The following is a 72,089-nucleotide window of genomic DNA, read 5'->3' as shown; positions in this document are numbered from 1 at the left end:
TTTTGTAATAAATCAATTTGGCATATTTGTGTGGGTTTGTTTCTGGATTCTCTATTCTGTTCCATTTATCTTTGTGTCTATCTCTCTTCCAATACGACACAGTCTTGATTATTGTAGCTATGTAAGTCTTAAAATCAAGTAGGCTTATTCCTTCCACTTTATTTTTTTTTTCAAAATTATTTCAGCTATTCTAGTTTCTTAACATTTCCACATAAATTTTACAATAATCTTATCGATATCTACAAAAATATGGCTAGGATTTTGATAGGAATTTATACCATTAAAACTGTATATTAATTTGGGGAGAATTAACATCTTTAGTCATCTTTGTCGAGTCTTCCAATCCATGAACACTGATGTCTCACCATGTATTCAGATCTTATTGAGTTCTTTCATCAACATTGTGTAGCTTTTGGCATGCAAGCACCATACATGTACTGTTAGATTTGTATCTAAGAATTTTTTTTCATGAGTGATTGTAAATGATATTTAAAATTTTGATTTCTATGTGTTCATTTCTAGAATATAGAAATATTCTTGATTTGTGTATGTTTATCTTGTGTCCTACTACCTTGCTGAACTTATTAGTTCTAGAAGTTTTTTGTAAATTCCTTGAGATTTCTATGTAGGCAATCATGTCATCTACAAATATGGGCAATTTTCTTTCTTTCTTTTCCAACTGTGTGCATTTTATTTCCTTTTCTTGCCTTATTACACTGGCTAGAACATCTAGCACTTTGTTAAATAAGAGTAGTGAGAGTAGATAGTCTTCCCTTGTATAGGGAGAAAGCATTCAGTAGCATATCATTTAGTATAGTGGTAGCTGGTTAGCTGTAGGGTTTTTTGTATTCTTTATCTAGTTGAAGAAGTTCTCTATTCCTATTTCTCAGAGTTTTTATTATGAAAGGACATTGAATTTTGTCAAATGCTTTTTCTGCATTGATTAACATGATCATATGACTTCTTCTTTAGCCTGTTAATACGGTAGATTACACTGATTAATTTCTGATTATAGAACCAATCTCGCATTTCCACTTGATCATGGTGCATAATTATTTTAATATGTGGTTGAATTTTATCTGCTAATATTTTTAAAGGAATTTTGTGTTTATATTCTTAGGAAATGTTGGTCTATAATTTTCTTTTTTGTACCATCTTGATCTGCTTTGGTATCAGAGTAATTGCATAAAATGTATTAAAAAGTGTTGTCTCCTTTTCTGTTTTCTGAATGAGATTGTGTAAATTAATGTTAATTCTATTTGACAAAATTCTCTAGTGAAACCATTTAGGCCTGAAGATTTTTAGAAAACTTTTTATTACAAGTTCAATTTTATTAATAATTATGGGGCTATTCAAAAGATCTATTTTGTATTAGATGAGTGTGGTACTCTGTAATTTCCTAGAAATTGGTTCATTTTGTATAAGTTATAACATGTATGTGTGGAGAGTTGTTTACAGCATTTCTTTATTATATTTTTAATGTTTTCAGAGTTTGCAGTGGAATCCTCTGTTTCATTCTTATTATAGGTGATTTGTATCTTTTATACTTTGTTAGTCTTGGTAGAAATTTGTTGCTTATATTGATCTTTCCAAATAAACCAGTTACTCATTTTGTTATTCTGCTTTTAATTTCCTTTATTTCTTCTCTTATCTTTACTATTTTTTCCCTCTGTTTTCTTTAAGTTTAATTTGTGCTTCCTTGTTTAGGTTCTTGAGGTGGAAACTTAGGTTATTAATTTAAGACTTTTCTTCCTTTCTAATGTATGTATTTAGTGCTATAAGTTTCCCTACCAATAGTGCTTTAGCTACGTCTCACAAATTTTATCTTATATTTTTATTTTTACCCAGTTTAACAGACTTTTTAAAGATCTCACTTGAGACTTCCTCTTTGACTCACAGATTATTTAGAAATGTCTTATTTGTTTCCAAATGTGTAGTGCTTTTTATATTTCTGGTGTACACACACACACACCACACACACCCAGATTACCTATATCTATATCTATGTGTATGTCTATATCTATTAATCATCTATCTACATGAAATATCAGATAAAGTATACTTCAGAGCAAAGTATATGTATGTGTGTCTGTGTATGTACATGTGTATATTTATATTTTTGATATATACCAGTTTAAATATTTGTCTGTTTCTGTTATTGATTTTTAATTTGATTTCATTGTGGTCAGAGATCACAGTTTGTGCAACATGAATTATTTTAAATTTGTTGAGGTTTTTTTTTGTGACCCAGGACACGGTCTATTTTCATATATGTTCTATGGACACATGGAAAGAATATATATTCTGCTGTTGTTGGGTGGAGTGTCCTATAAATACCAATTAGATCCTGTTGTTTGATGTTGTTGTTCAGTTTTCCTATATTCTTGCTGGTTTTCTAGCTATTGTTCTACCGATTGCTGAGAGTGGAATGTTGAAGTCCTCAAATACAATGAAATATAATGGTGTTTTTTCCCATTTCTCCTTCTAGCACTACTAGTTTCCCTTCATGTTTTTTGTTGTTGTTGTTGTTTGTTTGCTCTTTTGTTTGGGTCATACCCTTTCAGGATTGCTATATGTCTTCTCAGTAAACTAATTCTGCTATCACTACATAATGCCTCTTTATGTCTCTGGTAATATTCTTTGCTCTGAAATATACTTTATCTAATATTAATGTAGCTCCTTTCTTAGCCAAGTGTGGTGGGACACATCTATAGTCTCAGCTACTTGAGAAGCTAAGGCAGGAGGATCCTTGAACCCAAGAGTATGAGGCTGCAGGCGGTACACCCAGGTGGCACAATTACAGCCTGAGTAACAGAGTAAAACCCCGTCTCTAAAAAATAACCGAAAACAAAATATAGCTGCTTCTGCTTTCAATGGATTGTTTGTTTATATATCATTTTTCATTCCTTTGCTTTCAATTGCCATATAATTATATTTAAAATGAGTTTCTTGAAGATAGCATATAGTGAGGTCCTGTTTTTTAATCCATTCTTTTGTGTGCTTATATACCATTTATATTTAATGTGATTATTAATATGTCAAGGTTTAAGTGTGTTACTTTATTTTTATTTTCTGTTTGGTCTCTTTGTTTTTTCTTGCCCTGTTTTCCTTTTCCTGCTTTCATTTGGATGACTTGAATTTTTTTTTGAGAATTCTACTTTTTTATTAATAGTGTTTTTAGTGTATCTGTTTGCATAGCTTTTCAAGTGATTGTTCTAGGTATTATATCATCTATACATAACATGGTGCCTACTGATATTGAAATGGGAAAAGTTCCCTTGTCCTCCTCACAAGGCGTGAGACAGGGGGTGTGGCTCGCTTCTTCAGGGCCCTGCTGCTCAAACCTCTAGGGGAGCATATAGATGGGCAGACTGTGGGGCTCCAACCCTACGGCAGTGTCTGGGGTGGATGTTTACAGCTCCTGAAGACCCAGGGGGCGTGTGCTACTGTGTGCTCTTTTAGTTTTGCCATCTGTAGGTGGCTTGTGTTAATCAGCTCAATTAGGCCCTCTACTTTGTCGCAAGGACACAGGGTTTTCCGTATCCTGGGTTCTTGCCTTGGTGCACTTGAAGAATCGGATCACACTTGGGCTTGGAGAATGAATGCAAGGTTTTATTGAGTAGAGGCAGCTCTCAGCAGATGGGGGAAGCCAGAAGGGGATGGAGTGGGAAGGTTTTCCCCTGCGGTCAGGCTACTCAGTGGCCTGGGCTCTCCCTACAACTGCCCCTTGATATCCTCTTAACGTTCAGCCGTTTGCGTCTTCTTCCACTGATGTGTTCCTCTTGATGTCCAACCACCTGTGTGTTCCTCCACTGATGTGCTCCTCTTCACATCCAGCTACCTGTATGTCTGCCTGCTAGGGTGTTTGGGGTTTTTATAGGTACAGGATGGGGGTGTGGCAGGCCAGGCTGGTCTTGGGAAATGCACCATTTGGACAGGATAACAAAAACGCCTGTTCTCACCTAGGTCCGTGGGCACAGGCCCAGGGATGGAGCCCTAGCCAGGGTCCATGCCCTTCCCTTCCTCACTTCCGTATCATTTAAAGGAGCCATGCCCTTCCCTTTCCAGCACTTGTGTATCATTTTCCCCCTCTGAAGAGGTACATCTAGCTACTGTTAGAATATGGGTTAGCTGCTTCCTGCTGACAGAGGATGTTGTTTCGGGGAAAATGGCAGTCAGATTCCTCTCAGAAGTCTATCTAAGGGTTCCCAGCAAGAGGGAGCCATTGTCTGAGGCTCTGGTTGCCTGGCCATTTGGAGTTTGATGGCTTCTAGGTGTGCGGAAAGAAAACAAGTTTTATAAGGTTAAGTATGCATGGGTTAAACGTGTGTATTATACAAGAAATAATTTAGTGCCAAAGGTTACAGAGATAATAAGTGAAATATAGTAACAACCACATTGTACCCTGAGCTGTTTCACCCTGGTGAAAGGAATTAAACCTTTTATGGGAGCAGATAAATGTTAGAAGAGAGATGACTCTTCTTGCCATATCCTTAGAAGTTAACAGTTGTACCCTGGGAATTCTGGGGTTTGTGGGCTTGCTCAGTGACCATTAAAGCTTTTGCCTCTTTCCTGTATTTCCTTTCTTTCCTGGGCCTCTTGTCTCTGTTATAAAACACCAAGGTGGCCACTTTCAGGAGGTCCTTCAATGTACTATCTGGTCCCAGGGCCTGTTTCTTCAACTTCCTCCTGATGTCAGGAGCTGCCTGAGTAATAAGTTTATCCTCTAGGATTCATTGTCCCTCAACTGAAATAGGAGATGGAGAGGTGTGCTTTACCAAGGCCTCTCTTAGCCTTTCTAGGAAAGCAGAGGGATTTTCATCCAATCCCTGGTCGATCATGTACAACGTAGTATAATTCAGAGGCTTGGGCTTAGTCCTATGTAAGTCCTCCATTATGCACACCTGAAAGTGTCTCCTTTTCCAGGCTTCCATCTCATCACTGGGATCCCACTTAGGGTCATTTACTGGTACTGCTTCTGTTCCAGTTGGATAATATCTGCCCCTTTCCCTGACGCTATATGTGATGCAAAGCTCATCCCCAAATCTCTCTGCTGCTTGCAGAGCAGCCTGTTTCTCATTGTCCATCAGGGTCTGATTCAAAACTAACATAACATCTCTCCAGGACATTTCAAATATTTGAGTGAAATTCTGGAAAGCCTCTACATATCAGGGTCATCTGAAAACTTGCCAAGATCCCTCTTAATTTGCTTTAAGTTCTGTAGGGAGAAGGGGACCTGGACCTTACTGGCCCCAAATTCACTGGTCATCTGTTGGAGGGGCAAGAGTGAGACTGGGGCTTGTTTAGGGTGAGGATTTCTAAGATGGAGCAAGTGAGAGGCTGAAGCTGGATAGGGAGGTCAGGGAGGACCTGGAGGAGCAGGGCTGGAGGGAGCTGGCTCCTCTGCTGGGGGTGCCTTTGGGACTTGCATCTTTAATTCCCTGGGCTTACCCTTTGCAGCCTTCCCTGAGATGGCAAACAGGAGGGCTGAATCCATCCTACATTGTCGGCAACGGTCTGGATTGCCTTGCAAGGTATAGAAAGCCTGCACATATGGGGCCTCAGACCATCTATCCTCACATCTACAGAAAAGTTCCAACTGCCAGATGGTATCAAAATGAATGGTTCCTTCCTGTAAATCAGAAAGCCCTTCATGTAAATCATGATTTGGCCAAACCTTTGTGCAGAGGACTATGAGGTGCTTTTCCTCCAGATTCGGAGGGTCAAAGTAGTCCTAGATACACTCCAGAACAATGATTCTAGATACACTCCAGAACAATGATTCTAGATACACTCCAGAACAATGATTCTAGATACACTCCAGAGGAGTATAGCTGGGAATGGTGAAGAGAACTGGTTGCCCATTCTGAAAGACAGGGAATAGAGGCATCCCTCATTTTCTTCCTTCTTTCAGCAAAAATTCAGGCTGTGATGGAGAGAGAAAGTGAGCATCCTCCTTTCACTCTCCACCTCTTGTGCCTGAGTCCTGGAGACCTTGCCAGGTGCCAGACCTGGGTACCAATGTGGTATATACCCATGAAGCAGGGAAATCCTGGAGAATAGGAGTTTAACCGCCCTCAGGTCCCCTGGGCCTGTTTATGCCATGAAGCATGCTCCTTCCATTGGGGGTGGGGGGTTCAGTCGGCAGGAATTGGTCCTGCCCACTTACATTGTGCTTGTTGCCTGGCTTTGGATCCCGCAGACCTGATTTTTCTTTCTAGGGCCTCAGCCTGAAGCTTAGAATCGAGTTTGGGGCTGAAAAGGTATTTTAGAGGCTGTTTGTGTCTGTTTAGAATGTCTCAAATGTGCCCTGCTGAATTTGCAGTTCTCAGCCAGCAGGGATTGTTCCTCTGTTAACTTCTCTATCAGAAACAGAGCTGGGAGGGGGAACCCTGGGGGGGAAAGATAAAAACAGTTAGAGGGGCAAAAATGCTCCTGGACTAGCCCCGAATTGAAACGGGGAAAGTTCCCTTGTTCCCCTCACAGGGTATGCGATGGGAGTGTGGCTCACTTCTTCAGTGCCCTGCTGCTCAAACCTCTAGGGGAGGATACGGATGGGCAGGCTGTGGGGCTCTGACCCCACGGCAGTGTCTAGGGGTGAATGTTGACAGCGGAAGCCCTAGTGGGTGTGTGTTACAAGGTGCTCTTTTAGCTTTGTTGTCTGTAGGCAGCTTGTGTTAGTCAGCTCATTTAGACTCCTGCCTTATTGAAAGGACAGAGGGCTTTTTGTATCCCAGGATTATTGCTTTGGTGTACCGGAAGAACTGGGTCACACATGGGCTTGGAGAATGACTGCAAGGTTTTATTGAGTGGAAGTAGCTCTCAGCAGATGGAGGAAGCCAGAAGGGAGATGGTTTTCCCCTGGAGTCAGGCTGCTCGGCAGCCCGGGCTCTCCTCCTACTGCCCCAGACAAACTCCGCCTCGTTCTGCAGGTTGGAGGCCTGCTGGAGTCTCAGTGCCTGTCGGTGTGTTCTGTTCAGCTGCCTGTGTGTTCCCGCGCTGATTTGCTCCTCTCAACGTCCAGCCAGCTGTGCGTCTGCCTGCTAGGGTCTTGGAGTTTTGTTTTTTTTGTTTTTTTTTTTTTTTTTTGAGACGGAGTCTGGCTCTGTCACCCAGGCTGGAGTGCAGTGGCCGGATCTCTGCTCACCGCAAGCTCCTCCTCCCGGGTTTACGCCATTCTCCTGCCTCAGCCTCCGGAGTAGCTGGGACTACAGGCGCCCGCCACCTCGCCCGGCTAGTTTTTTGTACTTTTTAGTAGAGACGGGGTTTCACCGTGTTAGCCAGGATGGTCTCGATCTCCTGACCTCGTGATCCGCCCGTCTCGGCCTCCCAAAGTGCTGGGATTACAGGCTTGAGCCACCGCGCCCGGCCAAGGGTCTTGGAGTTTTTATGGGCACAGGATGGGGGCGTGGCAGGCCAGGGTGGAAATGCACCATTTGCGCAGGAAAACAAAAATGCCTGTCCTCACCAAGGTCCATGGGCACAGGCCAGGAGGTGGAGCCCTAGCCAGGGACCACGCCTTCCTCTACCCAGCGCTTCCCTTCCCTGCTTCTGTATCATTTAAGAGGATCATGCCCTTCCCCTCCCAGCACTTTGCTTCCCCTGTTCTGTATCATTATGCTACCAGTTTCAGTGAAGTATAGAAAACTTACCTCTCTTTACACTTCATCTTCCCTATTTGTAAAATAATTACCTCATATAGTTCTCCTACATTTATTCAGAATATCAAGCAATATAATAATTTTTGCTTCAACTGTTAAACGTAATTTAGAACACAAGAGAAGGAAAGCCCATTGAATTAATCTATATTTTTGCTTACTGTGTTCCTTTTTTATTTCCTGATATTCCAAGGTTCCTTCATTTTATCATTTCTTTTCTGTTTAGAGGGCTTCCTTTAGTCGCTGTTTTAGGTCTGCTGGCTGAGCACGGTGACTCATGCCTGTACTCCCAGCACTTTGGGAGGCTGAGGCAGGCAGATCACCTGAGGTCAGGGGTTCAAGACCAGCCTGACCATCATGGAGAAACCCCATTACTACTAAAAATACAAAATTAGTTGGGCGTGATGGCACATGCCTGTAGTCCCAGCTACTCTGGAGGCTGAGGCAGGAGAATTACTTGAACCCGGGAGGTGGAGGTTGCAGTGCGCCGAGATCGAGCCATTGCACTCCAGCCTGGGCAATAAGAGCGAAACTCTGCCTCAACAAACAAACAAACAAACAAACAAACCCAAGGTTTTCTTAGTTTTATTTTTTCTTGAAATACCTTTATTTCCTTTTCAAGCCCGAAAGATGGTTTTGCCAGATATAGGGTATATATTGCTGGGCAATAGGATTTGGAGGATGGTGAAAATACATTTCACCCAGCACTTGAAATATATTGTGCCATTTCCATCTGGCCTGCATGGTTTCTGATAAAAAACAAAACAAAACAAACAAACAAAAAACCTTGCTATAATTTGAATTGTTTCTCTACCATAGGTAAGGTGACATTTTCTTTGACTGCTTTCAATAATTTTCCTTTGTCTTTACTTTTCAGAAGTTTAATTATGGTGTGTCTTGGCATGAATTTCTTTTTTTTTTTTTTTTTGGATTTTCTCAGCTTCTTGAGTCTATAGGTTTATGTCTGCTGACAAATTTGACAAGTTTTCAGTCATTATTTCTCGGAGTGTTTTTTCACCCTTCCCACCTCTACTTCTGAGACTCTGATAATACAAATATTAGATCTGTTGTTATAGTTCCACAAGTCTCTAAGGCTCTGTTTATTTTTTTCAGTCTATTTTATTGAGTATATTTTTTGTAATTCAGTTTTATTATCTCATCAGAGAAACCTTTATTTATTTATTTATTTATTTATTTATTTATTTATTTATTTATTTATTTTTGAGACAGAGTCTCACTCTGTCACCCAGGCTGGAGTGCAGTGGTGCGATCTCAGCTCACTGCAACCTCCGCCACCCAGGTTCAAGCAATTCTCCTGCCTCAGTCTCCCGAGTAGCTGGTACTACTTGGTGCATGCTGCTATGCCCAGTTAATTTGTTGTATTTTAGTAGAGATGGGGTTTCACCATGTTGCCCACGCTGGTCTTGAGCTCCTGAACTCAGGCAATCTGCCCGCCTTGGCCTCCCAAAGTGCTAGGATTACAGGCATGAGTCACTGCTCCAGGCTATTTTATTTTTTATTGGTTACTTTAGGATTTCTGATACCCTTACCTCACCACAGGTTACTTTTAAAGGCCATTATACCACTTAAAATACAGTATAAGAACCTAACAACAGTATACTTCCACTTTGTCCTTCTACTTTTTGTACCATTATTGTCACACATTTTACCTATGTTATAAATCCTATACTTGATCACTATTATTTTTGTTTAGTCAGTTACTGCATAAAGATATTTAAACAATAAGAAAATACTCACATATCTACCTACATAGTTATTATTTCTGATGGTTTTCATTTCTTTGTGCAGATCCATATTTTCTTCTGATATCAGTTTCCTTCCACCTAAAGCCTGTCCTTGCATATTTCTTGTAGTGTGGATCTGCTACTCACAAATTATTTTAGCTTCTTTATGTCTAATAAGTCTTTATAGTGCCTTTGCTTTTGAAAGATATTTTTTCTAGGTACAGAATCTGGGTTCAACATTTTTTCTTTCAGTACTTTAATGATGTTGCTCCAGTCTTCTCACTTGCCTTGTTTCTAGAGAGAAATCTACTGTCATCCTTATCTTTGCTCCTTTGTACATAAAATAACTTTTTTTTTCCTGACTGCTATTGATTTTTCTCTTTGTCACTGATTGTGAGCAGTTTGATTTTGATGTGACTTGCTGTCATTTAAAAAAATGTTTCTTACACTTGGGGTTCATTGAGCTTCTTGGATCTGTCAATGTATAGTTTTCATCAAATTTGGAAAATTGTCCGTTGTTCAGATATGTTTTTCTGTTTCTTTTCCCAGAGACACCAATTACACATATATTAGGGTATTGGAAGTTGTCCCACAGCTTACTGATGCTCTGTACATTAAAACAGTTATCTTTTCTTTCTGTGTTTCATTTTGGTTTGTTTTTATTGCTATGGCTTCAAGTTCTCTAATCTTCTCTTTTGCAATGTCTAATCTGCCATCATTCATATTTTTTGTATGTTTCAATGTACTTACTGAAATTTTTAAATCTACTACTTCAATTTAAATCTTTTATTTTGGAACTTCTACATCTCTGTTTAGTTTTTCAACATATAAAAGACAGCGATAATAACTGGCTTAATATTGTATGCTAATTCTGATATCTGTGTTAGTTCTGAGTTGACTCTAGTGGATTGCTTTTGCTCCTCCTTATGGGTTGTGTTTTCCTGATCTTTTGCATTCAAAGTTTTATTGGATTCCAGGTTAAGAATTTTTCCTGTTGACTATTGGATATTTTTGTATCTATTCCTAGTTACTTCATCTTGGCCAGAAGAGGAGGTCCCACTTTATCCTTTGAGATGCCACCAGCAGTTGGGCCTTCAGGAGGGGCAGAGCTGGGCACTAGGCATCTTCTCAGGTTACAGTAGGGGAGTGTGTTGGGCTGGTCCTCTGAGGATGCTCAGGGTTTATTCTGCAGTGCTGCAAGATGGTTTGCTCCCTCCCAGAATTCTCTTTCTCTGTCACACTCCATTGTCAGGACCGTATTTTCTATGGCATAATGGCATCTTGTTTGGGGGATAAGGAAAGCAAAGAAACTTAAACTGATCTGCTCTATTTGCCTTAATTAATGACAGAGGCCAGAACCATTATTTTCTTCTTTACCAAATGTATTTTGCTCTCTTCTTTCTTCATTCTTTTGTTCTTTTATAATGTTTATGCACTGATAATTTCATAATAAATAAGATAGGTAAATTTTTATAATCTTCTTCAGCTTATTTTGTAGTGAAGTCTGAATAGATGTCCACGTTTGAATCCCCAGAACCTATTAATTTGCTACCTCACATGGCCAAAGGGACTTTATAGATGCAATTGAGGATTGTGAGATGGTGACATTATTCTCGATTGTCCAGGTGGGCCCAGTGTAATCACAAGGGTACTTATAAGAGGAAGGCCAGAAGCAGAGGTAGAGGTGATGCAACAATGGAAGCAAGGGGCAGAGTTGGTGCGGGGGGGGGGGTGGGGGTTTAAAGATGCTGTACTGTTGGCTTGAAGATAGAGGATGGGACCATGAGCCAAGGAATGTAGGCAGCATCTAGAAGGTGGAAAAGGCAAGGAAACAAATCTTCCCTAGCACTCCCAGAAGGATTACAGGCTTTGATTTTGGCACAACAAAATTGGTTTCAGACTTCTGATCTTCAAGACCCCAATGTAATACATTTATGTTGTTTTAAACCACTAAGTTTATGGTAATTTGTTATAGCAACAATAGAAAACCAATATGGGGTCAAATATTAAACAAATAAATAACTAATAAATTATAGGTAGTGCTTATTGCTACAGAGAAAATCAATAGAGTATGAATGATGCAGTCACAGAGAATAATGGGTATATCTGACGGTGCTGAGGGGACCCAGTTTGGATTGAGTGGTCAGGAAAGGACTTTCTGCAGAGGTGACTAATCTGTGTCCTGAAGGATGAAAGAAGCCAGGTATGTTAAGCTCCCTTCTCTTTCTTTTCTGGTCCAGTTCAAACTCCCTACTTTCATTCTTGCCAAAAACACTAGAATAAGAGATAATACAATTACAGTTTGCTTTTAACCTAGAGATTAACAGGAAAAAAGTGAATTTAATTTTTAGGAGGAAGTGTTCCAGTTCAGAAGGACTTTCTGGCTGAAGCTGATCGAACAAACGCCCTGATATTCTTTGTACACCAGCATCACTCACCCTTGAACTTGGAAGACAGCTCACAGGGCAGTCAGTACAGCCTCGCAGCTTGCAGAGAAGAAGGAATCTTGGTAAGAAAATTAACTTGTCCACAGTTGCTCAGCTAGTTATCAGCAGAACAGGGCCTGGAGCTTAGAGCTGGTATCCCAGTTCTGTGCTTTCCTCTTTGCAAAACCAATATTAGTTTCAAATTGTTGGGTTGGGCTCCTGAAACCAATCATCTGACCAAGTCCTCCAAATGGCTTTGGGCACAAACAGCTTAATGGAGAAGGGAGAGAGGCAGGCCTGAGCTCAGAACTTTTGTAGAACCCAGGAGAAGGAGCTCAGGGCTGATAGTAAGGCCATCTGACAAGTGAGATGTTTGGTGAGTGCCTGAGCATCAATGCCACAATCCCATAGAAGGGGTAGAGCTGCTCCTACTGGCTCCAGGCCAGAGAGGCTGACGATGACAGCAAGGGTCCAGCCAAGATGGCCCATCACTGCCTTCCTGTAGCCACCTCCTGTCCTATGACTACAGATCAGTCAGTGAGTGGAAATGACCATTGAGAAGGAGAACTGGGTCAGGACTTCCAGGGCCTCTCCTGCCACCACCAGTGTCAACATGGAATGAGTGCCCTGAGCTGTTCTAAGAATGCAAACCCACTTCCATGAAGGTGACAGATATCCATTGAACTTTGTTCTGTACACAAGTATGCTAGGTCTAGCAGGTGGGAAAGGGAATGGGGTGGCAAAGGGATGAAAAGGAGGGTGGGATGTGGTAAGTACCAGGGCTTATGAGTTTTCTGCTGCCCTTTAGACCACAGGGGCTGTGTGGATTCTCAGAGAATGCTGGTTAGGGAAATTCACTAATTTAGTCACTGGATGCTTATCAATTGGCTTTGGTACCTGGGACTGTGCTACACACATTCATAAACCTTAGCTTACTTAATATCTGTAACATTTCCTGCCAGATTTGTCCTTCTTGTCTATATCCTATACATGAGGCAACTGCGGTCTGGTGTGACTTGCTCAAGGTAGTGAGATGCAGGTCTAGGTCCTCTGTAATCATTGCTACTCGCACAGAATAAGTGAGCGAATGAGTGAAGGAATGAATGGGAGACAGATATCCATGACAGCTAGCTTAGTGTCCAAATGAGCAGTGAGGGCTGAGGAAGGAAAGATGCCCATGGACGGGGTTGTCAGGAGAGGGTTGGCAGGGAAGAGAGCGATCGGCCCCTGCTCGTGCCAGGCTGATAATCTACTTGGCGAGAGAAGACATCCATGAAAAATGATGGAATAATTTATACCAATAAATATGTCAGGAAATGTGAATAGAACCACATACAAATTCTAGTGGGGGAAGAGAGAAAGATCCAACTTTAGGAGGTGATGATAGCCAGGGTTCCAGGAGGAGATCCTTGGGGAAGGGAGGATGTCTGTCGGGAGGAGAATGGGTGACTTGTTTCCTGAAGGGGCAGGCAGGGGAGCACATTCTGTGAGGGAATGTTGTGTATAAAGCCAGGCCCTGGCATGGGGTGGGGATGTCGGGGCACAGCACTGGGCATTGCACATCTGAACGGAGGGGTTGGAGGAGGAGGTGGCAGCTGGAGGGGGCACTGCAAGCAAAGGGGACTAAAGCTTGCAGGGATTTGAGAGAGAACTGAATTGGTTGAAGCTGCCCAGAGAGCTTGTCCCTTTCCTGAAGCTCAGAGCTAGTGCCAACCCAGATTAGGCTGCCTAGACCCCAAGTGAATAAGATCCCTGTCTTGCAAGGAATCCTATTTCTGAAGCACCATATTTTTTCCTGAGCATCTTTTATGGCTCCCAGCTCCCAGAAGCTGTGGTCCTCAGTTCTTAACTCGGCAATTCTGTTCCCTAAGCTCAGGTCACGGTACACATCAAAGCTTTGCCTTCTGCTCTCACTCATTCACATTCTCTGATGCAGGTGCTCCAGCCTTTACTGGCTTCCTGGGTATGCAGAGCCTTCCTCCTGGGGAACCACTGCTTGACCCACCCTTTGCCCCCAACCCTCATCCCGTGTCTATTTTCATCTGTCTTTCTGAATTCTACTCACTCTTTGAGATCTAACTCAAGGCCTGTCTCCTCTAGAAAGCCTACTCTGGCTTCCCTAGTTCAGAGTGGCCTCTACCTTCCTTGAATTCCCATAGAATTTGTTGTCCATGTAGCACCCTACTCTTGGGTTGTTCATTGTACTGCTGTGCGGAAAAGGTTACCGGGCTGGTAAGATCTGGCTTCAGAGCCCATGTGACTTTCAGTATGTTAGTAAACCTTTTTGTGCTATGATTTCCTTTTTTGTAAAATAAGTGTAAATGGTGATTGTGTCATAAATCTGTTGTGAGGGTTAAGACAACCTAGTACGTGAGATATGGCTGTTCAGTACTTGGTGACCAATAAATGTTTGTAGAATAAATGTGTGCTTTTCTCCTCCCATCAGTGCCTCCCAAGTAAGGGGTTTCAGAGTATAAGGGGTCAGGCACTTCTTTGCATGCCATAGGGACCCAAAAGCCCAAACTGGGCCCAAAGGAGACGGGAGAGAGATCACTAGCTGACTTCCTTTAGTGTGCAGGCCAACAGGGCCCCACAATTTCCAGCCTACTGTCCCTGCTTTCCCTGACTCCAGCACAGGCACAGGCACAGGCACAGCACAGGTTCTAGGCTCACTGCAGAGTGCTGAAAAGCTGAAGATCACAGCCAGGGATAATTACTAAGCTCCTTGGTGCTTTTGGTCCCAAAGAATCTGTCTACTGTCTTTCTCAGAGTTTCAAATAGTTTCTCAAGGATGCCCCTACCCCCAGGGATTTGTTCCCCTCTTTTGTTGGTCACAAACAGCCCTACTTTCCTAATGAGCTGCTAAGGAGCTGTCAATTATGCATGCAAATAGAGAGGCCGGAAATTATTACTAGCCCGGAAATGAACGGAAGGAGGCAGCTTCCCTTAAACCTCCTGGGCTGGCCCCTGCCCTTTCCTGAGAAAGCTGGGCCAGGGGCAGGGCAGGAAGGCTGGCCTGCCTGTCCCCACAGCTAACAGCATTCAGGCTTTCTTCTTCCCACGCAACCCTGTCTATTCCGAAGGTTGCCCCCAAGAAGCAGGTCAAAACTGGAGGGGATTGTCCATATATATACATACTTTATTGTTTCTATGATATATTTCACAATTTCTCACACAAAGAAAAATGAATTAGCAGCTATTGAACATATGTGGTAGGCATAATTTCTTTTTCTAAAAAATAATTCTTCTTATTAACCTTTCTTTTACTTTATATGACTATATATTTGTGTCTCTCCAAAAATCAAGGGCAGTTGTTGCTCAATAAACCTTCACTTCATTCAATTGGGAAAAGAAAGAATATAACAGCCCACTGGGCTGGGCCAAGCAGAGCCAGGAGGTAGGCCTGGGATAGCTCATCTTCCTGTCCCACACCTCCCACCACTTTCTCTCCTCAACCAAGCTCCCTTTCCTGCTTCCCAGAGACCACCTGTTTTTTACATTCTAAAACATGCAAAGTGTTTCAGTAAAATATTTGACCAGGACACCCTGTGAAGTAAAGATTAGGAGTGTGTGTTTTCAGTATCAGACTGCTTGAGTTTAAATATTATCTCCCACTCCTATTTGGTAAAGTAGCACTACCTCTCCATGTGGCAGTTTCCATATTTGTAATAGGCAGATGTAGGGGAAAGAAAGAACTTTTCTTTCTATTTCAGGTTCATGACTGAGGCTCCTATAACAAAAGACAGATTAATACATGAAAGGCATACAAATTTGTTTAATATAAGTTTTACATGACATAGGAGCCTTCAGAAATGAAGACTAAAAGAAATAAAGAAACCTGTGTATTTTTATGCTAAGTTTGATGAAGAAGTAGATCGTTGTGGAGAAGCAGGACTGGACAAAGGTGGTGTGAGCTGAGGGTAATAAATTGGAACTTAGCAAGGCTTGTGTATTCAAATTCTTCTCCATGTTCTTTGCATTTTAATGGTCTCTGTGTCATCAGAGTTAAGGATCTTCCTTTTCTTTGGGTGTGGAGCGGACACCTCTCACATGAGGGTTTTATGGCCTACTTCAGGGGAAGGTCAGGAAATTATTTCTAGGTTTTATGGCCTGCTTCAAGGAAGAAAGGCAGTGGCAGGGGAAGGGGGTGTTTGACAGTGATATTCCTGCTTCTGCTGTGTTCTCAAATGCCAAGGTGCTATATTTTGAGGTAGTGTGTCTTGAGTCCCATCATAGACAATTATAGCCCTACTTGGAGCTAATGGTACCTAGCACATAGTAAGCTCTCAATCAATGCCACAATGATTCAGTCACCTCCGATGGCAATCACAGCAACAGAACTTCACAATGAGCAAAGGTGCTGTCTTAACCCTCACAAAGACCCTGTGAGGGGAGATCTGTTGTTCCCATTTTTCCAGTGAAGAAACTGAGGCTCAAAGAAATTAGCCTGAGCCCACCAGGTAAAAGTCAAACTATCATTATTTGAGTCTAGAAATCCTGTTCTTTGCGTTAGAGGTGCTGACTACTAAACATTATTGTGTTGGCTCTGCCAAGGGATTTGGATTTTAATGGTGGCCAGAGGTCCTATGTTAATGGACAAAACTATGGATACCTAATCATAGAATCTTAAAATGTCACCTATGGGGATAGGTGAAAATGGGCAATGGCAGGTATTAAGTTGGGGAAGAGGAAATAATTTTGTTTTCTTTTATGAATAGCAGGGAGGAAAAGAGACAATTTTCCCTGCTTTTGCAATCATGATACACAGGCATAAACTCTTTTTGTTCTAAACTGATCTACAAAGGAATAAATCTCAATTAGGAAAAAGGAGGGCTGAGGAGGTGGGACTTCAGGCCTGCAGGGTTCTAGTAAACCATTGCTCTTGGGTCTTTGGAATTTGGAGAAGCTTTAGGTAGTCTGCAGGTCTAGGGAGGAGCCTGAGAGGCGATTCTAAGCTGGAACCAACATCTACAGAAGAAGCCTTAAGGATCTGCCAGAAAGCTGAAGGCTGAAGGATGAATCAGTCAAAGTCTTCAGCTGCAGATACCCATGGCCAAATGCAAGAGGAAATGGGCTGAAGTAATTGCAAAGGGAATCCAGTTAGGATCAGGAGCTGAGAAGCCCTGGGCTGGCACTGGCTTTAAGCAAAGCTAGATTCAGGGGCTCAAATGGTGTCAAGTCTCAGTCCTTTTCTATCCCTCAGCTCTGCCTTCCAGAACTTATTCTCAGACTCCTCAGGATGCCTCCCAGCAGGACCACCATAAGATTTTCCCTGATGCTAGCAGTCCTGGTAATAGCAGAAGATAACTCCTAAACATATCATTAAGGTTTGGTGAGGAGACCAAAAGCCACTTTAGGTATCTGGAAGACGAATGAATTCAATACAGGAAGTTAAACTTACACAACCACTGGAAGGGCTGGAGGAGTAAACACCAAAAAGGCAGCTGCTAACCTCCAGGAAATCTGGATGCAGGAATCTCACTGAGGCTGCCACTAGTGATCTCAGGTGCCTGTAGTGCCCGAGTGAGTGATTCACAGGAGAATGCCTGGAAGCCTGCAAATCTTCATGTAGCTGAAGAAAAAAATGGCTTATTCTTCTCTTCTATCTTTTACATCTTGAACAAGAGCATCTCCTTGGTGGACCAGGCTGTCAAGGGCATCTGGGAAAGATAATGTACTGGCTGTCTGCCCTGCATACCAGGAAAGAACTGACAATGGTGGGGACAGTACTGAGTATCAACAAATAGTCCCTCTCTCACCAGTTCTCTTGCAAGGGGTTGGTTGTGTTTTCTTGGCTTTGCCTGGATTAGGTGACGATCCCTGAACAAAGCTCTGGGCTGGAACTAAGCTTTCACATATTTTAGAGGTTTACCAAGTCACAAGACCCCCTGAAGCTGGGAACTGAGTCAATTGCATTTGAAGCACTAGAACTGAGAGCAGGGAAAGGTGTCTCTGGAAAGGAAATTTGGGGTATTGTTACTAAAAGAAGCAGGAACTAATACTTAGGAGCCAGGAAAACATTCGCATTATAATTCCTGTCTTGAACAGACAATTCAAAAACTGACTTCAGGGCCAAATGGATACTGGTTCAAATACCTGTATGTTGTGGGCAAATGTCTTAAAACTTCTTGGAGCTTAATTTCTTCCTGAGAGTAACAAGATGATGCTATCTACTTAATAGAATCAGTGTAAGACTCATGAGTAATAACTGCCTATGCTACTACCTGGTACAGAATATGTGAAAAAAAATGTTCGTCTATTTTCTTTATCTTTCCTTTCTGTTTATTTACTAATTGATTCAATAAATATTAACTAGGAACCTACCATATCTATTAGCACTATGCTAGATGCTGAGAATCAAACATGAATATGATACAGTTTCTGATCTTTACTAGACCAGAGTCTAGGGGGTCACATAGTTATAACGAATACCAAAAAGTGTGTTAAGTGGAGTAATGCATTATAACATAAAGTCTCTCTATTCTGATGCAAGGCGATGTGCATTAAATGACATTTCACTAATATCTAATATCACCATTACATGCAACCAAGGCTATCTTGGGAAAAGTGGAATTGCTGTCACTGCTCCGGCTTCCTCCTTATCCCTACCATGGCCCAGAGCTGCCTACAGGCAGCCAACTGGATGGCTCAGTTCATTGTGATCCCTTCTTCTTTCTCCACAGCACACAGCATGGTGCTCTTTTCCACAAATAAGAAATGCACGGCTGAGGATTCCTGAAAATCAGATAACTACCCACAAGATAAACCAAGCTGGTTGTTCTTTTACCTCTCTGATTCTCTCCTCTGCTTGGTTCCCTCTCCCTTGGTTTGGACTGTGCCTGGCTCCCAGGGATCTGGGAGGGCATGAGGTCAGGGAGGTTGCTGGGCTTAGTTCTTCCCTTGCAAGATAATTCTTAAGGCCTACGAGGAACAAATTTCAGGCTTTTAAGCAACTTGGTCAATTAGGGGTTAAGCTCCCAAGGAAAAGGTTCCTGGAGGCCCTGGCTGGCCTGTCTCTTCACTTAACAATGGCAAAGCTTCTTCTCTGCAGTAACCTTTGCTCTAATTGCACACTCACCATCATTCAGCTGGACTCACAATTCTTTGCCGCATAGGGAAATGACAAGAGACTGAAGGGCTGTGAAAGTTCAGCTCTTGGCTTCGTGGCTTTTTGCTGCAAATGCCACTCAGGCCCCTGCAGTAGCAACGTGCCACCATCGCTCCAAAGTCTAAATGCCCTGATAGCAGGAGTGCTGGGGGGTCAGAGCTGTGGCAATGATGGGGAAGGATGGAAGAGAGCGGCAGGGGGGACCCTCTGAGGTCGTGGTTCCAATGCTCAGCTGTCACAGAGAGGGCACTGAGAAGGACATCAGAACCCAAACAGCACCCAGGCTGTGTCCAGATGCGGTGCTGCATTCACCCAAAGGTCTGACTGTGGGCAGGTCAGAGAGGGTGAAGGACCTGAAGCAGGTCCAGATAAGAGGAAGCAAAGTGAGGAGTGGATGGAAGGTGCCAGACTGTCTCTTGAGTCTTAAGTGAAAATACCAAGGCTGGCAGATGGCAGGGTCTCCATTAGATCATCCTGGGGAAGAGGCTGAGCTAGAAACATCACAGGGAGAATGGAACAGCCAGTCCCAACATCCACTGGAGCTCCAATGTAGGGCCTGCTCCTGCCTTTGCTCAGGCCTTCAGGACCTCCCGCTGAGGTGACTGGGCCCGCTCACAGGCTTGCAGTCTGGGCTCTCTGCTTCTGCCCTCGCTGCTGTCAGGGTAAGCTTCAAAAAATACAAGCAGAGCCATTCACCTTCCCCTAAATCTTTCAACAACTCTCAAAGGCCTAAAGGATAAGTTCAAACTCTTTGGCATGACCTTCTCGGGTCATCTCAGAATTGGCCTCAACCTAACTTTCAAATCTCAGATTCTGTAACATCCCTCTGCATGCCTTGGGCTCTGTGCAGCCCACTGAATTCTCCCTTACCTGAGCATGCCAGGCACTGTCCTTTGCTGGCATGGCCTTGTCTGTATCTGATTGTCTTCTCTTTTTTGCCCATGGGCATTTAACCTACGTTTCAAGTGCCTCTGAAAAGCCATCACTAATCTCAGGTGAGAATTTTTGGCTTCTTGTACCTCCTGATTTGACTCTAACTGGAGATAGGCCCAACTCTTTGAAGTTGTAAGTGGATTGAGGTCAATGACTGTGTAAAAATCATTTGGTGCTGTCTACTGTGCCCAGCTCAGTGCCAGGCTTATAGCGAGTGCCCAGTGGATGGTGAAGAAATGAACTAGAAGCCCTTGCTCGAGGTGAGTGTTAATGAACCACAGAGGTACTTCCAGGAAAGGCAAGGTAGTAAAAAAGCTGCGTGTCCCTTTTCTTTAACTATCATTATTCATTTGCCAGGCTGAGCTCAGCAGCCCTGCCACAGAGGGATATAGAGTTGGAAGCCTGGAGGCCTGTTCCAAATGGGCCCAGCTATTCTTGGGAGCTTTTTGTGTAATAAAGAGAGTCCCCCGACTGGCCCACTGACCTTTCCCCAGGCCTCCTGAAGGCTGAGTTATCGCCTTGTGGTGCACAGCAGAAGAGCCGCTTCCCTCCCCAGAGAAAGAAGTAAAAGCATGCGGGTGGGAGGGTAATAATAGCTTCCACTTATGGAGCATTTACAATGTGCCAGGCACTCTGCTAAGCATTTTTTGATATATTCTCCTGTTTCATTCTTAGGACGCCTTGGTGAGTTAGGAATGATAAGAATGTGAGGCTCAGAATGCTTAAGTCACTTGCCTGAGATCACACAGTGAGGAACTGGTGGAGCTGGACTCTGGACCCTGGTCTTTCTGACTCCAGAAGTCCACATTCTCATTAACTGCATTTTACGATCAAGGGTTGGGACAGGGCATCTGCGGCTCTCCCGCTCTTTGGGAGGACCTCTGTCACCCAGAGGTTGGTTCCACGGCCGTGGCTGGGCAGTTGGTTTGTGAGGGCCACTCTCTCCCCTGGGAGATCTGAGGAAGAGAGAGAGCGAGAGAGAAGCGTGGGGGAGGGAGAGAGCCAGAGGGAGAGGACAGAATTTATTCCGCTGATTATGCTGCTCATTCTGTTGGGGGCAGCCTGGGTGACAGAAACATAGCATGCCAATAAAGAGTGTCTTTATGGCCCCACCGACCACAGGGGCTAGAGAGTCTCTAGCTGGAGATAAAGTCAGGAGAGATGGATTAGACCCTGTCAGGATCTCGGGCAGCAGAGAAAGGAAGAGGCAGGAAGTTCAGATGGAGCCTGCGGAACTTGGGGGCTGTGGGGGACCTGGCCCATCATGGCGGCCGCTACTCATCATACGGGAGGCGGCTGCTCTTCCAGTGTGCGAATTCCTGTCTGCTAAGCCTCTGCTTGCCTCTTTCTAAGAAAACTCTAACGTGGTACGAAGCGCATTCAAATCACCACATCTAATTACAAAAAAGAGAGTAAATCACCAAACAAAATTAGTTTTCAGAGTCCTAATTATCACCAGAAAGGGTAATTAATAAGCAAAACAGGAAATGACCCAGCCAAGTCCTATAGCCTGCAAAGATGCGCTTCGCTCCTTGGTACACATTTGAGTGAGGAGTGGGCGGGATCTGCAGCACCAAAACTTCAGAGCCCCAGAGGGCATTAAACATTACCTAGAGCTGCACACATTCTCAGAAGTTTGCATGCCTTTCAAACTTGGTTTGCAAAGTTTCTAGGTCATTCCTTCTAGGCCCCTTTCTTTCCCAGGCCTTGAGGCCAGAGTAAAGCAGCAGAATTAGAATAAATAGACAGACCGTCCTCTCCTTTTCTCTCCCCCAGTGTAACAGGCTCTGGGCCAGAAACTCTCAAACCAATTGATAATAACAAGCTCAAGTTCAATGCCATTGGCTGTCTGGTGAGACCTCCCTGGCTTTTCTTATCTCTGCTCTTCGGTTTGTATTTCTTTCTTTATTTATTCATTTTAATAGTAGCATCATATAAATAAAACACCATTACAAAAATGTCGCAGAAAGTTCAAAACTATTCATTATCCATTTCATACAGATTAAAATTGCCATCAAGGCTGTTTGGATTTGACTTGCGTTCTTTTCCTTCTAATGAGCCGGATAGAGAAGGCAAAAGATGCTAATTCATCCTTACATCTCTATCATATCTTGGCTTTTACTATATAAAGCATCAAGGTCGCATTCTGGGGAAATGTCTTTTTACCAAAGGTGCTATAATAATAATGAAGAAGCAATTTGTTTCAGCAAACTGCCTGCAGTAATGAGGCTTAATTATAACCATGTTATTAATACCGCTGCTTAAGGTAATTCACTTCTGAGCAGGGTGCAGAACAGTAAACTATAATTTAAACAAGAATCGAGACCTAATTTAAATCATCAGATCTACTGCGGAAAAAGGCAAACAGAGCGACTATATTCTGCACGTGATTTAGAGCTTCCCCTCAGTGCCATTTCCGGGAGACCTAGGTGACTGTCAGAGGAGCAGGGAACTGGGACCTGGGTCTGGGTCCTTCCACTCTTTCAAGAAGCTTGGTATGTGATGCAGTTGCTGGACCTGTATCCAGGTGCCTGCTGCCTCTTGATCTTCATCCCCATACACGTAGAGGAGGTTGAGAGGCCAGGAGGAAGGTCCTCTTCATCTCAAGGGCATCTCCAATGTGCTCTTGCACACATTTAAATTCCCCCACTAATACCCAGGCCAGACAGGATGAATGCCTCACCTAAGAACACACAGTTGGCTGCCAGCTGTGAACCAACATCTTCTGCTTCCCACACCAGTGCTTTTGCAGCAATATCAGCATCAACTAGTGGTCTAAATGTCACTAGGCTGCTCTAACATGGCACCCAGGACATCTAACCCAACAATTACAAGACCTCAGGTTGTTCCTCAGAATTTCCTGAGATGCCTGGTAGAAAATATAAGTCTGTGGGTCCTACCCCACCACCTAGGTACTGATTTTTTTTTATAAAGTCTGGCTTTGGACCTGGGGATCCATGTGTTTATCGAGAACCCTGGTTTTCCAGATGCAGCTGGTCTAAGGGCCCAAGCATATATTTCATTCATCTGCCCAGCAGCACCAGTACATTTAAAATATACACAAAAGTGTGTGTGTGTGTTGTGTTTTCTTGATTACCTCCTCTGAATTACATTTATTCATCCATCTATTCAACATTTGTAGGGTACCAATTATGTGCAAACCACAGTTTATGCACATCAGCTCTTGCTATTCGACTATGCTTTAATCCCTGCTGCTGTAGTTTCAATGAATTTTCCTCTTCTTAATGCAGAACTATATTCCATGTTTCTCTAAATAAAAAGAAACCGGAAATTGAGAACAGTCTTAAGTAGTGGTAGATATTATTAAAGACCATGTCTAGCTCTATGTTTTTTACCAATGCTCCATGCATGTTCAATGTTACCAAGGTAAAGAGCTGCCCTTTCTAAGAGTCTTCATCAATACTGGCTAACTAAGGCCTAAGAATTCCTTGGGCAGTAAAGGCTAAGTTAATGAGGCAGTTATGAATACTCTATCTCTGAGAATTTACAAAGGAAGGAGAAATTTCTGGAGTGGGGGCAATGAAGACACTATTTGTAGTTTTAACTCCATGATAAATCATAGGGGCCTCTGCACCCAGTCAGTGGTCTTTGATTGATTATCTAATTCCTGCCTATCCATTCTCCATCCAACCAGTCAATCAGCCAATCTCTTCCATTGTTCTAACTCAAACCACTGTCCTTGGAGCTAGGAGGATGCAGGGCATGGTGAGCTATGAAGTGGAGAGAGAAGCCAGTAACCTGAAACCTAGAGCTCACCAAGAAGTCATACCTTTAAAGACTATGGTCTGCCTTCAGAGCATGGAGCTCCTCATACTTCGCACTCTCAGCTCTTTCAAGCCCCATGCACAGAGGAAGGTACAAAGCAAAGCTAAATGTGGAACTGATCGCATTCAAATTGGACATCTTCTCCGAGGCAATTCTCCCCAGCAACCTTTCTCCTAAGTTCTGGATAACTTTTTTAAAAGGTTCACTGTTTTGTGAAACGTTAAGTGAGAAGGTAGGATTTCAAATGGGTCAAAGACAATAGAAATTCTCCTTTATTTTAAAGGAGGTAAAGGCCTTACTTTTTCCTAAGGTCAGCCTCCTCCCCAAACCAACCCACTGAGGCCTGCCTCAGTTTACCTGCAGTATCACCCACACACATTTCTTTGTCTCTGCTTGGGAAACCTACCATCACTCCCCTCCCTCTGCCCCCTCTGTTTTTTGTTTCTCTCTCACTTTTGTTCTTTTTAAAGACAACTCTACCCTCCTGGGTTTCCCCACTGGCACAGGAGCTCTGCAGAGCCAAATGACACCAAATGATGTCTCCAGCTGATGGTAATGATTGGGCTCTGGCTGAACCACAAAAATAAGGCATAGAGCTGCAAGGCAGAGCCCAGACAGCACTGTACTGGAAGCCATGCACTCGCTCTCTCTCTCTCTCTCTCTCTCTCTCTCTCTCTCACTCTCTCTCTCACACACACACACACACACTGCATGACACACATTTACATGCATGCACATATGCGTGCACATATACAAATTCACAAACACAGACATTGATGCTGGTTTGTGTGTGCAAAGACATATACCCATGTGTTAATACATACAGACTCAGACATAACTTCATGCAGCAATGACCCTTACTTTCCCCTTAATTAACCCCTCCTTCCTTCCCAAAGTGCTGGATTCACCCCACCAGTTATGTGGGCAGGTGTCTGGGGATGTAGTCCATTTCAATCCTGGAGACACAGTGAACCCATCCAGATAAAAATGTCTGGAGAGTAGCTGATGGCCGTGGAGTGGGGGAGGAGCAGGAAGGCATAGTGTCTGCAGCATTTCCCTTAGTCGGGGGAAATAAAACCCCCCTCCGCCAGTGTTCCATTTCCTTGCAACCTCCCGCAGGCTGTTTCATCTCATATTGTGTGAGCTCTGAGGGGGTGTCCAATTTGAGGAACAATAACTATAAAGTCATTTGCAGTGTCCTGCTGTGGCACAGTGTCTGACTGACCTGGCTGAACACAACGCTAGCTCTGCAGAGCTGCCCCTCACTGTGGGCCTTGCGTACAGCCATTCCCCCAGTGCCCCCAGTCCCCAATCCCATGTCACTGGGGCCCAGACTCAAGTCCCTCAGAACCTTTCGTTGTGACTTGAGAATTTCAGAGGAAGACCAGGATGGGCTCACCCTGCACAAGGTACTAACAGGGCCAGGCAGCAGGTGGTGGGACACCCTGGGGTGGATGGGAGAAGGTACTTAGAGAAGCCCCTTCTCATAGCTTGAATCTAGAGGCTGACTGTCCTACAGAAACCCATGACGTTTTGCTAGGAACTTCAGGGCTGCATTTAAAAACTCTGGAAATTGGAATCCCTTTTAAAAAGTCATGCTGAATAGTGTCACCTTCACAGATCAATTGGCCCATCACCTGGTCTTAAAATAAAATTGCCCCTCCCTGGGACAGAGTTACTAGGAGGGTCTCTGCTCTTTGAAAGGACCACTCAGCCTTCCTGGGTCACTATTCTGATAAAAATATATATATATCTCTTTCATCTTATACGTTTCAAAGCACTCTCACATCCATTAGCCCATTAATTGGTTCATTCATTGTACACATTTATTGAACACACAAGGCACTTCAAATCTTTTTAGAACAAGGCAGGATCTAGATAAATATATGCATACATATTGAGTATCCACAAAGTGAAAGTTGCTCTGATGGGCACTGTGGGGAGTGAGGAGGGTTTTATAGAGATAAAGGAAGCATAACCTGCCAAGAGAGTCCCCCTCCTCAGATCTGTAAGTCAGAGGCACATCTACTATGCCAATTTCCCAGCTGTGTAAACTGAGGACCAGAGAGGTTGAAGGACTTGCTTATGGTCTCAAAATTAGAGGTTGATCTAGAATGCACCTCCTGATTCAAATTGGATACGCTCTCTGTTTATGCTGTCTCTCTTTTTTGCTTTCCAGAAAGTTCCAAGTTCCAATCTCTCCTTCCCTACCTCTTTTCTTGACTTCTCTGGAACAAGCTATCTGAAAGAAGAAATAGTCACATTACAATTTTTTTTTTCTGGGCTCACGTGAATATTGCTTCAGGGACAAGAAGAAAAAAAAATTGTCTTCTCTATTTCCTTAAGAAGGTCAGCAAGACAGAGCAGTTACATTTCATATGCAGCCTCTCCAAGGACATTCATTTTCTCCAGCAGAGCCCCAAGGTGGGCAAGGAGGGCCAGCTTTGTGCAGCGTCTGTTGTGTACAGCATTCAGGATAACGTCCGCTTGGATCCCGGGCTCTCCTCACAGATGGAGGAGATAAAGGAAGGTCCCTCTCCTGGTCTCCCTGCCAGGGAGGCTGTTGCTGACAGAGGGTAAGGGGCCTCCCAGAGTCCTCCTCAGGTGGGAGCAGAAGGTTGGTATTGCTGACCTCGCATAAGCTTTTACCTGAACTTGGGCTCTTGCCTGTCTTTGTTCTGAGGTAAGATGGTGTGTGTGTGCGCGTGTGCGCGTGTGTGCATGTGTGTGTTTGGAGGATGTATGAGGCAAATTCAAGGTTGAAGGCAGGAAGCGCTATAGCTATTTTATCTCTGTACATGTCATCTTGTCAAAAAATTCTGAGACTCTTCAAGTCCCAGGACCCTCACAAGTGAGGTCTCAATGTCAACCCACCAGCAGCTTGACTAGCTACGGGAATGGGAATGGAGTTGCCTGGGCAGCTGAGTGAAGTGCTGGCCTCCGGTGCCCATACCTGCTTGCCTGTGCCCAGGGGTGGAGCCTGGCTGTCAGGAGGGCTGCTGTGGGGCAGGCCTGGCACCTCAGGAGCCTCCTCTATCACCTGCTTGCTCAGGTCCTAGGGACAGGATGTCTTGGCCTCCTGTTCCTTGGAGTAGAGGGCAAGTTCTTGGTTGCAAACAAGAGGACATTGTTCTGGGTGGAATAAATGGAAAGAAAATTTGTAGAGGGCCATCAGGGCCAAGGGATGTTCAGGTGGTCTGGGAGAGTAAAAGACAGGGAGGACAATTATTGATTTTTAGCAGATGTCTGGCCAGGACATCACCCCTCTGCTACATGGGGCTGTCCTGCCTCTCCCAGCTATTCCCTATGGCCCTTGCTACTGGACACCATTTCCCTGTGTTCTCATCTCCAGGGCCAAGGGTCCTTGAGTGCCACTTTCTCTGTCTCTTACCCACCCAGAACCAGAGGCCCACATGGGAGCAGGGGATGGGTTGGGCCCAGCCCACATACCAGGGCTGAGGCGTGGTAGGGTCTGGTTTTTTTTTTTTTTTTTTTTTTTTTTAGGGGAGTTTGGACGGGGAAAAAGGCATATGTTCATCAGAGGAACGCTGAAGAATCTGGCACATCTTTTGTGGGGGAATTAATCAGAGTAACAAGGCTTAATAATGTTTTTCAAATAACAGATTTTTTTCCTTTTTTCCTTCCAGAATGTGATGGACAGATGGCAGATGGAGAATGAATGGGCTTAAATTACTGCAGGAGGGTGGAGAGAAGATGTGTGAAGGAGTTTCCTGATGGTGGTGGGTGGGCTCTGGGCCCCAGGGTGGGGTGACTCTGCAGCTGGTAGGCCCTCCCTGTGAAGATAAAAGGGGATCTCCCCAGTGACTCCTTTTCCTATTGCTTCTCCTTGGAGACCTGGAGGCCCCTTAAGTCTAGGAGGATTGGGGCAGCATCCTCTCCTGACATACATGGAGGGGCATAATGATGGGAGCAGGTAGCAGAGACTGAGCCTGGGGTTCTTGATCTGTGATTGTGCAAGAAGATTCTAATGGGGCCTTTCCCTATTAGCCCTAAGGAATTAGACTGAAAGGAAACTCCTGATCTGAAATGGTGGCATTTGCTAAGTTAGAAAATGGAAGTACCACCCAGTCTGGGGGATCCCATAGGCACCCAAGAGTGCACCAAGCCACTAGGACTGAGTTCACCTGAGAGTCCCACCCTGCTCGGAATATGCAGACTTGGTGTCCTGTCCCTTTAAAGCACTCCATGACTGGAAGTGCCACAGCCCACATGGAATGGGCCCAGCCAACAACTCTCAAGGAGCCCCAGCAATGAATGATGAGCATCTCCCCTGAACCCATCTCCCTATGCCCGGTGTTTAAAGTGAATTGAAACAAATATCTGATAAGTGAATAAACCTGTAAATGGAATCAAAAACCTTATGAACTTGAAGGAGAAATAGGAGTCCCAGGTCTGTTAAGTCTAAATTGCAAAAATCTGATCAACTCCCTGACAGTTTCTGCCAGTGCCTTTTGAAGAGGAAGAAAAGGGGTGAGCAGAGAAATTGGGCAGAGGAGGGGGAAGAGCGAGGGGTAGGGGAGGCAGGCATGACTCAGTAATGAAGCTATCACCAGGAGTCCCCAGTGTTCCTTAGCTGGACTAATAAATGGATGACAATAGGAGTTCCTTGCAAGTCTGTCTGCTCCTATGTATCTGCCCAGGGGACACCTTTAGAGAATGAGAGATTTGCATAAAATGGGGCCAAAGTCTCCTTTTGGGCCTTTCTGGACAAGGAGCTGAGGAAGAACTGTGGCATCCTGGAATCAGCTATTGGGCCTAGATGAGTTCAGCTGCTAGGATGGAGTCCATCTGGTTGGGTAGCTGGAGCTGGCGGCAGGGAGGTCACATTCAGGATGCACTCAAGGGCTCTCGATTTGGCCTCTGCCACTTTTTGTTCTGTTGGGCAAATTACTTCCTGCAGTGGTTTTAAACATGGCCACAGACTTCTTTAACACTCATCCTAGTGAGAGGTGGTGGTGGTGGGTCTGTGTCCTCTTCTCTTGAATCTAGGTGGCTTTGTGACTCCACTAATACAGAATAGTGGCATTGATGCTGTCTGACTTTTCAGGCTGGGCTGGAAAAGGTTGTGCAACTTCTACCTGAGTTTCTTGGGACACTGTCGTTGGGGGAAAACAGGCCCTATTTAGGACATCCAATTGCCCGGAGAGTGCCATGCTGGAGAGGTGTTCCTGTTCAAGGCCATGCCCCACTGAGCTCCCGGCCGGTGGCCAACATCAACGGCCAGCTGTGGGAATGAACCTCGTGAGCCACCGAGTCTCCCCTAGCCTTTAGATGACTGCAGTTCCAGCCCGTGTGTGACTGCAGCAGCTAAGTCACAACTGCCTAATCAAACTCTCCCCAAATTTCTGACCTGCAAAATTACAAACACTGTAAAATTATTGTTTAAAGCTGCTAATTCAGGAGTAACTTGTCAATAGCAACCAAAACACGCCCCTTCTTGGGTTTCAGTTTTTTTCCTGAACCATGAAGGGTTACACTAGATAATTTTTAAAACCGTATTTTGAAAGTTTTAAATAGTAGATGAACTTTTTTCAGTTGTTTTTATTGTAGTAAAATATACATAAAATTTACCATCTTAAACATTTTTAAGTGTACAGTTCAGTGGTATGAATATATTCACAATGTTGTGTAACCATCATCACCATCCATCTCCATAACTCATTTCATCCTGCAAAACTGAAACTCTGTACACATTAAACAATAACTCTCCCTTCCCCTTTCTCCTCCAGCCCCGACATCCACTATTCTACTTTCTGCCTCTATGATTTAGACTACAGGTATCTCGTATAAGTGAAATCATACAATGTTTGCCTTTTGGGGCTGGTTTATTTCACTCAGCATGATGCTTTCATGGTTCATCCAGGTTGTAGTAAGTACCAGGATTTCCTTCCTTTTTAAGACTGGATAATATTTCATTGTATGATATACCACATTTTGCTTATCCATTCATTTGTTGATAGACACTTTTGTTTCTTCTGTGTTTTAGCTATTGTGCATTAATGCTGGTATGAACAGGAGTGTACAATGGAAAGAACCCGCTTCCAATTATGTTGAATAGATACCCTGAAGTGGAATTGCTGGTTTGCATGGTAATTTTATTTTTAATTTTCTGAGAAACCACCACACTGTTTTTCACAGTGGCTGCCCCATTTTGCATTCCTGGTACCAGTATATGAGGATTCCAGTTCTCCACACCCTCACCAACACTTGCTCTCTCTCTCTCTCTCTCTCTCTCTCTCTCTATATATATATATATATATATATATATTTTTTTTTTTTTTACAATAGCCGTGATAATGGATATGAAGAGGTGTCCCATTGTTGCTTTGATTCACATTTCTCTAATGATTAGTGATGTTGGACATCTTTTCAAAGCATTTTTTTTTTTAAAGGAGTTCAAATGCATGAAAGGATAACGGAAATTAAACAATTTTCTTCCCTATTCTTGAGTTCTTCTCACCACTGAGAGGTAACTAACAACATATGACTGATTCTTCCAGAAATGTTTGATGTGATTACAACATAATTATATCTTTATAAAATTACACATAGAATTATATCATAGTTAATTTTTGTAATTTCCTTTTTTCACTTACTAATACAGATTGGAGATATTTCCATACCAGTATACATAGGTCTACTTCATTCTTAATGTCTGCATAATTCCATGGCATGGCTGGGTCAACATTTACTTCTCTAGTCACTGTTGACTTTTCAGTTGCTTCTAGGTTGTTTGGTTGGTATTTTTTGCTGTTGTAATACTACATTGACTATTATTGTGCACTAGTTTATGCTTTTGTAGGTCAAATTCCTAGAAGTACAGTTTCTGGGTCAAAGGATATATGCATTTACAATTTTGATAATTATTGCCAAATTTGTCTTTTAAAGAGGTGGTACACATTTATACCTTCACAGTGAGGGAGCTAGTATCCTACTACCTTTATTATCTTTCAGGTTTTGTCAATCTGCTGGAAGAAAATAGTGTTCTGTTTTCAAGTTTTCATTTCTTTAATTGTGAAGTTGAGCATTTTTGTATGCACTTTGATGATTTTTTATACAAAATTTCAATCATATGCAAAAGTAGAGAGACTATATCATGAACTCCCGTAAGTAGATCACTCCAAATCAACAGTCATTACGGGTTTACCACTTGTTTCAGGATTGATGATTTTTAATTTCTATTTTTCTTTGAATAGCTAATTTATATCCTTTGCCAATTCTATAGGGCTGTTCATATTTTGTTTTTTTAAAAAATGATTTGTAAGAGCTTTTCTTATAACAAATTAACTTTTTACCATTATATGTTACAAATATTTTTCCTATTAAACTTGTGTTTTGGTATTATTTTCTTTTGGTATACAAACAATTTTACTTTTTATATCAAATTTATCAATCTTTTAAAAAGATTTGTAGTTTTGTGTTTTCAATGATCTTCTCTACTCCAGGAATATAAAATAAAATAATAAAATACATCATCTGTATTTTCTTTCAGGATGTCATATTTTACATTAAAATCATTGGTGTATTTGGATTTTATTTTTGGTATAAGGAGTGAGATAGGGATCTAATTTTACTTTTTACATATGGTTAGACTACTGCTATCCAATAGAAATATGATGTAAGGCACACATATAATTTAAAATTTTCTATTAGCCGCATTAAAAAAGTAAAAAGAAACAGGCAGAAGTAATTTTAAGATATATTATTTAACCCACTATATGCAAAATATCATGTCAACACGTTATCTATGTACAAATTATTAATGAGCTATTTTACATTTTTTCATACCAACTCTTCAAAATAGAGTGTATATTTTGGACTGGTGGCATTTCAAGTGCACAGCAGCCACATATGGCCAGTGGTTACTGTACTAGACAGCACAGAATTAGACAATTCCCCCAAATAATGCTGATCGAGTCCTTTTTCTCCATTGATCTGAAATGCCACCTCTATCATAGGCTAAATTATGTTTTATGTTTAGGCCTATTTCTGGTTTCTATTTTTTCCATTGAGCTGTCTCTCCCTTCCCACGCCAATAATGGACTATTTTAACTATGATGGTTTTAAACTATTTTTAATACCATGTGGAGCAGTTTCTTTCTCTTATTTTTGTTTAGGGTTTCTGTGGCTCTTCCAGTTTAGTCCTTTCTCTAGATAGGCATTAATATCTAACGTTAGATATTATCTAATACTATAATATAGATACTGTACTATAGATACTATCTATACTATTGTCTATATACTAAACTATAGTATGATATATGATACAATAATATAGTTATTAATATTTAGTATCTATACTATCTACTATGCTAATTAGTATAAACTATTAGTAGGTACTATACTAGTGTTTATTAGTAACTATATTATGGTATCATATATCCTACTATAGTATAGATAGTAAACCAACCAACCAACCAATGTAGAAGCAACTGAAATAATGTCAGGCATTAATATCCAAAAATATATTAGTTTGAACAGCGAACAAACTATATTATGGGCATTGATACGGGGATTGCAATAAATTCGGAGCCCAGGTGATTAATAAGGGTCCTTCCACTCTAAATCTCAGTGGCTGCACTTTGCTGCCAGCAGATGGAATGTGGGGGCTGGAAACAGTCCCATCCTGTGTGACTAGTGTGCTGGGCTCATCTGTGCTGTGTGTGGCACGCGTGTCCCCACCAACCGCAAGACTTTCCGGCAGGTCCTCAATCTCCCATGTGTGGTGTGAGATGTGTGTTTAGAAATTATCCAGTGGTGATGGTTTAGAAAGTCCGACACTAGAACTGTTTTGCCGCTGGCTGGGAAGAGGAACTTGGGCTGCTTTCTGGAGGTAATTGTCTTGGAAGATGAAAAACTGAGGAGATGTGGGTAGGGAAGGAAAAAGGAGTGACAGGCTACGATTGGAGGAGAAGGAGTGGATAGGTGAGAAAAATCAGGGAGAAGGGAAGGAAAGGGGGAAGGTGAAGGATTGGAAGGAGAGGGAGGAAAGGAGGTGGGAAGAGGTAGAGGGTGGGGAGGTTTTCAGGACAGTAAGCTGGAAGAGATGGGGGCTGGGGGTACCCCGGGAAGGAAGAGAGAGCAGTCACTGGAGAGAAAAATGCTCAGTCTCCGGAGAGCACTGACAGGCAGGCTAGGGAGGTCTAGAGCGCCGACCCGTTCTCAGCGCCAGCACCTCTTTTCAAGGCAGCCTCATGGCCATGATGGATCAGTCGACAGTAGGAACAAGGGCTCTGATCTACAGGAGGCTGCAATGTCCCTAAGAGACAGGGTTAATGGTATGGGGCAGCGTGAGCACAGGCATGATTATCAGAATCCATTGTGCCTGGGGAGCTGGGCCAGGAGCTCAGAGCAAAGGCTGGCAATTCCCAGCTTTCAACAATGTCCATGGCTAGGGTATAGAGATTCTTGAGACTTGACTTGAATCTTGACTGAACTGGGTGTGAGGGAAATAAGGATGAGGGATGGTGAAGTTGCACGAACACTGAGGAATAAGAGAGGAAGGACTCATCCAAGATGCTGGGTCCCTAGATGCCACTTGAGGCAAATGTCTTAGTGGTTGAAGGCACTGGGCTTCTTTCAGGAGGAGGGGAATGGCCTCACCCTCAAATAACCCTCTTGACTTTCAGAGTCACCTCTCTTGTTATGACTCTCACACCAAAGCGGGGAGTAAGGAAGGAGCGGCAGATTACCTGCCAGTGGCACCCAGGGAAGCTGAGGCCCAGAGGTACAATCCCACTTGTCCGTGACCACCCAGGGGGCTGGTGGCAGGCCCTCTCCCATCACGGCTGAATGCCCTTGCCAGGTATTTCTTGTCCTCGCTCTGTCTGGAGAAGCAGAAAAAAGGAATGTCAGGCGTTGACTCAAGAGTCACTGGATTTTCAAGGAGTCAGAGGGTCACAGTGAGTCGGAAACAAAAGGGGAAAAAAAAACCCACCTTCACAGCTGCCAGGATGCACAGCCTGTCTCCCTAGACTGCTTGCTCCTCATCACAACAGCGACAAAATGCTATTTTCCTTTCAGTGGTGTGCACAGGTGCCAATCCAAATGAATATTATTCACACACTTCAGTCCAAACACTGTGAAGTCTTCAAAGGTTGATTAAACCTCTGACATTGTTGCTTTACTTCCCCTGCACTCCCCGCCAGGTGAAGACCTCCCTCCTGTGACCTCAGCCCTCCTCCTTCCCTGTGCTTCTCCACACCGCCTGCCTTCACACACAGGAATCCAGGTATCCTAGGAGAGGGTATGTCCAGTCTCCTTGGGAGGGGAAAGGGGAATGGTGGGGAGCTTGGCTTGGACTTTGGTTTGCTGAGGACTCAGGGAACAGGGCACAGTGAAGTCACTTTGCGTGTGATGGGGGCCAGTGGCAGGGGCACTTAGGGGTGGGAAAAGTGAGGGATTTGACTTTGATTACCCAGCAAAAATCCATTTCCTGCTAGTAATGACTGGCTGGTGCATATTGGAAATCACAGCCTCCCTGCTCTACTCTCCCCGCATCATTAGTCCCCAGTGGAGCAATGTCTCATTGGAAATCACACCTGGTGAAATGAGGCATGATGTGAAACTCTATGGACCTGCCTTCCCTGGGTAGCCTAATGGCGGCAACTCAGAGGCACCCAACACCGCCCAGGGTCCCTTGATAAGCCAGGAGATTCAGTCATGCTGTGGCATTCTTCAACTTTCCTTCATCTTATCTGTCATCGAGGCAGGCTGTGTACAAAATCTTAAAGCAGTCTGTACCACCTGCAATGCTTCACATAGTGCCTGGTGTCCAGAAGCACCCCACAGTTAAGCTAGCACAGGAGAATGACAACTTCAAAGATCAAGGGGCCCAATGGTCATGGAGTCTAAGCAGTATTTGTTTTGTTTGGCCCAGCATCCATTTCCCTTTCTTTTGGTAACAGCATCCCAGGTTTCCTTGAAGAACTACCCCTTTTCCATTCCAGTCCAGAGGTTTGGGTGGGATTCTCTGCATCCTTCGCCCCACCCTCAGGGGTAGGCATGTGACCAAACACTGGCCATTCAGCATTTGACCCTAGGGACTAATGCAAGACTGCTATAGAAAGCCAAGTGCAATGCTGGGACTACTGATGGGAAAGAGGTGTGCTTTTCACCTGGAGCTGCTAAGGTGATTAGATGTAAGCCCAGGGTTACAGAGGACGATCTTGCCAGCACACAAAGTGACCACTTCAGTGGCTAATGTAAGACGAAAGAAAATGGGGACATATGTACAATCACATGATTTACAACAAATATTCCACCATCCTTCAGGAGAGGAAGAGTTGCACTTTTTAATTGATGGTGTGGGTTAATTGGATATTCATACAGAAAAAAATGAACCTTGATCTCTATCTGACATCATTCCCAAAAATTAATGCATGAAGGATCATAGATCTAAATGTGAAAGCTAAAACAATTAAATTTATAGAAGAAAACAAGGGAGAACATATTCCTGACTTTGGAGTCATCTGAGTTTTCTTCAATAGGATATACATGAATATGTACACACACAACAGTAAACACAAAATAAATGTTAAGTTGGACTTTAGTCAATTAAGGGCTTCTTTTCATAAAACTACACCATTAAGAGAGAGAAGAAGCAAGCTACAGATTAGGACGAGATATTTTTAACTTATGTATCAGACAAAGGACTGTAATATTCAGAATATATGAAGAACTCCTAGAAATCAGTAAGCAAAAGATATAAAGTCCAATTTAAAAATGCTAATGGGAGTATAAATAGTGATCACTGCTTCAGAAAACTCTTTGAAAGTTCCACAAAGGCTAAACATACATAGGCTCTGTTTTTCAGCAACTCTACTCCTAGGTACCCAACAGAAATCAGTGGTTTTCTTGACCCAAAGACATGCACATAGCAACTTTGCTCATAAGAGCCAAAATTGAAAACAGTCTATGTGTTTATGAACAATAATTTGTGGTATGTGCATATAGTGGAATGGTACACAGCAATGAAAAGAACAAACATCAGAGGCACACATTTCACAATCATGATTTTGACTGAGCAAAGTCAGCCATATAAGAATACTACCTTATGATCCCATTTATATGAAACCAGGGACAGGAAAGACTAAACAATGGTGACAGGAGTTAGCATAGTGGCTACCCTTAAGCAGTTGTTGTCTATGGTGAGGCAAAGAGAAACCTTATGGGATGTTGGAAATTCTGTAGCTTGATGTGGGTAGTAATTTTTTGTGTAGAAATTCATTGAAATGTACACTTAAGATCTGTACATTTTGCTGTGTGTAAGTTATGCTCCAATTTTAAAAAAGGATAGTGAAGAGAGGGAAGGTGATTGATCTTGAGAATATATCATCTGAGCACCTGGATCCAGCCATACCTGAAGACAAACACTCCTGGACCCTTTAAGAGATCCCTTAATAGCCAATTAGTTCTCATCTCTTTTTTTGTATGAGTCAGCTTGTGCTGAGTTTCTCTCACTTGCTGGTAAAGTTGTCCTCAAAACTACCATCTCGCTGCTTCTAGGCCAGAGCTTTCCTCCTTCAGCAGTCAGTTCCCTTGTGGAGTCTCAGATACCTTTGATCATAGTCTCTGGTCCTCATTTGATTGATGTTTGTGTTATGACTGCCATGGGGACAGGGATTGTTTCTGTTTTTCTCACCACCATATCTCTAGTGTCAAGGCCACCAGGAGGATATGTAGAGTCCTGGGCACATTTTTTTTTCCCCCTGTGGGACCTCTGTCTATATAAGCAATTTGAGTGAGGAAGCCAGAACCATCCTAGTGGCAATATTTCATGGAACCCCATGGAAGAAATACTGTCAGTCAGAGGGAGCAATGTACTCACCAGTCCAGTCTCCTAGAATTGCTTCAGAGCATCTGGTCAACTGTGTGTGTGTGTGGAGGGTGGGGGCTGGGGGGTGGGGAGAGGAGTGGGGTTGGGTGTGTGTGGGGGGAAGAGGTAGGAAGAAACAGGAACAGGGCTCACATAGGGCTCAGGAGTCCCTACCTGGTCAGCACTGGCAGCATCAATAGGTACCAGGCACCAGAGAAGGGCCTGGAAAATTACCAGGAATGTGCTTCGAAGCATGAAGCCCTGAGGTGAGGGTCCCTTTCACCCAAGTCTAAGGCTCAGACCGCCTGGAGCTGTGTAGTGTTTGGCACCTCAGAAGTACTCAATTCATGCCTGTTTGGAGGAATGAGTAAATGAAAGGTTTCACCAGGATTATATAACACATGGTAAGTGGTCAATGATGTAGGGTAGTTGTATTACTATTCCTGAGAGGCAGGAACCCTCCTTGCTCCCATGTCCCCCAGAGCAAAGGAGTTGGGCAACAGGGTCTTGTGACTGTGGCTTGAGTGCGTCAGCATCTCACAGGGTCAGGTTTGGGAATAGTCCCTATTGTGGCCCTGTCATAGAGGACAGGTTCCCAAGGAGGAACAAAGGGGCCTGAAAATCAGGCCAGGGAGAAAAAGACCATTTGGGGATTATTTAGCACTTATTAATTGGTCACCTCGTTAGCAGCCCATCTGCAGTCTGACTCCAGCAAGTGAGTGGGTGAAAGGGAGGGGCCGCCTTGACCAAGACTGGCTTCACAGATTCAATAATAAGGACAGAGCAATTACCGGAACTTCTAGAGCCAATTCCCGTTAGGAGCATGCCAGGCCGGGCTTTGTCCTACGGAGAAGAGGAAAAGGTCAGTGTGCTCTGTAGGAGAAGAAAAAAAGAGCCCTTCACAGGGAAAGAGCCTGCCCGAGGGAGGGAGACAAAGAAAAGGAGGGCTCTGTGGAGGTGAAAAACTAAAGAAAGAATGACATTTGGAAGTTTCTCAGAATGAGGAGAGGAGAATAATGAAATAAAAATTACAAGGGAGAAGGCACCAGTGAACAAACCAGGAGAGACCAAGGGAAAGGGCGCTGGAGGATCACTACTGCCCTGGAAAACAGCTGGCGGAGGCAGCCCGGCAGGGGCTTGTAACCAAGCTAATCACTACCTGCTTGGCCTCAGTTTCTCCATCTATAAATCGAGGGGCCATGTAGAATGGGTACCCACTGGACCTCTGGTCCTGTCCTGTTCTGGTGTGTAGAGGAGAGGAAGGTGAGGCTCAAAGGCACTGCTAGGAATGCTAATTTGCTCCAGCCCATTTGACATGGTCTGGGGCATAAATAGTGCTGCTTCCCAAATGTTCCCCACATGTCCCAGCCCCCTCATACTAAGGTGGAGCCATGGAACTAAGTCTTGTCCATGAGCAGCTCATGTCATTTCTAGGCTGAAGCATACAAGAGCCAACAAATGGCCCTCCAGCTGTCTTCTCTTGGCCATAGTAAATTCCAAAGCCTGGATCCCTGAGTGACCAAGTGGAGCAGACGCCTCTGCTGACCTATACGGACATGTATCATTAATGGAAATAGGCCTTTGCTGTTTGTAAGACACTGAGATTTGGGCTTGTTCTGAAGAGAAACAGGTGAGGGTCTTGAGCCACCCTATTTGCAGAGGACAAGTGGCTGAAGTATGGACTTGATGAGTGGCGGTCAAAGGCTGGACAATGTGTCTGAAACAAGCATGGTCTCCCCAGAGCCTGGCTGTCTATGCAGTTACTGGGAGTCCCTCTGCTTCCCTGACATCTACCTATAGTTGTTGGACAAACCCCCATTCACTGAGATGAAAGGATGTCTCTCTCCTTGATTGACTGGAAACTGAGGAACTGAAAGAGACACAGCCATCTTTGTGAGATCTGCTTGTGGATCAGCCCTCTAGGCCTGAGCCCATGGGATGGGGGAAGAGAGGAGTCTTTCCAAATCCAGGCATAAGTCACATCTAAGGATCTTTCTTTCATAGTGTGTGGTCTGCTCGACCAGAGCTAGACCTGAAGGGGATACATGGAAATCATAAAACCAGCATTCTCCCTTCCTCAGTGCTTCAGAATGTCATGGGCGGGGGGTCCTTGATTGGTTGCAATGATTTTCTCCGCACATCTTGGCCACCCCATGAAGCCAAAGTGCAAGATTAGGCTTCCATGTACTCACCCTCCCCTTCCCTGGGAAGAAGCAAGACATCAACAACAGTAAACTCAGGGCCTGTGCAGACAGGCACTGGCTTTAGTTTTTGTGGGGAGGAAGTTTCTCCTACCTCCCCTCTGACTTTGCTTCACAAGCCATTTGTCATTGCTTCCCAGGGCACTAGGAATGGAAGTGAGTGGGTGTGGGGGATGGGAGGGCATTTCTGCAGGACAACAGGAGCGGTGACTGCAGCGTGGAGCCCAGCACACTCTCTTCTTCACCCTAGCTTTCCTGCTGGCATTGCCATATCCCTCCGTCTGTTTCTTTCCGAACCAACTAAGTCTTTCCCTGGGCTCTGAGCATGGATCCAGGATCCTTTGCTTCTTTTTTGCCTCACTCCCCTCCACCCTCATCACCCACAGCAGTGGGTATTCATTATTTAAACAACCCATGCCTCTGAAGTCTTATTTATCCAACATCTTTCCACAGCATATGTCAAAATTTATGGTAAGAGCATTCATCCCATAATAAACATTTGGCTTTGCTGGTCTACCAGCGGCAGGGCTAATTAGGGAGAGGGATTCCCTTGTTATCTGAAGGGAGGTCAGATACAGCAATTAGCATTGTTGCACAGCTTTAATTGTGACTTGGAGGCTAGGCCCTTTGGTGCCAGGTGGGGTGGAGAAATTGGCAGGGAGGAAAGGGGAGCCTTCCCCGGCAAGTTCTGGGAAGCCACAGCTATGCTATGAAAGGCAGCTCAGCTAGTTGGTTTCCTGGACTCCTAAGTCTCTGTATGCAATCTGAGCTCCCTGCAGGCTTTTCACCTTCCAAGCAGGGCCCGACCATGGAATATTCTCCCACCGACCTCTGTCTCCCCAGCCATCTCTGTGAGCATTCAAGAGGACGCTTCCACTTGAAAATCCTGTCATTATCTCAAACTCAGAATATCCAAACTAAATGGACACATCCAGGAATCAGAACCGTAGGATTTGAGAAGAAGCTTAAAGATCATTGGGTTCATCATTCACCGCTTCTTCTGGATGTCTCTAGGTCAGGCAGTTGTTCAGCTTTGGTGGGTCACTCTCTGGACCCCTTTCCCTGGGGAGGAAAGAGATAAGTGCTCTGGTTTGGGCTGGGATTCTCTAGGAGCAAGGGCTGGACATGGGCCTGGCTAGGCTGATTGCTGGATACTGGGTGTGCCATCCCACAATGCAATGCAAATTTAAAGGCAGAGAGGTCCAAGAGGCAGGTGCAAGGAAATAGGCAGAGAGCCAGGCTCAGCTCTGAAGCAGAAGGGGATAAGATGGAACAGGCAAGAGCAATGGGGGTCAAGAAGACTGCCATTCAGGGGTCCCCAAAACCACTCTTAGCTTTCATAATTCACCAGAAGTACTCATGGAATTCAGCAAAACTGTTAGACTCACAGCTACAGTTTATTAGCAAAAGGTTACAGGTGAAAATCAGCAATGGAAAAAGGTGCAGAGGCATAGTCCAGTAGAACTCCAGGTGTGGGCTTCCGTTATCCTCTCCCAGTGGAGTCAGCAGACAGCTCCTAATTCCCTCAGAAATGATGTTGGCAACACACACAAAGTGTTGCCAACCAGGGAAGCTCAACTGAGCCTTGGTGTCCAGTTTTTATCAGGGGTTGCTCATGTAGGCATGGAGCTCCTGCATGACTTACCTCAATCTCCTGCCCTTCCAGAAGTCAATCTGAGACTGAGACCAAGGACCTCAGGTAAAAACGAAGGTGCTCTTACTGGGCAGATATTCCAAGGGCTGAGAGGCTAATTCTCAGGAGCTTGGCAAGGGCCGAACTTCTCTGTGCAAGGTGAATCCCTACACTCCCTGGGAAGCTATCAGAGGGAGGAGGCAAGGCCACGTTGGAAGAGTGGGCTCCAAGTGGCACAGAGGTCTAGGCCTGCCCCAGGAGCAACCCCCTGCCTCTCCACCCCAATTGCCTTGGGGATGGGTCAAAGAGACACCAGCATCAAGTACAGAGGAGTGCTTCTCCACCTGGGAATGGGCTGGTCTCTGAAGAGGAAGTCTGAGGGAGGAGGCTGTTTACACAACACCAGGGTGAGGAGTGAGAGGATGAGGAGCATGAGGCCATCAGATACGCACTCCCAGGGTCTGAACTTTGTTGTTGAGGGGCAGCAATTATGGTGAGGGGCAGCAATTACGGTGAGGTGGGGTTTAAAGCTTGTGTTTTGCACTTACCAGCTTTGTCACTTGGGGCATGTTACACAGCCTCCTGGAGACTCATTTTTTCCACCTGTAAAATGGGGATGGTAACAGTTCCTGTGTAACCAGGCTGCAGTGAGGGTTGCATAAGGTGAACATGAGATAAATGGTAGCTGTCTTTATCCTCACCATTAATACCTTTCCATGAGGCCAAGTGCTTCTTGAGATATTCTTGGCCTCTGTAGAGTTCTTTCTCATATCGAGATGAAAACTGCTTTTATACAACTTTCTGTTACACTGTTCTGGCCCTCCTTCCTGATCTTCCATTTCTGTCAGTGGTATCACCATTTTTGTTCTCCGGGACCACCAGTTCTTTATTCTTTCATTTATTCCTTCACTCATTCATTCAATACATGTTTATTGATATTTTTGTCTATTGATATTGATATCGTGCTTAACGCTGGGTATAGAAGAGAAAATAAGATATTCCTAACTCTCAAAGGACTCATGGTTAAGTGAGATAGCAAACAACTGCATAAAATAAGCAGTTAAAATGTTTTGGTTGGCAAGTGCATTGAGTACTTGGGGCATAAAGGAGGCAGTGATCTGTTTTATCTGCTCCTTCCCCTCCCTAAGGCACCTTCACACTTGTCTTTATTCCCCCCATGAGATAACTTCCAAATTTTCTCTTTCTTTTTTATTCTTGTTGCTATGGGTTCAAGAATTGTAAATGAATTGATTCTCAGGTTGGAACTCACAATAACTGCTAGTGATATCCTAGAGGATTCCAACGCTGCATTTTGGCCAGTGAGACCAGATAAGACGGTCTATCAGAAAAGAATTAGAAAGCTGTGATCATGGAGAATACATTCTGGTGTCCTATAGCATTGTAGAATGACTAGAGTTAACAATAATACATAGTTCCAGATAGCTAAATGGAGGATATTAAGTGATCCCAACACAAATAAATGCTAAATGTCTGAGATGATGATATGCTAATTACCCTGATCTGATCACTATACATCATGTGTATTGAAACATTGCTGTGTACCCCATGAATATGTACAATTATTATTTGTCCATTAAAAAATAAAATTAAAGAAAAAAAGCTGTAATCATGATACAATTCAGCCTTCTGCCATTTGTGCACACCCAAGGCTCAGATTAGGCAGACACCCCGGCTACATACAAGCCCCCTAAAGTGCTACCCACTTGCATGCCCCCACTCCCTGTTAAGCACCACACCTACTTCATGACTCACCACCTCATCTCAAGCACACCCCATGACTCACAGTGGTCTCTCCCTTCCTGGAATAATGCCCACAGCAGGACTCGCTGCCTCACGTCTGCTGTGTTGTCTTCATTTTGGATAATATTTTCGTTGGGTAGGACTTACCCATTTTATATCATTGGTGTCTCTTTCACCCATTCCCACCCCCAGCCTAGTGTAGGTCTGGGCTCCTGATGGGTGCTGACTGATTGATAGATAGCCATTCCAGGTGATTGTGAAGGCCTCTGCCTCCACCACACCTTCCATGTTGGAAATGCCTTGGCTACGTTGCCTCCAGATAAGGCACTTGCCTTAGTATCTCTGAAGGGACAATATGATGTTAAGAAGAAAATGCCTATTCTCCATCTCTCCGTTGCTTGCACTCAGTCCTTTGTTGCTGCAACGTCTCTCTGCTACCTCCCTCCACATAACCTGAGAAAAAATGTCCAAGTGGATCTGGGAGCACTCCTAGCCTGCATGGTGCTCACTCTGTCAAGGCTGCCTTCATAGAGATGACAGCTCAGAAAAGAGTGGGGAGGGAAGTGTGGGGGCTCCTGCAGGGAGATGGGAACTCCATGGAGAAGCCAATATTCCACATATGTGACCTTCCATAATGCAAACATAGGAGGATGGGAAGGTTTCCTGGGACAGGACAGTGCAGCCCGTGGGGAGCTGATCCTAGTGAGAGGGGCTGTGGCTCTCCACTCCTTATGAAAGCAGGAAGGGATGAAGATGACTGGGAGGGCCTAACTATTAAAATCTGGAACTAAGGTGCTCAGAACAGTGACAAAGTGAATCCAAAAGTTTTGGAAGCTATCCTTCAGCAAATGTTTACTAAGCAGGGTTCAAGGAGGCATAAGAGAACTGCTGTTAAAAATCATCCATGCACCCATCCATCATTCATTTCTTCAGTAACACGTTCTGAACGGCTACCATGAGCCAAGAAAGGTGTTAGGCACCAGCACCACGAAGAGAAATACCATAGAGTCCTTGTTGAGGAGGCTGAGGGTCCATCAGGGATTCTGAAGCACAGGAGACAGGCAGGGAAGGAAGGAATGAACTTGGAGAGATTAACTGGAAGCAGGCAACCAAGTGCTTGGAATAGTAAGCTGGAGAATGTGGTCTTAGTTGCAGCTGGGGAGGCCCTGAGGCATTTAAGTGAGGGAAGGAAGGGTATGTTTAGAAAGGCTACAGTGGCAACAGCATGGTGGATTGCTTGCAAGGGAGCAAGCTGAAGTCAGGAAAGTCAACAAGAAGAGAGGAGGAGTCTAAAAGATTTGAAGTTAGAATTTATTTGAGGAATATATACAAAGCTATCTGCAAGAAACTGTGAGCACTGAAGGAAACCACTCGGTTTCAGCATGGTATGGAAGCAAGACAAACTAGCAAAGAAGAATTGTGATCCCAAATGCCAGATGAAAGGAGGAGAAAATGCACTCACCTACTGTGAAAATTCACTTACATTGAGGCACAGGAGAGAAAAGTGATACTAACACCAGCTTTGAGGTCAGATAGAAAATAACTTGACACTAGTTATGCAGATTTGACACACCAGTTGACCTCTCTAAGACTCAGTTTCTTTGTCTTTAAAATGGGTTCAAACTGTTTTGAGGATGAAATGAAGTCGTGTGTGTAACACTTAGCATAATGCCTAGAGTGAAGTAAGTTCTCAATAAAAGTCAATTGTATTTATTGTTAGGAATTAGTTGACAACAACATTTATTGTCATGGAGTGTCCTTTTTCTCAGAAGGCTGGAGAAGGAAAAGGGGAGTAGAGGGCCTTGTAAACAGCCTGGCTAATTGTGGGTTAGCCTGCTTGGCAGTCATAAGATAGTATTCATATTTTGGAGCTGAGCACGGCTAAATAGGGAAGCAACTCCTGAAGAATTAAGACACAACTGTGGAGTCTGACCTGGGTGCCTTTGTTTTGTGTTGCAGATTTTTCTGTCTCGACTTCTCTGAGAGAAGATTGCAGTGTCTCCTGGCACACCAGGGGGAATGTAGCAGAACAGGAGGAGTGAACTTCAGTACTGTAATCAGGCTGGTACTCTTAACACCAGCTTTGCACCTTGGTGGCAGCATAAGCACTTTAGTTAGAGTCCCAAGTTAGACTCTAGTTAGATGTCTCAGCCATCCCCCCTCTCTCTCTCACATGGTGGCTGTCTTTATTGAGGGGTTAGGGAAATTCTCCTAAGAAATATAAAGCCCTTCTGGGGTCACCTTCTAAAAACCATCCAGAAGTGGGTGAGCCTATCCTTGGGACTTCTTTCTTCACTCAGTTGGCTCCTGCTCCTTCAAGAATTTTTGGGGACAGGATGAAAGAAGGCTCCGGGTTTACCCACCACAACTTTGTAACCTCGCTTTTGCCATAATGGTCTCCTTATGCCTCCACTATGAAATGACCAGGACTCTTATGTTTTTTTCTCCTCTCATTTCTCCTTTTTTCTCTTCAGTATAATCTCTCTTTATTGAGAACTTACTGTATGCTAGGAACTATGCTATATACCCATACTACATCTCATTTAATTCTTACATATCCCTGTGAAAGAGGTAGTCATATGAATACCATTTTATATGTGAGAAAACCAAGGCATAGAATAGTTAAACAAATTGTCCGGGATCTTCTAGTTAAACACTGGCAGAGTCAAGATTTAGGCTCAGGTCTTTTTGATGCCCAGACATATATACTTTACCTTTAAAAGTGTGGCTCATGGATGCTTGGAGTTTCCTAGGTCCTTTACAGGGTTCTGTGAGATCAAAACCATTTTCATGATGCTATTTGCCTTTTTCACTGTGTTGACATTTACACTGAAGGCACACCGTCAATGATGGGTAAAACTGTAGGCTGCTTAGCCCAAATCAAGGCTGTGGCACCAAACTGTAATACTGAACATTATATTTTTTACTAGAACGTACTTGCAGAATAAAAAAAAATCACTCTTACTCAAGAGTGTCCTGATGTGGCAGTAAAAATATTAATTTTCTTAAATGTTGACCTTTGAGTACATGCCTATTTAATATTCTGTGTAATAAAATGGGAAGTATGCAAAAACAATTTGTGCTCAATATGTTCGCCTTGAGGAAAAGTACACGTGCATTTGAGTTGCAAGCTGAACTAGCCACTTTCTTAATAAAATACCCGTTTACTTGAAAGAATGAGTGACAATTTATGACTAACCAGACTTCAGTATTTGGAAAATATTTTCTTACAGATGAACAAAGTGAGACTGTCATTTCAAGGAAAATGACTGACAGTATTTGTTACCATAGATAAGACTGAAGTTTTTAAGCATATTAGAATTTGTGAAAATTTGTATTCATATTGTATCAGTCATGGTCTAGTCAGGAGAGAAAAACCACCTTGCATTTAAATAGGGAAAGTTTAGCATAAACAATGAACTATTTGTAAGAACAAAAGAGAATTCTAAAGAGTACCCTAAGACTAAGGGAGAGTTCCAATAAAGGAAGAAATTTGGGTAGGGGCTGGGAATTAGACTTCATTGGAGTTGGTATCATGGTAGCCCCCTGCATGACGGGAAGCTACTCTGGGCCAAAGCCCATCCACAGTCAGTAGGCCAGGCCTGGCAGACGGGAAACTGCTTGTGATGGTCAATGGAATTTGCTGGAAGCTGTCATGGAGGCTGGTGAACATGCTGGGAAGCCCAGCTGTGGCACACACAGCGTTTACCAAGAAGCCCTTCTGTGGTCCTAAGAGGCTGCCCCCAGGGAGGAGCTGCAATGGTGGGTGAACTTTCCATAAAGCCACTCTCCATGGTGCCAAGGAAAGCTGGTAATGGGGAGATGCCAACTCCAATGAACATGACATTACTTAGTATCCCATGCACTGCTGGGTACCATGCACCAAGGAGCAAGCTGAGAAGATCACTGGAAGCAGGAAGAAAAGCCTTTCCTCCTCCAGTGTTCTTCCAGTGCTGTCTACTGACAAAAGTTCCAATTGGCCAGTAAGAAACATTCCAGTATTACAAGCAGGAATGAAGGTAGCCTTGGAGCTAAGCAGCAATAATTTGATGGCTGGCATAGCCCACCCTTTTGTTTACACAACTTCTGCACACACTTGAACTTCTGTTTGACACTGAAACAACTGTCTTTCTACCTAATGAGTTATAGCTATCCTTTGAACTAGTGAAATGCTCATCCTTTTCCTAAACAGATGTATAGTCTCAAGAGTTACTGTATCCATTGCTGGGTATATTAACATCTCCTTAAATTTAGCCATGGTACTACTAAATAACACCTAAACAGAACATTGTAAAGTTAATCTTCAACAACTTGTGTGTAAAATGATGATGAGGGGCCTGGCAGCCTGGCACCTCTTCCAAGGTGGTTTCCCTTGGTTTCCCAGAAGAAGGCTTCCCAGGGAGCTCTCCTACACGGTGTAGCATTTCTTTATGGGCAGTCTTACAGGAGGCACCTTCCTGGGGAGTTCCACAGGTTCCCTAGCTGGCTTACCAGTTAGCTCAACGACATTTCTGAAGAAGGCTTCCCTGTAAGTTTCATTAGGTGTCCCGGCAGGGATTTCCCGTTTTCCAGTTCCTGTTTCCCAGCCTCAGCTCATTGACTATGGTCCAGCTTGGATCCAGGCAACCCAGAGAACTTCTCTGCCTTCCTGCAGGCTATAATCGCACCTTCTCCAACGAGGTCTGAATCCCAGTGGCCCTTGCACTGGTAACTTCCAAATAGTTAAAGACTTTTCTGACGCAATCTGAGGTGATATGGACAAATGTGGATTTCCAATATTGCATTGTGAAATGTGTCAACATTTGCAAGATCTGCATAACTCCGTGAACCAATATTTCCAGATGATCAATCCATGCCGCAAAATTCCATTTCACGTGTAAGATAGATCAATGGATTTTAATGTAACATTATACGACAAGGGTTCTCATTCCAAGCTGTAACCTTTAAGAAAGCACCATTTTTTGAGTTTTGATGTAATTTCCATAAATATCCACAATTATCAGAAAAGATTATTAAGCTATTCCTCCCCTTTCCAAATACTTATCTGTGTTAGGCTGTATTTTTTTCATATGCTTCAACAAAACAGCCTATCACAACAGGGTGTGTTCAGAAGCAGGTACGTGAATCTAGCTGGTTTCTATTAAGGCTGCCAATAAAGAGATTTGTGAATATAAAAAAAGGCCACTGTTCTTACCAATTTTGTTTTGGAAAATTAAAAACTCTTGTATATATTCACGTATAATAGATATGTTATTTTTAAATGGATTAATAAATATTTTATAATTTTCTCTGTCTCTCAGGCTGGAGTGCAGTGGTATGATCTGGGCTTACTGCAACCTCCATCTCCAGGGTTCAAGTGATTCTCCTGCCTCAACCTCCTGAGTAGCGGGGATTACAGGTGTCTGCCACCACACCCGGCTAATTTTTGTGTTTTTAGAAGAGGCAGGGTTTCATCATGTTGCCCAGGCTGGTCTCAAACTCCTGGCCTCAAGTGATCTGCCCACCTTGGCCTCCTAAAGTGCCAGGATTACAGGGGTAAGCACCACACCCAGCCACTTTTCTCAGTTTCAATATCCAGTACGTTAAATATCAATAGACAAAACCTACACAAACATGAGGTCTTGGGGCCTCAATGTGAAGAAGTTCTGAGACTTAAGATTCCCGGGAGCTGCTGTTCTGGACTAGAGTAACTTTCCTTCCAAAAGTGAGGCCTGTGAGCTTGATTGAGTGTGGACAGCAGCTAAGGGCTGTGGCACATCAGCCACAGGGGTGCCTCTGCATTTGGGGCTTGAAAACTCAAAGATATTTGCATCCAGATGCCTAGAGAAGCTTCAACTCCCATCTCATTTTTACAGCACTGCACGTGCTCCCTGGCCTTTTGCCTTCTTTGATGTCATTACCTGCCTGAGCCTTTGCTGAACCTGAGTGCCGGTGATGGAGAAGTGCCTTTTGTTTTGAAGAAGCCTGCCCTGAGAGAGAGATATCATTGACTTTGTAAGAAGGGGCTTGGGTTGGATTTGGGGAGCCATTCGAAGGACACCCTGCATGAGCACTGGGACAAGCTGCTGCTCTGGGCAACATTTCTCCCCCTTGCCACTCTGGGCTGCCCATCTATCGAACAGAGCCTGCTGCTGCTTCTCTGTTCCCCCGTCTCTCTTAAATTGTACGGTTTTCACTTCCTCTGGTGGAGTGGAGTATCTCTGTATCTTGTCTGATTTCTTCATGCTAGACGTTGGACAGGAGGCACACGTGAAATGAATAAAGACTGGTCACCCAGAGCTTTCAGGGAGGTGCTCACTACCCTGAGATGCCAGGAGCTCCCGAGAAGAGTGGATAGGTCTGAGAATGAACTCTCTGAATTGGAAATAAAGTACAGCAGCAGGCTGGCTTGTTATATCCAGGGGCAGGAGTGGCCCTAGGGAGGGTGCTTCCTGACTTTGGTGTAACTGTTTGAAACATGCCTTGTTGAGCAATGTTGGAGATGCTCACAGTCTGGCTCTCAGGACTGGGAAGACATAATAGAATCACTGAAATCTCCCAAGATTGTGCAGACCAGGTAGGTCAGGGTCTTTTCTACTCATCTGAGGCTCTTTAAGGGCAAGAGCCACCTGGAAAAAGAGGTATAGGGAAGTGCATCCAAGCATCTGCAAGAGGGTGTCCTACTCAAACGATAAGGAGGAAGCAGTTTCGTGCACCCATACATTACTCAAACAACAGATGCCCTTCAATGTCTGGTGGGAAATGTCACTAAGAGGAGCCCTACTCTGTGCCTTCTGTCCCAGGTCCCAAGTTCCTTGTGAGCTCTGCCTCTGTGCCCCAGGGGAGGCTTCAGGCTGACCAACTCAGCAGAGAGGTGAAAAGAAGAGGGAAGCCTCCTCAGTCACCTCTGAGATAAAAAGAAGAAAGAAAAAAATAAAAGAGAGGGGGAGAAGGAGAGAGAAAAGGAAAAAAATCAAAGACTAATCCTAAAAATTCTCCTTTAATCTTAGAGCTTCCAGACCTAGTTTCTCTTTCATCTAGGACTTCGAAGTTATCTAGTTATTTTATGGGTAGTGAAACCACAAGGCGAAGAGAGGGTGGTGGGGGGGAGATTAAATTAATGAGCAGGTAAGCAGGTTTATTATTTCGTCTGATCCTTCCTTCCTTCCTGCTAATTTCTCTGAGCCAATTTGGGAGGCAGAGCCTATCATGTTAACTCAGAGACAGAGTATTGTATCCATGTTCTTTCTGAAGTCATTTATCTGAAGGATATTAAAGATCCAATTTACATAGACATTATGGCATTGTGAGGAGGGTGTGTGCATGTGCGCAAATGAAAGCGAGCGAGCGAGTGAGAGAGAGAGAGATCGCGCGCGCTAAGGTATCCATCCAAGTGGGCCCGTGTTTGTGTACATACTCAACCTCCAATGAGTGCCATCTCTCATGAGGCTCTCAGAGAAGTTTGCAATCACTCAGCAAGTTAGTTCAAGAAGTCATTGGGCCTTGACAGAAATCAGGCTCCAGGCAACGGCGGAAATGTTTATTAAATTTGTGCTTCAACCCTCAGGCTCCTGCATTTCCTTATCGTTGCTCCTAGGTTCATAGTAGAGGAAATAGGGCCCTCTTGAGCTTAATATCTGCTTAATTAAATGCCTGATCGTATTGACCCAGCCCATGCATGTGCCTGTGTAATGAGGCACGGGGTAGGATAGATGCAGAAAAGAGGTCAGTTTCCCAGGTTAACCTTCAGCTCCCAGGTTAACCCAATCCAGTAAACAGAGAGCCCTCGATTCCCCACAAGAAAACTGGGTGACCTGGGACATTCTATGTAATCTGACAGCTGGGCTGTCATTTTAATCCCTCATGAAACATAGATAAAAAACACCTATTCTTCCTATGATTCTTCTTTGTTAAAAGCACGGAATGAAGAGATATGCATAATAGCACACTACAGAGAATTTAGCAAGAATGAGGGGATATGAAGCAGGTATAGTGGTTTGTTGTGAAGATTCTTTCAGCAATAGCCAATGTCCCTTTGCTGATGTTGGGCTAACCAAGGAGCCTTGTGATGGATAATCTGGCCTCCTAAGCAGACTTTCTCACCAGCCCATGCCAATGGCTAGTGCCAGCGGTCCTGTAAGGGATGCTGCCATTGTGAATGAGTGTGCTGTCATTCACCTCCAATGCTTCCATTCATTTATTGTGTATTAGTCTGTTTTCACGCTGCTAATAAAGACCTACCTGAGTCTGGGTCATTTATAAAGAAAAGAGATTTAATTGACTCACAGATGCACATGGCTGAGGAGGCTTCACAATCATGGTGGAAGACGGATGAGGAGAAAAATCATGTCTTACGTGGCAGAAGGCAAGAGAGCTTGTGTAGGGGAACTCCCATTTATAAAACCATCAGATCTCATGAGACTTACTCACTACCATGAGAACAGTAAGGGGGAAACGGCCCCATCATTCAATTATCTCCACCTGGCCCTGCCCTTGACATGTGGGGATTGTTACAATTCAAGGTGAAATTTGGGTGAGGACTCAGCCAAACCATACCACATTAGTTCTTCCATTGTTCAACTGCCATTCATTGATGATCCGATACAATTGTTCATAGCCTTGACTTTACTTTAGATCACCTGTGAAGTTATAACACTCATGCCTGGGCCTATTCCCAGACCAATTAATTCAGAGGCTCTGAGAGTGGCTCCTAGCCACTGGTATTTTAGTAAAGCATCCTAGGCTGTTCTAATGAGCAGACAGGGCTAAAATCATTGACCTGGTATATGCCATACATTGTGCTTGTCCCAGAAGATACATAGATGAATAAGATGCTCTTAGCTCAATGCAAACCATCCCCCTAGTACTGATCACCCCTGGGAACATGGGGTGATTATGTTAATATTTCTGATTTTGAAAAGCTGAGGATCAGGATGAGACCTAAACTTTCTGATGACCCCTCTAGATGATCTTCTCCATCTGCCTTTACTCATGAGCCCAGCTTGCTGGCCTGACCCCTGCTCTTCAGAATGAGAGGCACTGCCTAAATCCCAGGTATCACTAAGATCACCGTGGCATCCCAGTGTGGCCTCTCTCCTGGTCCAGGCATCTCCCAGGTCACTGCCTGCAGGACAGTTGGTGAAGTTGGTTTGGTGACGGTTGGTCTGTTTTCCACCCAGGTTCTGGGCCAGGTCTTCCTGGAATCCGTGAGGAGACAATAGTCTCAACAGTCATCTGCCTCATTTTTCTTTCCTTCAGTTGCTCCCAAAAGACTGGCTCTTTTCTTCCCTCTTGAAGCCTGGACTCTCGTTGGACCTGCAGTGAAGTTTATGGTTTGTTTCTGAAACAACTAAGCTCATTTGAAAAGGTGAAAAGCTGGTTATTCTTCTGTAGATGGATCCAGATCAAGTGATGAGCCGCATCCTCTTCAGGATTTTATTATTTGGTCAGGTGACACCTCCTTCAGGCGGTAATCTTTCAAAGGAGGCCATTTTCCCACAAGATGCCTTTGTCCTGAATTCTTCCAAGCCTTGGTTATGTTTGCTTCCTCAGTAGTCCTGCCCTGAGCAGCTTGCACCCTGCATTTTTAGTTCTGTGCCTGTCACAAGTCAGGGAAGTGGTAGTAGCTTAGGTCAAGGAACAGGCTTATAGCTGAGATGAAAGTCAGGCTTCCCAATCAATTGTTTCTTCTGTGACTCCCTCTTCAGAGCTGGCTGCTACAATCGGATGAGGTTATGATGTTTTATCATTCAAGTCTGTTAAGGATCTGTTTCTTTCTGCAATCAAAACTTTGTTCCCGTCTTCTCGGGGACTTAAAATACTGTCCTTGAACCGAGACGGGGCCCTTGCGCATTAAATACACTCGCAACTTCAAAGCTATGCATGTGTTGCCACAGAGGGTCCCAGGGGAGCATCAATAAGAGACGTGTGTTTGCTGTAGTACAAAGAGAAGCCTCGCTTCTTGATGGAGTTGATCTGAGGGGTGGGGGTGCCAGAGGGGTTTTGTTGTTTGTCTCCAAAGGAAGAGAGGATTAAGGGAGGAGAGGCCTAAACTCCAGGAGGAGCTGCTGGCTACCACAGCCTCCTTCCCAAGGAGGCTCATGGTCTCCTACTGGGGTGGCAGTGAGGATGATGGGTTCTAGGGACTGCTCTCACTAAAGGGACCAAGGAAGATGAGGAGGATGGTGGAATGAGTGGAGTAGACCAGCTTTGCCTGCTGTCCTCTGTGGACTCAAGGTAGAGGCCAGAGGGCAATGGGGTTGGGGAATGGTGGAGAGGGGGTGTGCATGGCCCACCTAACTTGCCAAGAACTCTCTGCTCTCTGCAGAGAAGTAGAAAGTGGGGAACAGAGAGTGGAGAATGAGCTGGAAAAACAAGCTCCTTTCTTTACCTTCATGTACCCTGTACTTTACCTTAAGCTTTCTCTTCTGCCCAAAAGCTGTGAGTGACCTTCTTTGCCTGACCCTAGTAGCATTCACTCCTGCCTCTCCCCTTCTTCTGTGGCACTGGCCTTGCCATCTGGATGGTGCAGGAGCCTGCTCTCCCTGACCTTCCCTTCTCAGCTCCTTCCTGGAACACCAAGCTTAGTAATGTACCTCCCTTGTTTCCACCAGCAATCTCCCCAACAGTGATGTTGCAGAGGAGTGGAGTGGGGATGGGATTGGGGGAGGAGGGTCGCCTGGACCTCAGCCTGAAATAGCAAGTTCAAGGGCTCACAGCCCCTGTGAGCTGCCCCAGCCGCATTCTGAAACCCACTTAATCCCAGCCTCTTGCTGGGTGGAGGGGCTCCGCTAAAGCTTTGCCCTGGCCTCACCATTGACCCCTTGCTACGAAACTGTTTATCTGCCTTTCTCCTCTTTGCCTCGGCACATTTTGGCAGCCCAATTAGTGCCTTGCAGATAGTTTCTTGAGTCTGAGCAATCCTCCTACCCAACCTTTCCCCTGCCGACTTCCCTTTCCTGCCCTTGTAGGGAGATGTTTGACAAGCTCTTTTCCATTTCATCTTCAAGCAGGCTGACACGCTCAGAAGCTCTGCTGCTGGCTTCCAAATGAAAAGCGGGTTAATGAAGGCGTATTTTCCAGCTTGTTTTTAAAAGGGAAAACAAAAGAGAGAGAACAGGTATCCTAGTTAATGGTTCCTAATTGCTTCTTTTCCGAAAAGTCTTCAGCGTAAAACAGCCTAATTGAGAACTTCCTAATCTCGTGCTGGAGAGGAAGCAAGGCTGTGCCTTGCACCTTGTAACTCCCACTCATCCTTCAGACCCCGCTGGCTGCCATCTCCTCACAGGAACCTTCCCTTCCCCTTAGACGAAGTCAGGTGATTATACTGGACACTGTGCGGTGCAGCCTAGAACATTCTGAGGGACAGAAGTGTTCATTCTGCCAGCTGCTGGAAGGGTTGTCTGCAGATAGCCCTCACCTGTCAGCCCTCTTCGGGAGTTGTCCTCATTGAAGGGCCACCTTGTCCGAGGTCATCCCTCTTTCCTGGGGCAGCTTGCATCCAATGATTGGCCTATGCAAGGACATGAAGGCCTGGACCACTCATTTCAGCTTGGCACAACTCTGAAATGCTATTCCGGCTTGTGGTGGCATCAGCTGAGGCTGTTAATGAGACTGCATCTCAGCCCAACTTCTCCCTCTGCCCATTCTAGCTTCCTTCACACTAATCTCCAACTCAGGGTCTGCTCCCTGAGGAACCTGACCTGTAACAGTAATCCTCCTTGGCATTGTCGTATATCCTTCCTAATCCTCCTCATCAGGGTGCAGTCATATGTTGGGTGCCCAAAAAGGCATTTTAGGAGGGACGTAATGCAATGAGGCCATTTATGTCTTTCAATTTAGCAGAGATAGATGGATTTGATCTTTGCAGACTTCTCATGCCCTATTAATTCCTACAAAACATGATCTACCTATCTACCTACCTATCTGTTGTCATCTGTCTACCTATCATCTGTCTGTCTACCCATGCATCCATCCATCCATCCATCCCTTCCTGCCTCCATCCATCATACACCTATCTGTACTAGAAGCTGTAGGTGCCCCACCAAGACTCCCTTTACTGGCTGATGACCCCATGTCCCAGCTGCTGTAACTATTGATGCATAACAGTTCACAGGTGCACCCTTTTCTGGAGCGCCATCCTTGGCCAAATGGGAGCTGCTTCCCCATGGAGACTGCGCTCTCACCTCTCCTTCCCCAGCGGCAGACCTCAGCAGATGACTGACGAGCATGGGGTAAAAGGGCAATTCTCTTGCTTCAAGGTGAGACAAGCTCTGAGGAATTCGCACTGCAGCGCTACCTGCCCATGAGATCAGATTGAAGCTAGTTGTCAGCCGAGGGCACATTCCTCATTAGCTTTTGTTTTAGTGCTGTTTTGCTTCTAATATGGTTTGGCTGTGTCCCCACCCAAATCTCATCTTGAATTTTAGCTCCCATAATTCCCACGTGTTTTGGAAGGGACCCTGTGGGATAACTGAATCGTGGGGGTGGTTTTCCCCCATACTGTTCTCGTGGTAGTGAATAAGTCTCATGAGATCTGATGGTTTTATCAAGGGAAACCCCCTTCACTTGGCTCTCATTCTCTCCTTGCCTGCTACAGCGTAAGATGTGGCTCTGCTCCTCCTCGCCTTCTGCCAAGATTGTGAGGCCTCCCCAGCCATGTGAACTGTGAGTCCATTAAACCTCTTTTTCTTTATAAACTACGCAGTATCAAGTATGTCTTTATCAGCAACGTGAGAACAGACTCATACAGCTTCCCTCAACCCCCCTCTTCAAGTATACCACCCTAATAAAAAGCTTTAACAAGGGTCCTCATATCAGGCTCTGTTTTTTGAGGAGCCTGACCTGAGACATTTGGTATTGAGCATGATCCTAAAAAGCAAACAAACAAACAGAACAGAACAGAACAAAAAAAAAGCAAAAAAGCAAAAAAAAAAAAAAAAAGCAGACACCAAGTGTGGGTTTCTAGAACTGGATTGCAATGAAGCAGGTAAAGTGCTGATGGTTCCTGGCAGGCTGTAGCAGTGGGATTGCTAACACCTTTACCTAGGAGAACTGGAAAGGGGCTGTACCAGCTGGCCCAGTGTCTTGGGAATTGGGAAGATGTCTGCTAGGGCTGCCGTAATATCACAGACTAGGTGGCTTAAACAACAGAAATGTGTTTTCCCATAGTTCTGGAGGATGGAAGTTTGAAAACAAGGTTATCGGCAGGTTTGGTTTCTCCTGAGGCTTTCTCCTTGGCTTGCAGATGGCCGCCTTCTCACCATGTCTCCAAATGACCTGTCCTCTGTGCATACATCCCGGGTGTCTCTTCCTCTTCTCGCAAGCACACCAGTCATATTGGATTAGCGTCCAACCCTTATGATTTCATTTAAACTTAGGGCCTTTAGAGAGGTGATTATCTCTAAATACAGTCACATTGGAGGTTAGGGTTTCAACATATGGATTAGGGTAGCAGGGTACAATTCAGTCCATAATAGGAGCTTAGGGAAATATCACTGTACAGACCGTGGAACTGGGTTTTGCTAAGCACTACTGATTTGTTGAAGAGAGAAAATGGCAGGCTCAAATCTACTAATTAACAATTTAAAGCAAAGTACTAGGTGTTTAAAAAGACCTTCCATTCCTACAGCCAGGGGCAGGCAGAGCTAGAAACCAGGCTTAGGGTGTAACTGTAGAAGTGGCAGAACTTCAAAGAAGACTGAATTCTCAGCCTAGGTGAGTCACTTGTGCTGACAGCGGGGCTGTGACACAGAAAGTGTGGGGCACTGACACTTGGGATGGGAATATCTGGATAGCTGTGCTTGAGAACTGAATCCTCAGAGTTTCCTGGACCTTTCAAGCAAGAGGACTCTGCTTGCTTGAAAATGATGCAGAGACCTTACATGAGGCCTTCTAACAGGCCAGTGCTTGCTTTCCTCTGGATTTGCCCCCATCTCCCCACCTGGCCACCAGATCACAAATTGGGGTCAAATCTCAGCATAGGGAGACTGGGGAAGGGTCTGCTGAGGGATTAGAGGATTCTCTCCAAAGCTGCAGGACCTGGCTACAATACAGTGGGGCCAGGAATGAGGGGTGGATCCAAAGGGCCTAGATTGGGGAGGGGGCCAGAATATAAAGTTGGATAGCGAGAGTTTTCATGGCAGAGCACTCTCCCATGACACAGGATAGAACATCCTGGTGAGGACCCCAAGTTCTGCTTCTAATGCACTGCTGAGACGACCCTTGGAAGCTTGGAGAAAACATTGGCCCACATTAAACAAAACAGAGTTACTGGAACTGCCATGGTCAACTGGGCAGAAAGAGACTAAAAGGCTCAGAGAAATGGACATGCTAGAGTGGGCCTGTTATCTAATACTAGGAAATCTACTCTCAAACTGTTTCTCAGGAAGGCCTGGAGATCACTCAGTTTACTAGGGTAATTAGGAATGTGTCAGTGAGGGACACCAGTGTCAGCAGAGAGGTTTGGGTAGGGTTGAAGAGATCGTATTTCAGAACGGGGCTCCCTAGTAGAAATGGTGAAAATCCCAGCACAGAAGAGGCCAGGTGGTAGCATCTAACTGTCAGAAGCACGGTGGGTATAATTACTGTAAGGGGCAGCAAGGTTGCAGCGGCAGCTAGGCGAGCCCAGACTAAGAGATTTCTGGAAATAGTACGTAAATCATGGTGTTCCTAGAGGTAAAATAGATGGGCAGCTAGCAAAGATACTTGTGTGTGTGTGTGTGTGTGTGTGTAAACTCATAAGAGATCAAGAATGAATGAACATAAGACCATCTTCAACCTTTCTAACAGAAAGTCAAGATGCCTTGCTAGTTTCCAGAACTGAGCCAGTTCTCAAACCCAGCGCTCATTGACCATTGATTAAAGGGGAAGCCAAGTTCCCACAAAGACAAACCCTGCAGTGCCATAGTAAGTGGGCACAGTAGTGATTCCCCCAGTTCTATAGGTCCCCAAATGACCTATAGTTGTTTACTCACATAACCAGGCACTGGAAAGAGGAAATACCCAGAGGCTTTTGAGGTCTGTTGGAAAAAAGTCCTGAGTTGATGCTGATATTTGGGGACACAAGCACAATTATGACACTCCTGTTAGAGAGGTCAGAGGGGACCTGGCGATAGACGGAGTTCTGGCTCTGGCATGTCTCAAAATGGTCCACCTAGTGGTCATTTCTCTGGTTCCTGAAATATAATTGGATTGGACATGTTTAGCAAGAGATACAACCTTTACATTAGTTCTTTGACCTATAGAATAAGAACTATTGAATAGGAAAGGCCAGTAGAATGTACTGAAAGTTTCCTCTCTGCACCAGGATAGTAAATAAAAAACCATGTCACATTGCAGGGAGGATGGCAGAGATTAGTGCCTCCCTAACTGGTTTAAAAGATACTGAGGAGGTGGTTCCTGTCATTGTATGGGACAGGGTTGGTGATAAACCCCAGAGACTTAGGGTACTGCCACATCATTGAAGTTTTTAAGGAACTAATTGCCTAGGGATAGCCCCTCCCCAGGACAAGTTATTACTCCTTGTACCTCCTATCGTTAAGAAATAAGCATAACACTTAGTTGGCTTCTCTGTGTTCTGGAGGCAGTATATTCCACTCTTAGAAATTCTGCTTCAATCCCTTTATCAGGTGACAATAGAAGTTCCCTTACATGGACAATGCAAGCTAGGTCAACCCACCAGGCAAGTCCCTTAGACCAGTAGAAACGCTAGCTACTTGTGAGGGGAATCTAGAATGGGTGGAGGTAGAAGATCATGAACAGCAGTCATAGCCTTGGGAACATGCAGCAGGGCTGTGGATTAATCTATTAACCTTTCTTTTGCACCAACCTAATATGTCTCCAAGGAGACTGTGATCTATCAGAATTCTGAGGATGCCGTGTCTGGGTGGCATGAACTTAGTGAAAGAAGAAAGTAGATAGGAGCTGTGCAAAGGGTGAACTGTAGTAGACGCTATTGGTGCCCAACCCAGATGCTCTTCAGCCCCTGCAGATATTGGCCAGCTGGCTTGGGAGACCACAGTCCCTGGGAGTTTATCTCAGACAATGATTGACTGTCACATGCGGGACAAAGGTCCCCAAGGTGGGTCTAACTCTTAGGTGGGGGGCGGTGATTTAGAGTTCTTGGATAGAGCTTGCCCATGGCATCAGAAGCAAGTCTAAAGCTACTTTTAGCTGAGACACATTTTCATTTAGCTCCCTGTCTCTCCTGCCTTCTCCTTCCCCCTCACTCCTAAGAGTACATCTTCCAATCAATCTTCCTCAATAAATCACTTGGGCAAGAATCCCTACTCAGGATTCGCTTCTAGACAATATACACATGTGTGTGTGCATTTATTGTTTTTTATACATAACACCTCTTTCTTCAATGCCACCATCCAGTGTACACCTCACAAATCCAGTTCTCACATTTGTACTCCCTGAATCGTGTTCATTGACTACGTGACCCACAGACATCTAAGCCCAATTTACTGTATGGTCTCTCATACCTCAGTTAACTAATTCCAATCTAGATTTTTTGAAGGATGGAAAATTTTTCACTAGGAAGATTTTACCAGTTGAAACTGAGTCAGAGGAGTCGCATCACATAAATGAACTTCAACTTCCTGAATTTCATCATAGAAAGTCAGAGAGAGAGAGAGGGAGAGAGCCTTTTATTTACCTGTTGTCCTCTCTTCCACAGTTCAAAATCAAAGAGAAATAAAAGGAATTAATTTTTTGGGTTTTGAGCCTCTGAGAGCCCAGCTCTTGTTGATTTTTAAGGATTTTCAAGGAGAATTTTGACAATACCTCTTTTTCCCCTGCATGTTTGATTTTAAAGCAGGCTTTCCTGCTTAAGGTAAAACTCAACTGTGATAAACTATTGAATTATTCTATAACCTAGACTGTTCATTTCAGAGTAGGCTTCCCCACTTTGGTCTGGATTAGTGAAGTTTGACTACATGTGGACAGCAAATGAATTGCAAATCATATGTAAATGTGTATAAATTAGCACCAGTTATTAGAATAATTTGCATTTACAGCTCTGTAATTAGGCAGCAGCCTGGGAGAGAAGGGCAGTGGGCAAGGAACCCAGGAAGCTGGGAAGGCAGCCCAGAAGTCCTGGGGTCTCCACCTCTATGTTAATGAGGCTCAGTTTTCCCTTCCCTAGGCCCCTTAGCACAAGACCTTGGGGATCTAAAACCTGTACCTTGGCTTTTGGATTTCCGGTTCTTGCTAAGATTCTTCATTGCTGCTGCTCAGGGGCCTTGACTTCTCCGGCTCAGTGTAGCACAGTGAGAGGTCAGGGGATTTGGAGCATCGAAGTCTTAGATCTATTGCTTTCAGGGTAACATTGGCCAAATTACTCTCTGATCCTTAGTTTGCTCATCTAACAATGGGGTTTATAACAAAAACTTGCCCCCATTCTATCACCCAGTACTATGGGGTTCACATGAGACTCTGTATGTGACCCTTACTAGCCTTTACATGCATTTGTTATTATTATAACAGCTGAGTTCATCTAACTAACACATGGTGGATCCAGGATTTAAACAGATTTGTCTGGCTTTACATCACCTTTGTATCACTGTGTCCCATGGTCCCAGCAGGTAGCATGCATGAAGAACAGTTTATTCCCACACCATCCACTCTCCTGGCCCTGCTTGGCCTCCTGCCTCACTTGGGTGCAGATCTCTGGTGGCCAGGGATGGGCCCTTAATGCCTTTTGCACTCTATCCTTAAAACACTTCCTGGTAGAATGTACTTTGGTGAGTACCCAGGTTTTGGAGCCCATGTGTGTCTATAAGTTTATCTTAAGCATTTCTCTCGCTTTCCCTTTAGCCTGGAACAAGAGAAACAGCATAAAGCCCTTACCCACTTCTCTGCAGCCGCCCTTGGATAACCCCCGCTTTAGTTGAATGAGGGTAGCTACAGACGCACAGGGAGTTGGAAAGAATGTATGATGAAAACATGATCACCTACTTGCCTGTGGAATGAATCAGATAATATTTTTAAAGAAAATTTGCCACTTATTGTTATGAAAACACGTCTGTGCTCTGAACCCAGCCTGGAGGATGCTCAGACGGGGAAAGGTACTGAGGGCTGGGGGTCATCCCCAAGCAGATACTAGAGAAAGATCACAGGATCTAGGTTAAGAATCAAATACTGGTTCCTGCTCTGGGAACTTGTAAGCCTTCTGAGCCTTCTTGTACCCTTCACAGAGTGAATGTGAGGATGAAATGGGATTTTAGATGTAAAAGGAATTTGCTGTCATTTCATTATTATCAAGAACATGCATCACAGACCAATCAGATCTTCAGTTCCTGCCCATCCCTTCATCCCTCAACACATATGCCATGTGCCAGTGGTAGAGAACTGCTGGTCATTCCAATAATCTTTATTCATGCTGCCATCTTCCCTCAATGGCTTTTCCTGCTTCATTTGCTTGGCCAGTGTCTACTGATTAATTCATTCAATGGTTGGATGTTTATTGAGTACCTACTATATGTGAACCACTATGATGGACACAGGTGACACAAAGGTTAACTAAAGAAAAATGGTTCCTGTCCCCATGAAGCCGATATTTTCTGAACCATTTAATACTCAGCTTAAATATGAAAGCCCTTTCTTGACATCTATTCTCCCTTAATAGTTTGAAGCACCCCTCCTTTTTGCCCTGCCAGTGTCTATGGTTGTCTGTCCTAGTGCCTTTAACATTGCACTAACTCTTGCACATTCTACTCCCTCTCTCCTCTTGCCTTCTTCCTCTTCACTTTGCCTTATCTCTTTCCTTTCTTCTGCTGTCTCCTCCCTCCCTCCTACTGGTAGCCATCTTCTTTGTCCTTCCTTGGAATTTATGAGGCCAATCCTTGAAATGAGAAGGTGACTACTTTCAAACAGATAAAAGAAAGCCCTTCTTTTCCCAGCAGATAATTAATTTGTGTCACTTGCTGGTCGTGGAACATAATTGAGGCCAAGGGCTTAAGAAGGCCCTGAGAAGGAATTAGACACATAGTCACACCAGGGGGAACGTATCACTCACTCTGCTTCCCCATCCCTGGAGGGTGAGGTTAGCGAGCCCTGCCCTGAGCTAGGTAGCAAAGAGCTTCTCAGCCTATTAAGGGGCCTGGCCAGGCGCAGTGTTCACTTACCACATAGTGAGCAGAGATAGAGTTTTCTGGCACCAGAGATGTGTAGTCAAAGGAACTTGCCACATAGTGAGCAGAGATAGAGCTTTCTGGAACCAGAGATATGTAGTCAAAGGATAGATGCAGAATAAGACTGAAGTCCCAAATTCAAGTCCCAGGTCTGTCATTTTGCTAGCTAAATGATTCAGACACATTTCTTCACCTCTCAAAGTCACCAGTTCCTTGAAACCCAGGGCTCCTGTGTGCTGCTTCTCCCTGGGCTGCGAGAGGCTCAGGAACTGTAGTAAGCTTGGGAGGGTGAGAGAAGAAAAAAGGAAAGAGATAAGGCAAAGAAGGGAAGGAGAGGGCAAGAGAGGAGAGAGGGAGAAGAGTGCTAGAGTTAGTGCAGTGTTGACAGCTCCGCAAGCTGTAGACATGAAGGACTGAGTGCTCTGTGGATACTCATGGTATTTCATCTTTGGGCATAGTGAAAGGCTGGACACTGGAGAAGAGAGAATGTGTCCCAGAAACTTAAAGTCTGACATTGGTCTTGGCTAAATGAAGCATCTTGCAGGCATAGGGTAATCTCAGGTGAGATCCTGGGAGCAGAAGTGATCTCAGCATGCCCTAGTTCCATGCCTGCATCCAGCACTAACCAGCTATGAGGTCTTGGCAAGTGCTTTCTCCTTTCTTGACTCTCAGTTTCTTTATCTGCAAAATAGGCATTGGGGGTTGGAGCAAGGAAAATTGTGCCTGATCATGATTTTGTAAAGCCTGTTCCTCGGAACATCAGTGAAAAAATTTAAGGAAAAACAAATTCCAGGGGAAAAAAGAATTCAACGAAAAATTTGAGAAATGCTCCATAATGTATACAGATAATCAGAGTGCAGATTAGCATATTGCATCTCTTGAAAATCCTATAATAGGGAGAACTGTTTTTATTTAACCTGGTTTGGTCCAAATTTTGCAGAGTCCTTTATTAACATCCTGTGGATATTGACACTACCAGGAACATGCCTTAGGAAACAATCTTTTGGGTTGTTATCCATCGAACATTTTGTGCCTCCACATAGCTCACAGGGCAATTCCATACAGACTGGGGAGGAGAGAATTCAACCTCACACCAAAACTTGTCCAGTGGTTAGTGCTGTGCTGTTGTAGAATGTCCTACTGAATCTGTCTGTGAGCTCCATTCTCCTGATTATGTTTGACTATGTCAAGTGACATCCAGCCAGCTTTCCCTGAACAGGCAACATCAGACAGAGGGAGGGATGGTGGCAGGGGACCCAGCAGATAGGGATCCCCGAGTAGGTAATTGGGAGTGCATTGCAGCTGCAGGCGTGTTGCTCATATTGCAAACTAGACCCCCAAGGCATTACGTGAGCTGAGTCTTGGGGAACTGGTAGCAGGTGTGTTAACCTGATATTCTACCTGTAGAATGCCAGCAAGGAGAGTGAAACTGTGCAATGCTACTCAGCGTTTTCAAGAAAAATGCGTTGAGCGCTTAAACTGTGCCCAGCACCGCATTGATTATTGGTGACAAAGAGGTGACTCAGACACAATCCCTGCCCATGAGGTACTCTCCAGCTGGGGGAGGTAGGGGGAATAGGCAGCAGCAAGTAAATAGGTAACAGCACCTATTCTCAAGCATTGGTGTGCACTAATAGCCTGGGAAGTTTGTTAGAAATTCAGGCGCTTGGTCTCTGCCCCAGATCTTGAAGATCAGAATCTATATGGTGGAATCCAGGCATCTGTATATTATGATATGCGACTAAGGTTGGGGAACTACTGAATTACCTTGACAGGGTTAATGGGGAAAGCATGCACTTTGGAGTCAGAATGTCAGTGAGGTGACCCTGGACAAGTCCCGCTACCTCTCCAAGCCTGAGTTTCTTTATTGAAGATGCTTATGCATATGGAGGAGGATGACATTGGGACACCGTGTGTGAGGCACCTAGCACAGTGTCTAGCACCCCACAGTCAGGAAGTGGTGGCCATTCTTGGTACATTTACTGAAGTACAGTAGAAACATCGAAAACAGAAAAATCACCCACTCAAGTCCACTTCGACAGACCCTATCCCAAAAAGCAGGAAGGAGCCAGGCTGGGTTCTAGACATTTCTGGTACCAGCTGGAGCAGGGCACGCTGAGTGCTGCGCATTGCTATAAAGAGATACCATTTAATTGCGGAAGGTGACATTGGGCCCAACACTTCAGCGCTTTTTATAAGGGGGAGTTTGAGAGACTTCTGGAGTTCGGCAGAGCTGCATGGCTCTATTTAGCCAAGATCCAAATTCCCGTTACAGCAGCTCTTTTGGTCTGATTCACACATTTAGTAGCAAAGCATTCACTTCCTTACAGCATTATTAATTTCCTGTGGGCATGCCTTATTGCCTTTGCTAGGTCCTTAAGGCCAAGGTCTGAACATTTGACACCTCTTCTATCCCTCACCTAGTGCTGTGCAAACAATAGATACTCAATAAAAATTTGTGCCTAATTGGTAATTAATCTGTTGCAGTGGGGAGGGCAGATGTCAGCTGTGGCTGTTTTGTCTTCAATTTGGGTTCATTTCCACCTTTAAAGAGCTTGTGCATTATTATATTATCATATTATGCAAACTAAATATTCTAAAAAGACTGATAGTTAACAAACAGACTAGTAGATTAGTGATTGCCTGTGGGATTCATCCTAATCAACCAGCCTACTTATCTGCCTGTGATCAGGGCCCCGAATCTTTATCATTCAGCTGAGTGAAGCAACATACCAGGTTCCCAGAGGAGTAGAACGGGATTTCAATTACATATCCATTTTTTTTTTATCACTTCACTGAAATAACATGGGCTCCCTGGCTCTAAATTGCTAAAAACCCATTTAAGTTAAGGAGACAAATAGACACTAATTACAGAGCAAAGAGGAGTCCAAAGCATCAAGGCGCTTGGCTGAGATGCCTTCCGTCACTTCCTCCAATGTGAAGCTGGAAGAAATTGAAGTCTCCTCCTCTCCTGCTTTCCCACTCTCAGGAACCCCTCCCCTCAAGGGGTAGGAGTTTGGGGGGCGGGGTACAAAAGAACCATCTGTGGAGAGAAGTTTGGATGTTCCTCTTTTAGCCCTGGCAAGCTATTAACTTGAAGACCATGGCATCTGTTTCTTTTGTATAATAATCTGTGTCGTTGTCTACATACTTATCTATTTAGAGGCACCCTCAAATCCTAATCAGTACTGCAGCTTCCCAGTGAAAAGAGTAATAATACACAGGCGTTAGGTGACCTGAATCCTGCCTGTTCCATGATCAAATGGTTATGTGACCTTCACCTTGGACAAGTCACTTTGCTGCTTGTGCTTCACTTTCCTCTTTTGTACACCACGTGCTGGTCAATATTTAAACAGCTCTCCAGGGGGGAGAAGCCCTTATTTGTAGTTTTGCCAATTTCCATGGTGTAAATACTCCCACCATAGCCAATTTCAAGCTGCCACCCTGAAGTTACTGAACCTGGAGTCGAGAAGAAAGGCACACAATCCACTCTCTGGGGGCTGGTGTGAGATGGCTTCTGCAACCACTGACTGAGATCTCTTCCAACTCTTACATCAAATGATAATGTGATGGCCATACAGAGCTCATTTAATCTCTCTCCCTCTCTAGATAGATACATATCTCCAGTTCTTGAAGGGGAAATTAATTGGTAGGTAACAAGAAAATAACCTAGCTTCTGTCCCTTTCAGACATGGGGGAAGAGTGAAGAAAGCAATATTTTCAACATGAGATTAAAAAATACAGGATTTCATTCATTATTTATATCAGTATTTAATGAATATTTAATAACATTTATTAATGTAATAATCATATTCAAACCTTCACTGAATGGAAAAAATCTCTGCTTTTGTGCCTTTGTGAAAGAGAAGGTGGAACATTTATTCCATACAAAAGGAGTTTGACGAAACACTTTCCCCCTCTTTATCACACTCAAGTCCATGTCAACAAATGCTTGGTGGCTGAGCACTGACAAAACCCCTTGGCCACGGGGGTTTTTCCTTTACACAAATGGCAGAGTTCTGGCAATGAGGCACTGAGTACTAACCTGGCCATTCCAGATTCTCCCAACACACACTGTGTTGCCTGTCCCTCCAAGTATTTGCCCATTTCAAATGCCTCATCCTCCAGCTTTACTGCAGGTCCTTCCCTACCTTCTAGAGCATCTTCCTGTGACCCACCATGGCACTTTGACCTTTCTTATGGCACATGGCTTATCCTGCCTTGACTACAGTCATTAGTACACTTGTCTTATTGCTAACCAGATTGTGAGCATCTTGAAGGAAGAGGTTAGGTCTTATTAATCATTTTTTTAATTTCCTGCAGTGCGCTTAATAAATGCTTTTGGAATTTTAATTGAATTTGTATGACTAGAAGGTGATGTCGTTCCATAATCTAAAGAGTTCTTTAAAAAATGAGTTCTGAAGTTACATTCTATTGAAGAAGATGCAGGATAACGGTAGCCAGAAATGTTGGTGTGCAGAGGAATAGCAGACAACAAAACTCCTAGGATGCTTTGTGGGATGCCAAAAAATACTCCCCACCTCACATGCAATGGTTTGTTTGACATCTGACATTACTTATTTCAAATAAGTATCCATCCATATACACATTTGTTAATCTTATAATTGAAATTAATTGAACAAGATATTTTCAACATCATCTTCTCTAAGCACATATAACATTCTAGGTGGCATGGGAAATATGGAAGTGGTACAGTATAGTCTCTGCCCTCAGGGAGCTTGGAGCTGGGGAGGTGGGAAAGATCAATATCCTTGACATATAAGTAAGTGGTCCAGGGGTAGTTAGATAATAGTGCACTTAAACCTTGAAAGATGAAGTAGAATTTAAGCAAGAAGAGGGAAGAGAGAAGGAGATAGAAACAGAGAAGCATAGGAGAAGAAAAATAAAGGTATTTTAGGATATGAAGGGGAAGATGGGGAAGTGGTGGGGGTAGAGCATCATGGGGAGGGATCTTGACTAGCTGGTGTTAGGTTTTCGTGTTGGGAGATAGTATGATAGGTTTGCCTGAGAAATAAAAGATGTAAGTCCTTGAATCCCTGTTGAGCTTGGATTTTAAGAAGCACTGGGAAGCCACCACAAGCTTCAGGATGAGGAAGTAGCACCATAGGGACAGATGCTGGAGGCCAAGCACTGGAACCAGACAGCTTTGGCCAGCTGGGGTCAGAAGCCTCCAGTGGGACTAGTTAGGAGAACTAGAGATTCCCAGCTTCATGATGGCAGTGAGGATGGAACGGAAGAGATGGGGGGAAGGAGGAAGAAGGAAGCATCAAGACAATTTGGGCACTGGTCAAGCTATTTGACAGTGCATCACAGAGTGGAGTAAAAGGTGATGGGTGGGTAGCTGTAAAAGATGCGTGGGGTGGGAGTTAGAAACAAACCTCAGTCATTGAGAAACCCAGGAAGATCTGTGGGGCCAGCTCCTCTTTCTCTGTCTTTTTCTCTCTTGGACTACAAGGTTGACCTCTCTCTCTGGCTCCTAGAATCAATCCTTCTCCCTCCATAGCTATTCCACTCTCTTCTCTCTTCCATTGCATTTCGATGATCACTTACCTTTTCCTCTCTCTCAATAACTCCAACTTTTCCAGATCAACCATGACCCCACAGCCCGCCCACTGGTAAGTGACTCAGCTGCTCAATATGCGCCTCTTCATACTTCCACCAGAGGGGATCTGATTGACTCAGTGTTTGCACCTGTTACATTATGGGAACAGCCACCAGGTCTTGGCTCAGGTGCCATCTCCTAGTCCCATCTGCTGTGGTCTGATGGTGGTAGTGACGATGGGGTGGGACCAGAATCTGGGTCACATTATGAAAAAAGCCAGGTACTGTTAGGCAGGGCCTCAGAAAAGGCTGTAGGTGGGGAGCATCATGACTATTATCTCTACATAGTTTTGCATTTAGGGTATAAAGATAATGATGGAATCAAAATGACTAAAAATTCACAAAACTGGCTAGCTGGAAGAATAGAGTGGCAGTGACAAGAAAATAGAAAAATGTAGCAGGAAAGCAGGATGGGAACAAGCAAGTGATATGTTCATTTAGGGCTAAGTTGAATTTTATTTATTCATTTAGCAAATGTTTATCACCTGTCTACCATGTGTCAAAGCATGTGCTAGGTGGGGACTGAGGAATTAATAGACTTAAATACTGAACACATCAACTGAATAAATTAAATCATAGTGATACCCACCATCTAGGAAGCTCCTATAGTGTACAATGTGCTTTTTTTTTTTCTTTTTTTTTTTTTTTTTGAGATGGAGTCACGCTCTGTCACCCAAGCTAGAGTGCAATGGCACGATCTCAGCCCACTGCAACTTCCACCTCCCGGGTTCAAATGATTCTCCTGCCTCAGACTCCTGAGTAGCTCGGATTACAGGCATGTGCCACCACACCTGGCTGATTTTTGTAGTTTTAGTAGAGACGGGGTTTCACCATGTTGGTCAGGCTGGTCTCAAACTCCTGACCTCAGGTGATCTACCTGCCTTGGCCTCCCAAAGTGCTGGAATTACAGGCGTGAGCCACCATGCCTGGCCACAATGTGCTTTTGATATATCATCTCATTTAGGCCTCACAACCATCTGACAAAGAAGATATTAATTTCATTTTATAGTTGAGGACACTAAGGCTGGTGAGATTTGAACTTGAGTCTGCGTGATGACAATGCCCAGGTGCTGTACACTGGATTTTATGGATCTGGAGCTCCAGAGAAAGGTCAGGGCTGTGGATGGATATTTGGAATCCATCTTTATAAAAGTGTTAAACACATCCAGGAGAACGAATTTATTCTCTAAAAGAAGAAACTCAGATTTTCCTTTGAGGGGAAACCTATGTTTAAGGGGTAGAAAGAAGAAGAGGAGCCTCCAGTCGACACATAAGAGCAGCAAGGGACTTAGCAGGGGAATGAGGATAGTGCAGAGCCACCTGGGAGGGGAGTTCCAGAAGGAAGGGCAGCTGCTGGTGTCCGTGCCATAGATTCAGGAGACTGAAGACAGAGGAGACAAGTTCCAGGTCAGGTTGTTGCGAGGATTCAGGTGACCTCATGGATTGGGTGAGTCACTGAGGACCCATCTGGGCTGGCTAATGGCTACAGTTTTGGGGTTGATATCAGTGGACACCATTACAGATACGGTAGAAGGAAGAGTCACACGGTGGTTTCTAAGTGTGGTCCCTGGACCTGCAGCATCAACATCACCTGGAAACCCATTAGAAAAGCAAATCCAGCTGTGGGCCCAGCAAGTTATAGTTTAACAAGCCCTTCAGGTGATTCTGATGCACTCTCAGGATTGAGAAACTCTGGTCTGGGAAGGACACAGTCTCTTCAGACTTGAATGTCAGATCATTCCAGGTGTATACTTTGGGAGGTACAGAGACCCACTGTAGCACCTTCAGATGGTGAGAAGGAAGGCCAATTAAAAGAACGTCCAAAGAAAGGAGTACTCACCACAAGATAAAACACCAGCAGAGGAATGAAAGCTGCTTCAAATAGGTATGGACTTTGATATGAACCAGGCACAGTACTTGGCACAGGGGATGGTGTGAGCAAGGCAAAGTCCCTGCCTTTACAGAGCTGACACTCCAGTTGGGGAGACATATAAACATACAAGAAGACCTCAGGTAGTCAGGGTATGTAATAACAATAAAACATCGTGATGTAGTAGGAAAGACTGGAAGTCTACTCTAGTCAGAGAAGGACCTGTAGAGTAAGTGACATTTGAGTGAAATCTGAATGCATCAAAGAGCAAGCCACAGGAAGGAACAGCAGAGAGAAGAGGGGTCTTGGTGGCAGGAGCTGCAAGTACAAAGACCCTGAGTCAGGAACAGGTTTGACTTGTTCAAGGAATAGACAGAAATTCAGTGTGGCTGGAGGCTGGTCAGGGTGGCTCTGACATGGGCAGCACAATCTCAGTTAGGGTCATATAGTCCAGAGTAAGGATTTTAGACTCATGGTAAGTTCAAGATAGGAAGTCTGTGGAGGATTTTAACAAGGAGAGGGACATGATGAAATTTCTGTTTTCAAAAACTTACTCTGAGGATTCAACTAAAAACATCTACACCAATGTTCATAGAGGCATTGTGCACAACAGCCAAAAGGCAGGAACAACCCAAATGCCCATAAACGTGTGAATGAGTAAACAGAACTGGTGTATCCATACAATGGAATATTATTCAGCTATAAAAAGGAATGTAACTCTGATATAGGTTGACATGAATGAACCTTGAAAACCTGATGCTAAGTGAGTTAAATCAGACACAAAAAGAATACTATATGATTCCACTTATATGAGGTGCATAGTGTAGTCACGTTCATAGAGACAAAAAGTATATCAGAGGTTAAAAGGGGCTGAGGAGAGAGAAATGGAGTGGGGGAGTTACTACTTAATGATTATCAAGCTTTAGTGTGGAGTAATGTAAAAGTTCTGGCAATTGCCTGTAGTAGGGGTTGCATAACAATGGGAAGGTACTTACTAAATTGTACACTTAATGGGTAAAGTAGTAAATTTTATGTTATATCTAGTGTACCACAATAAAAATGTATTACACGTAAGTTACTCTGGCTGCTGTGTGGAGAATTGGTTGTGGGGTGTCATGGGTGAAGAAGCAGGAAGACCAATGGGGCTGTCACATGATCTTGTTCAGCTACTGATGCCTGGGCAAAGGAACGCCAGCTGAAGGGGAGAGAAAGGGTGAATTGGAAGCCGAGAGCTGATTGGATGAGTTATGCATGAATGAGGTGAGGAAGGGAGGGTCTCGTGTGACCCCCAAGGTCTTTTCTCATTTTATTTTATTGTTTTGTCTTTTTTTCTTCCTTTTTGTGGAGAACAGGGTCTCGCTATATTGCCCAGGCAGGTCTCAAACTCCTGTGTTCTAGCTATCCTCCCGTCTCTGCCTCCCTGAGAGCTGGGATTACAGGTGTGAGCCACCACGCCTGGCCCCAAGGTCTTTTCTTGAGACACAAAGTGCATGGTAGTGTCCTGATATTTCAGGGGAAACAGCTGAAGTGTTGCAGGGGGAAGAAATATTATGCTTGCTTAGTGCCACACAAGGGGCAGATGGGATTGTAAGGAGACAGGTTTGGGCTCAATATTAAAAAATAAACACAAAAATCTTTCAAGTTGAGCCATTCTGAGCATGGATGAGGGAGTTTAAGAGCAGGGGATAAGACCCTCCTTAGAGAGGCCACCATGGAGAGGAGACTAGGACTAGGTGATCTTCCTAGTGGGTTCTCAACAACCCTCAGATTCCTTTATCCCAAGTCTTTGGAAGCCTTCGGAAATGGGATTTCTGTTGCAGGTTGAGGCAGAAGTCAGATTACAGAGATGGGTGTTGAGGAAATGAGATAGTGGCTGGAGGCTGCTAATTGGAGATAATTGTTCAGAATATTGGAGCCAGGAAGGCCAACAGGGTTAAAGAGGGTTTTTCTGTTTTCTTTCTCATTCTCCTTCCCTCGCTCCCTCCCCCGGCTCTTTGCCCCCCTCTTCCTCTTTGCCCCCCTCTTCCTCTTTGCCCCCCTCTTCCTCTTCCCTCTTTTCTAAGATGGAGGAAAATGAGCTCACACTGTTTCCTAAGAGGTCCCTAGTAACGTGAGGATGGCTGGGCATTTTCAGTTAGAATTGGGACCCATGGAACAGTTCTTTCCTTCTAAGCTGCATCCCAGCTCCGTGTTCCCGCAGCCACTGCAGCAATTCTGACATATCATCACAGACAGCCTCCGTGGCTCAAATCACTTCCTGCTGTGCACCCATAACACACAGATTGGAGGTAACTTTACTCTAGAGAACCAATTAGCAAAGACCCAGGCTGGGTAATTACAGTTTGATAAGATCCTTGCAGCCGATATCCAGGGCAGATAAAGCGCTAGGAAGCCATTTCTCAGCAGGACTTGGGGGGAAACATAATGCAACTCACCTTCCTCCTTCCCTTCCTTGCCCTTGGACCCCACCCCTGCTTCTCTCAAACTTTAAACTGGCCCCAGAGAGGAAAGGGATGAAGGGATTTAGAAAAAAGTCACTCAGAGACTCTGGAGTGGGCAGCTGCCCCTCTCCTAGGCCAGGCCCACTGCCGGTGGCTGCTTTCATTTCAGCCCTAAGAGGTCGCTGTTACTCAAAGCTGGGGAGATGGTACCAACTAACTAGAAGGAGAACTAAGGGCTTCCACCTTGAGTGGCAGATAAGGAAAGGGATGCCTCATACATGCCATCTGGATAGGCAGGCAGATGCCACAGTGCTGCTCAGGGAGGCCAGGGTCACCCTCCTCAGCCCCTCAGGCCCTCCAGGGTCTCTTGTCTCCTTCTCTCCCATTCCCTTTGGACTTGCGCAGGGGTGGTTGCTGTGTGCAAAGCCATTTCTCTTCTGCCTCCTATTCTAAGCCACCTTTTTGTCTACCTGAACCTCCCCAACCACCCCTCACTGGCCTCCCCAGAACCACTGGGGCTCTCTTTAATCCATGGTCTACACCGTAGCCAGAGGGATTGTTTCTGGTGCAAATCTGATTCTGTTGTTCTCGTACTTAAAAATCCTTCCATGGCTCCACTGCCATTGAGATCATATGCAAACATGGCCTTGGCATGGCTGAATTTTTTTCCTTCATATTTTTCAGTAACAAAGCATTGCAGATCCTGTTGAAATTCACTGCGTGCCATTCTTGACTCCCATTTTCTTTTTTGAGGTCTTTAGTGGTGAACTTTTCTTTTGTGACTTTACATTTCACTTTTTAAATTAGCCAGTGGTGAAGTTGACTTAATTTTTGCTGTAAAGATCTATGAGTCTTAACACACATAAGATGTATATACTGCCATCACAATCAGAACACAAAACAATTCCATCACCCCCCCAGACTCCCTGGTGCTGTCCCTTTGTAGTGACGC

General features: G+C 44.4%; 1 long non-coding RNA gene across 1 annotated transcript; it reads left to right on the top strand.

Annotated features, from left to right (window-relative positions):
* Positions 1 to 29,266: 29,266 nt before the first annotated feature.
* On the top strand, positions 29,267 to 44,774 carry LOC119626570 (uncharacterized). The gene is made up of 3 exons (XR_005242720.2): positions 29,267 to 29,766; positions 33,826 to 33,908; positions 44,049 to 44,774. It is a non-coding gene; the product is annotated as an uncharacterized lncRNA (long non-coding RNA).
* Positions 44,775 to 72,089: the final 27,315 nt, after the last annotated feature.

Source organism: Chlorocebus sabaeus, chromosome 1 (assembly GCF_047675955.1).
Source record: "Chlorocebus sabaeus isolate Y175 chromosome 1, mChlSab1.0.hap1, whole genome shotgun sequence".
NCBI classification, from domain to species: domain Eukaryota; kingdom Metazoa; phylum Chordata; class Mammalia; order Primates; family Cercopithecidae; genus Chlorocebus; species Chlorocebus sabaeus.
Note: the sequence above shows the minus strand (reverse complement) of the source record. Positions and strands in the feature narration are given on the sequence as shown.